Genomic DNA, 72,089 nt, shown 5'->3' with positions numbered 1-72,089 from the left:
GCGCCTTTAACATTTTGCTACAACTAATTTTAGATCAGATAAAGGTTTGATTCACGTTGATTAACAAAATACATGCTGATGTAAAAATATAGTGATATACAATAGGTACTTACATCAGCACTGGAGCACAGAGAATTCCCGCAAGATATTTTCCACGAATACGATCCCAATGGAGGAAGTCTTGTATCGTTTAACCTTATTTTCTAAAAGAGAGACGGGTAAGAAACATGTAGAAAATATGATCAGAATGCTATAAAATTTCATGATGCAAGGATATGCACACGCTTCTTAGAATGGAGTTGACATTCTTTTGCTGGACTAGAGCGGATTAGTTCTTTGGCCATTGGAATCTGCTTATTATCAGTGGGAGTTGGGTTTCTCTGTGCTAGAGAGGTATCTATGAAAAATGGAGTTGGTTTATTATCTCCTGGCGTTTGGATCTTTTGCAAAGACCTGGTTTGTAACCCTTCAGATTCTAACATAGCCGTCTTCCCCTTGCATGCCTTATATAGAAGAATAGTGATTCAGTTATAAAACATGCTACAGAAGAGATGGAATAGGTACTGAAGAATAGAAAGGCATGACATATTGACATGTATTCACTCCATCCAGAAATAAATGGATGGGTCTAGGCGTATTTCAGTTCTAGATACATCCAGTTTTATCCATTTCCGCGACATTTAATCCGGACTGAGGGAGTATGATGTAAGAGCTAGGGATACGACAGGACAACACTGTAAAAAAACACTGAAAAACCCACTGCAGAACCAAAGTATTCAAACCCACTGATATGAGATAGTACACTCATGCAGCTCAGGATGCAAAACTACCAGGCAGTTTTCCTTGCAAAAATCAACATTGTGGCCTTTAATCATACATTTTGCTACAACTAAATTTAGATCAGATAAAGGTTGGATTCACGCCGATTAACAAAATACATGATGATGTAAAAATATAGTGATATACAACAGGTACTTACATCTACATTGGAGCACAGAGAATTCTTGCAAGAATCTTTCCTCATAAACGATACCATTGCAGAAAATCTTCTATCTGTTAAGCTTATTTTCTAAAAGAGAGATGGGTAAGAAACATGTAGAAAATATGATCAACATGCTATAAAATTTCATGATGCAAGGATACACACACGCTTCATAGAATTGAGTTGACATATTTTTGCTGGACTGGAGCGGACTAGTTCTTTGGCCACTGGAATCTGCTTATTATCAGTAGGAGTTGGGTTTCTCCATGCTGGAGCAGTATCTATAAAAACTGGAGTTGGTTTATTATCTCCTGGCGTTTGGATCTTTTGCAAAGGCCTTGTTTGTAACCCTTCAGATTCTAACATAGTCGTCTTCCCCTTGCATGCCTTGTATAGAAGAATGGTGCTTTAATTATAAAACATGCGACAGCAGAGAGATGGAATAGGTACTGAAGAATAGTAAGGCATGACATATTGACATGTATTCCCTCCATCCGGAAAAACATGGATGGGTCTAGGCGTATTTCAGTTCTAGATACATTCTTTTTTATCCATTTCGGCAACATGTAATCCGGACGGAGGGAGTATGGTGTAAGAGCTAGGGATACGACAGGACAACACAGCAAAAAAACAGTAGTTGAATGTAAAACTGTATGCTAGCGAAATACGTACAGAAATAACTAAGGCAACATACACGTGTATGATTGGGAAAATAAGATGGCATTGCAACAGAGCACTAGAACAACACTTCAATGTAAAAAAACATGGTATGGTAGACAGATGAAGTACATACTGATGAATAACAATGCATAAGATATTCAGAAGCATGATGTCCAAATTAAGCAGATGGCATTGCGATAGAGTAGAATGACAATACTTGAATTTGAAAACATGTTATCATGAATGGAATTGGTACTGAAAAACAGGAAGGCATGACATATTTACATGCATGATCAGCATGCTAAGCACATGGCATTGCAACAGAGTAGATACACTCCAGGACATTATATGCATGTTGTACCCATATCACAGGCCAAGTTAGAGCAAGGACCTTGTGGGGAAGAGGATTCATCATATTTCTGCAAGTCTTCTGAAGAACTTCCTTTACATGTTCCATCATATTGGGTATCGTTGACATCAAGTTTATTGGCCTTTACATTGCTCCATGAGGTTCTTGTGGATATATCAGTGTGTGCAATTATATCTGACATGCATGGAAGACAACTAGTAGTTAGATTTATGTAATGAGTGCCTGTAGGAGATGACATAAATACTAGGACTGGGGTTAACTAGCAGCAACAGGTCCCATAAACTAAAGGAAGACACAGATGAAAGCTACAGAATATGTATCGTTTGTACTCGAGATTAACTAGATGGCACACAAAAGCATTAAAGAACAACATAGGAAATACTAGAAGTGGTATAATACTATAATCACCGGCCTGTGGGATAGCATTGGCTGATGGATGATAACTATGGAACAGTGTTACCTAAAGAACAAGTATCTTAGCTGAACTATGGAACAACGTTAACTCCTGAACAAGACCCGTAAGAGATCAGCATGAATATACAGTGAAATGTGATGATCTATTTTCCATGCTTAGATGAATAACAAAGCCATAAATGTTGCACACAAGTAAGATGAGGGTACAACCTATCTGGCTGCCATCCATAGGAGTGAGCATCATGTGCCGACTTGTCGATGGCCCTGCAGTTGTTGTGGCTATGCATGTCGGGCACGCGCATTCGATGCAGGGAACTGTTGAGTGGGGACTATAGCTCCCTTCTGGTGTATGCTTCCCTTGTTGGAGCAGCTGCGGTGAGTCGGAAGACGGTGTGTGTGAAGATGCAGATAACACATAATGTTAAGAACGACATATCTCTTTGATATGAAGCAATACACTAAGAGATCAATAGCAAGGTACGAGAGTGGTCACACGTCTGTTGATTGAAGACTAAATTGGGGTCACACGATTTTATTTTATTTTGGTACTGTCTGATCTATGCCGGATGGCTGGCCGTCTTGTGCCTCCCGGCTGACACTGTTCGGAATCTTCCTCGAAGAGCCAGCGACCAGCGGTAGAGCAGCCTGCCTCCGCCGTCCGTGGCCCCGGCCAAAACCCCGCTCCCCGCCCCACCGCACTGCCGTGGTTGCGCCGCCCCCGGGCCAATCCACAAAGACTCCCCGTCATCTAGATCTGGTGGCGGCAGTACCTTCAACCCACACAACTCTAAAAGATAGCCATCTAAGCGCCGCTTCCGCGGCAAACTTGCGGCCCCGCACCCTTACGTTAGACACCAGCCAACCGGCAGCCTAGGAGCTCCGCCGCCTCGAGGGGTGCTGCTTCCCATTGCAAATCGATTGGCCCAGAATAAAAATTCAGACAACTGACGCCTAAATAAAGTGATTTGAGATGAGGGTGCGAACTATCTGGCGGCACGGTGAAGTAGGCAGGTCCAGCTGCCGAGTCGGTGAGGCCGGCGCGGTTGCGGTGGCGACCGGCGGCAGGGAAAGAGCGATGTCGCGACGGTCGACGGCTACGCCGAAGCAGCGCCAGGACTCTGGACGGATCTGAAGTTGGAGCCGCTCCGGCACTGTGAACAACGGCGGGGGTGAATTGGCTCCGGTACGGTTCATGCGACCGTCGTCGAGGAAACACCAGCAGCACGGAGTAAGAGGCACACGACCCAGTGCACGACGGCAAATGGACATCGTCTCCGGCATTAGGAAGGAGGGCGGCTGTGAAATTGGTGCGGTGGGGGCGCCATGGAGGTGGGGCTGAGGTTTCGTGGCTCGGGAGAAGGGAGCTTCCCGGGGAGAAGGTGATTTGGCGCCCACGAGGTATGAATGGGGGCGGGCGGGGGGGGGGGGGGGAATTGGGAGGGGAGTGGAACCATGTCTCATGGACGCATTTGTCTGAAATGTGAGGGGGAGTTACAGTTCTACCCTTTCCTATAGGCTTCTTGGCTTGGGTCTGTGTACTGAGGGCCGGGGATAGTAGAGTAACTTTGCTTCTCTGGGTGGGAGCAATTTCGGGCGAGGAGGGCGTGTTTTGAACTATAGTGGGCGCGAGCAATTTCGGGCGAGGAGAGCGTGTTTTGAAATAGTGGGCGCGAGCTATTTCGGGCAAGGAGAGCGTGTTTTGCCGACCATGGTTTATGAATTATTCGGCACATGTCATTTTGGCCGAGGAGAAGGCGCGCTTGGATGAAGTTATGAACCTACCCTCGATGTACAATGGGCCAATTGATGCGTGTCCCACATAGGACGGTAATTTCGCGTCTCCCATTTATTTGCTCAGAGAGGATGTTTAACGGTCCGTTCAAATTTGGGAGAACGAGCATCCACGTCTACCTTACCAAGTCGATTCGGATCAAATTTTGAAATATTAGCTTGCCACTTCTTTTTTAGATGGAGAGATGATGCTCGGGAGTAATGTGTTTTTACATGTTCGTTGCTAGCGATTTACTATATGACAAATAGTTGACCCACTCAAAAACACGAATCAAACCCAAAATGAAATATCTCGATTCAATGAAATAGCTTGTTCAGTAGGTCAAAATAGTGAACTAAATCCAAAATTGAACACCTCAATCAAATAGCATGTTGTACAGTATTATAGTACTCCATGAACATGTTGAAAGTCAAACTAATGAACTTGTTTGATATACGCATATATCCGTTCATGTGTGGATTGCAGACAACGTGTTCTCCAATTTAAATATTTGAATGCAAGTTTATATCGAAACATGGTTTATATCAGTCTTTGATGCATAAAATGCGACCTCCCCCTCTCCCGGACTCCTGTTTTCTCTCTCTCTCTCTCTCTCTCTCTCTCGCCGACAATCTTCAATTCTGTCGCACGCATCCAACACAAAAACCTTGTTGGTCCCTCTCCCTTTCTCTCCATCTCTCTCTCTCTCTCTCTCTCTCTCTCTCTCTCTTTGTGTGTGTGTGTGGGGGGGATCTTTCTAGTTCGCATGCATATATACACCATCTATAGGTCTCTCTCGCACACTATGTATGATACTCTAGCTAGTCCAAGCTAGATATAGTGGGTGCACTCATCGTACGCACACAGATTCCTTGGCTCTTTGCCTGTAACTCTCTCACGCACCACTATGTCGTCTCGGAGCTCTTCCCCCCTCTCTCAAACTCTCCATCCACCTGGGTCACACATACACATGCATATCTCACTCGCACTCGATAGGCCCTTCTAAAACTCTATCTCTCCCCCTCGTTCTCTCTCCATCTCACACGCGCACACACACAATCTCATGCCCAGCTAGCCAAGTATGATGGTCTCTCACTCAATTGTAGGCACACGCAGTCCCCCTATATGTATATGACTAGCTAATCTTAGTCTCCATCACAAACATGTGCATGGCCTATCTCGATTTCTCTCGGGGCATCTTTCTATTGCGCACGGACTCCCTCGATCTCCCACCCATATAGTCCCCTCACAATCTCGACGGGATCTCTCTATCACAAACACACCCTCTCTCCCTCCCCATGCGTCCATGCCATCCATGTGTCCCTCTCGACCTTTGTTCCTTGTTGGCCACACCTCTATTGGACATGTGCTACAGGGGTGTCTCTCTCTGTTGCAAACAATCACACACTAGCTATCTTCCTGTATCTCCTCGCCTCGCTTTTCCATCTCGGAGATGCATGCATGATATGTTCGCATAAGAAACGAAAAAACACACTCTCTCTCTAATTTATCGTTTGTTGTCACTTTCTCTTTCACACACATACTCTTTTTGCACACTTACTCATTCTCGTTCACGCACACTTGATCTATCTCGACTGAGGCACTCTCCTCGGTCCATAGCATATAGATTTATTGAAAAGTCAAACATCACAAAGTTTGACCATGTACGTGGAGAAAAAGAATTACATCTAGTACGACAAACATATACCATTAGATTCACCATGAGATGTAGTTTTGTATGATGTATCTTTGGTATTGTAGATATAAATAACATTTGCGTAAACCTGATCAAAGTTTCCAAAGTTTGACTTCTAAAAAATTTACATGCACTGCATTATCGAGCGGATGGAATATCTCTTTCCCCCTCTCAGCTATCTGACGCACCACTCAGCCTTATCGGGGCTCCTCAATCTCTCTCAAACTTTATTGGTCAGTTTGGTTCGTGACCTGACCCTCATGCCTTGATGGCCAGTACTGCCTGGTGTGGACGTGAGATGTAAAATATTTCTGCCTGGCCATGCTTGTGTGGTGCTGAAGCGTTTGGTTCATGCCTGGGCCAGGCAAAGCATCAACGTCCCATCAATCAATCCATGCATCAATTATTTAATGCTAATATCCATCCATGTTGCTGTTAGCCTCGTTTCCACACGACCAGGCACGGCCAGGCGTTCGAAATCGGTCGCCTGGGCCAGGCTACTTGCAGTGTCTGGAGTTCAGTCAGGCTAATTAAAGTGCAAGGGAACCCAGGCCAGGCGGTCTTTCTTTTTCACAGGGAAGCAACCAAACAAGCGTGCATGAAATCCAGCCACAACCCCAGGCCAGGCAAAAGATGCTCAGGACGCAAGCCAAACTGACCTTATATCTCCCTGGTTCACACATACACATGTCTCGCTCGCGCTATACATATAGACCCATCCAACACTCTCTGCCCTTGTTCTCTCTCCATGTGACACGCACCCCCCTAAGTACCATAATCCCTCAATCCATCATAGGCGCAAGCACTCCCCTGCCCTCCTAAGTATGATTGTCTCTTACTAGCCATCAGGAACACACGTATTGTCTCCTTCCATCCATACGTCTATCTCGATATCTCTCGGGGCATATTCTATCACGCACACACCTTGTCACTCGATCTCTGTCGGATCACGGGTTCCGGCAGACCCTTAAGGTTCGAACTCTGGGGTGCATGCGGAGATCGTGCCCTCTACCTCTCCGTCTCGCAAGGATCTAAACTACTAAATGAACAGCACAAGAGACATAGGGTTTATACTAGTTCGGGCCACCATTGTGGTGTAATACCCTACTCTAGTTTGTGGTGGGTGGATTGCCTCTTGGGCTGATGAGGATGAACAGTACAAGGAAGAACAGCCTCGTGAGGGTCTGTTCTTGGCTAGGGGATGAACTGCTGGGGGACTTCAATCACCCTTCTCTCTCTCTATGCTTGCTCTCAATGCTCGATCGGATGTCTCTACCAGATACTAGATGCCTCTACCCTGGGGGTGGCTAGTCCTATTTATAGGCAAAGGCCCTGGGCCTCTTCCCAAATATTTGAGCGGGAAGGGCGCCAACAATTGGCCAATTCGAAGGGGAACATCTGGTACACTTATCCTGACTAAAGTTGGTCTTCGTCTGCCAAAGGCCCTGTGGTGACGCCGTTCTGGGCTCCATGGTGACCTCCTTCCCACCGTTGGACTGGTCTTGGTCTTGTTGCACCGAAATGGGTGCCTTTGCTTGATCCTCTCGCCTGTGCTTGCCCCCTTTGCACCAAAGAGGAAAGGGAGACGTTGCGCACGCTGGCGCCCGCCTGGCACCCTCGATCGTCATGGCTTGCGTCACGGGCACCTCGCGAGGTACCCCGCCTTGATCTCTCCGCCTCCTCGCGAGCCAGCCTGAGGAGGCCGTGCCTGAGGAAGCGCCGTGTCGTCCGCCTCGCGAGGCTTGGCCCCCCGCGAGGGTCTTGAGCCTTGTGTTGATGAAGATGGGCCACGCTGGGCCCCCATTCGAGCCACGCCGCAGGCCGCAGGCAGGCAAGTCTGGGGACCCCCGTTCCCAGAACGCCGACAGTAGCCCCCGGGCCCAAGGCGCGCATGGACTTGGCCATGCCGAGAGGCGAAAGGGCAAGGGCAAAGCGCCGCGGGCCCTAACAGCCTGCGGCCTTGGGCGCCGCGTGGCGGTTGATTGGACGTGGGCGTCTCCACTTCCCCACGATGCCTTGGTGACCGCGCGGACGGGACAAGTCCCTGCATGCAAATCGTGTCATGATTACCTGTGATCGTGGAGGCCGACGGTTGGCCTTCGCCGGCTATATGTATGGCACCACGCGTGCCCTTCCAGTCCATCTCTTCTTGCTTCCTCCCGTGCCTCGTTTCTTGCTCCGTCTTGGTGTGATGGCTCCAATTCACCGGTTTTCTGTGGCGGAGAAGGGAAAGGCTCCTCGAGAGGGGCCAGACCCTCTCCCGCCGAAGGAGCGACCTGCTCCCCGCGGCCGCGATGAGGAAGGCCGTCAGGTGGCGCCGAGGCCTTGGTACGAGCGGCCTCCGCCGGGGTTCCCGCTTCCTCTGTATGCCCACGCCGAGGGCCTTGAGGGGGACGGTGCCGGTCCCCGCGGCCAGCGCCGTCGCCGGCGCCGTCGGGTCACGAAGGTGTTGGTCGTCCCTCCTGGGGTCCATGCCCAAGGCTCCTCTCGCGAGCTTGTGCTCCACGCTGCCATGCCTCCTCGAAGCTGGATTCGCCTTCCTCCCTTCTTCGCCTCCGTCTTCCCGCAGGGGAGACTCCTGAAGCTATGGCTGCAGCACGCCAACTGCAGCACTCCTGCGACCGAGGCAGAGGTCGCGATCACTGCCTCGGGCGAGGTCTTCATGACTCACGGCTGGGGCGAAATCGCTCGGGGTTGCAGAACGAGGGGCGCCCTCACGATCCACCTGGAGTATGATGGCACTTCGGTGATGTTCTTCAAGATCTTCGACGCGATCGGGCGCCGGCTGGAGTGCTGCCCCAGGGGAGGCGGCCAGGACCCTGCCACGGCGAGGGCTGGGCCCGCCGACCAGTCCCCGGGCATCTCCACAAGCGACGGAAGCACCGGAGGATCCAGCGACTCCAGCGAAGTCTTCGCGACTCCGGAGACGAGCGGCGACAGCTACGAGCCCACGAGCCAGCGCCGCTCCTGGAGCAGGGCAGGCTCGCTTGGCCGTCGCCGACCCTAATCTGGATGGGGTTGGCGCCGGCGCTTGACAGCCCACTGTTGATGATGGCGTCTTTTGTAGGGGCGCGTGTAGTTAGCACCCTTTAGGATCCGTTCCCTGCGAGGAATCACATCGTGCCCAATATGGGCCTGTAAGGTGGCCGTGATCCTTATTGTTAATATGTAACCCTTGCTATGGATCTGTGCGAGTCACAAATTCCGTCATAGTTTGGTCCTCCCTTTCGCACCTCGCGAGGGCTTGGTGCTCTGCGTCGACAGGTCCCAGTCCCAAGGCGGCGTCAGCCGTCGCTGGTATGCCACGTTGTGATGCCGTGGTCAAGGCCAGGAGGTGAGCGACCCGGTCCGGTAAGAGCCCCTGAGTCACGATGCTCAGGAGGTCCCCTTTGGCGCCCAAGCAGCCGTCGCTTGGTGAGAAAGGGAAGCAACATTGCTAGTACGGAGTCGCTTTAGGTGCGGGGGTAGTGCCACAGTAGCCAATGTTTTGGATGATGACTTATCTTTGAGAATCGGGGATCGTCCCCAGCGCGCCGTCGGGTCCATGGGGTAGTTGGAACGGGGTTGCTCGGCGAGGTCCTCACGTGCCCCTTCCCCCTCGCCTCTGCTCCCCTTTCTGCTCTACGTCCTCGGGTCCCGGCTCTCGAGCTGGTCTCAGCCGTCGCTGGTATGCCAGGTCGCGATGCCGTGGACAAGGCCAGAGGGTGAGGGCCGGAGAGCTAGTAAGAGCCCTGAGTCGCAATGCTCAGGCACCCCCCTTTAACGTGCAAGCGGTTTGCGCGGGCGAGGGTGAAGGGAACCCGTGAAGGCCTCGACTAGCGCAATTCCCCCCAATGGCCCTGCAGACTCATCACAGAAAGAAGAAGGGATTGCCATGGCAGTCGTTAGTCGAATGTTAGTCGCTCAAGAGCTCGCTGGTTGGAGTAGGTGAGGTGTATCAGGGCACTAGTGAGCCAGCGCGGGACTCATGAGGCCCTACCTCTAGGCGGGTTGCGCCTGGCAATGGGCCGTATCTTGAGATGTGTCCCTGCAAAAATTGATTAGATGCCGGCACTCTACGTCCTCGGGTCCCGGCCCTCGAGCTTGTCTCAGCCGTCGCTGGTATGCCAGGTCGCGATGCCGTGGACAAGACCAGAGGGTGAGGGCTGGAGAGCCAGTAAGAGCCCTGAGTCGCGATGCTCAGGCACCCCCCCTTTAACGTGCAAGTGGTCGACATAGAGAAGAAGAGGTGCCGGGGACGACATCAAGTAATCAAGCATGATAGGCGAATGCATAATTGGAAATAAACGCGGGGGAGATACACGCCGCTGGGCCTAGCCCGAGCGGCTCGGGGATGATGCAGCCCAGGGGCGCCCCCAGCAAAGCAAGCTAACGACTGAAGAAAATAAAAAGGGATACATGCCACGGGGATGGACCCACGCGGCCTGGGAGTGACGCAACCCTGGGAGGGCGCTCCCAGCTGGGAATGAAACTTAAAAGATGTCACCTGAAGTTGTCGTCGGCGAAGTGGCGTTGGTGCAGCAGACTCGGTGGGCTGCGGAAGCCGATCCTCACGAGCCCCCAGGCCCTGGGGCCCCGGGAGGCTCCGGAGGCACTGGTGGTTCCTCGCGAGCTGTCTCCATCTCCGCCAGAGCCGCAGAACGCCTGTCGTCCTGAGCCTCCAAGATGCCCCTCATGAGGCGCTGGTACGCCGCAGCTACGCTTGGCAGGCTGTAAGGCATGCGAACATAGCTGTGGGGCGGTCCTCCGCAGCACCCCACTTGGGAGGGCCAGAGGCGCTCCATCGTGGCGATCTGATTGAGCCCTGGTATGTCGACGCAGACGCGCAGCCCACCATCCTCGCCTGGATGGGGAGCCACAGTTGGTGAACGACGGCAACCTCTCATGATCCTTGACTCCTGTAGTTCTTGAATGGCCTTGTTAACGAACTCCTGCTGGTCTGACCTTCCTTGCCTGGCTCCTTCTCGAGGGAATCGTGCTTCGAAGCACGACTCCACATGGTGCCCAAGCGCCTCCCTCGTGACCCTGGCTAGGTCGGTGGCCCTCCAGGTGAGAGCCCCCGAGCCCTGCCTGAGGAGGGCGCCAGGCGCGCTTTCCTATGTGATGGCAAGAGGGTCCCCCTGGGCAGGCACGGGCCCTGAAGGGCCTGCCTCCTGAGGGGCTGAGCCTGACGATGTCTTCTTCTTCTTGGGGGTGGTCTCAGGAAGCCTCCTGCTTCCGCGATCTGGGTCTTCTAGCGACGCGGCCTGAAAGGCTCGCTCCAGGGAACACACTGCGTCCTTCTCTTCACAGGGCACCGTGATGATGCCACCACTTCCTGGCATCTTGAGGACGTTGTAGCCGTGGTAGGTCACAGCCATGAACTTGGCCAACACCGGGTATCCGAGGATGGCGTTGTACGGCAGGTGGATGTGGGCGACGTCGAAGTCGATGAGCTCGGTGCGGTAGTTGCCGCGGGCCCCGAAGGTGACAGGGAGGCGGACCTGCCCGATCGGGACTGTGGAACCGTCGGTGACTCCGGAGAAAGGCTTAGTTGGCTGAAGCTGGTCATAGGGCACTTGGAGGTTGTTGAATGTTTCCACGGACAAGACGTTGAGCCCTGCTCCACCGTCGATGAGGGTCCTGGTGACCAGAACGTTGCTAATGACTGGGGAGCAAAGCATTGGGAGGACTCCGGCTGTGGCTGCGCACTTGAGCTGGTCTGCCGAGCTGAACGTGATGGCGCACGCCGACCACCTGAGGGGGCGCGTTGCTTCGAGCTTGGGGAGGACTGCATTCACTTCACGGGCAAACTGCTTGAAGATGCGCTGAGAGGCCGGGGCTTGAGCTCCGCCCAGGATGCAGGCGATTGCGCGCGGCTCTTGGAAACCCCCAGCCCCTTCGTCTTGATGACGGTCATCGTTCCTCCTTGGCTGAGGCGGCAGCGACGGCAGGCCTGGGTTGCCATGAGGGCGATCGTCACGAGGCTGATCCCTCCAGTCCCCCTCGCGAGGCGGGTCCCGCCAGTGGTCCTCGCGAGGTTGGTCGCACCACCCTTGGCGCAGGCCACGATCTTCCCAGCGTCCTGGGTTCCTTCCTCCTCCTCGGCCGTAGCCCCGGTCAGCACGGTCAGGGCAACGGCCGACTCTTCCTTCTCGCACGACGCGGAGTTCTTGGTATTCGTTGGTGTTGTGGGTGTGGAGGTCGTGGTACACACAGTACCGGCTGCCCCTGGAGGATTCGGGCAGATCCTTGCCCCGCTTGGTGTCTGGCTCCGCCGCGAGTACGGCAGCCCCCTTGCGCTTCACGTCCTTGGCCTTGGGCTTCTTCTCTTCTGGGTCTGCAGCAGGCAGCTCGAGGAGGGAGAGGCGTCCCTCCTCAGCCCTGGCGCACTTGGTCGCCAAGTTGAACAGCTCCAGGGAGGTGCAGAGGTCTTCATGCATCGCCAGCTCCTCCTTCATCTTGACGTCGCGCACGCCATCGGAGAAGGCCGAGATGATGGCTTCCTCAGACACCTTGGGGATCTTGAGGCGCGCACTGTTGAAGCACTGTATGTACTTTTGCAGGGTCTCCCCAGGTTGCTACTTGATGCGGCGCATGTCGCTCATGGCGGGAGGCCGGTCGCGGGTACCTTGGAAGTTGGCGATGAAGCGAGTACGCATCTGGTCCCAGGAGGAGATCGTGCCTGGGGCCAGGTTCAGGAGCCAAGTGCAGGCTCCTTCCTTCAGTGCCATGGGGAACCAGTTCGCCATGACTTTTTCGTCCTCGCTGGCAGCTTCGATTCCCAGCTCGTAGAGCTAGAGGAATTCTGCGGGATCAGTCGTGCCGTCGTAGCGAGGGGGCATGTTCGGCTTGAACTTGCCGGGCCATGCGACGCTGCGCAGCTCGGTGGTGTAGGCGCAGCAGCCTGCGGTGGCCACGGGAGGCTTCGGTTGAGGGAGAGCTTGGCCTTGCGGGTCCCCTTGCGCCGCCGCTGGGAGCAGCGCGGGGTCTTGACGCGCCGGAGCTGGAGCGGGGTCTCGGCGAGCCGGAGCTGGGAGCGCCCGGGCAGCCTCTTGCGGTCGAGGGACTTCTTGGCAGCTCCGTTCCTGCTGGACTGGCGCCTGACGGAGCAGGTTCCGCCCAGGGGCCGCGCGCCTTGGAGCCATGGCGTCTTCTTGGAGAGGGGGCGGCTGGAACGCCCCCGGAGCTTCATTGCCCACGCGGGGCGGAGTGCGGCACAGCGGTGCGGACGGCGCGGGAGAGCCCCCTGCGGCGCGGACGAGCTCGGCGACGCGGTCGAGCCACTCCTCGTAGACGTCGTCGATGGGGCGGTAGCGCAGGAGCTCGTTCGCCGCGATGAGCGCAGCTTGAGCCTCCAAGGGTGCGCGGAGCGTGTGGGACGAAGAGCCGACCGGGGTGAGTGACGGAGTAGCGGTGCGGCCGTCTCGCCGCACGGACGGGTGCTGGGACGATGCTTGCTGCTTGTTCCCCGCCAGGCCGGTGGCGGCGTTGACAGCGGGCGACGGAGAACGACGAGGACGCCCACCGATGGGGGCCGTCTGGGTGACGCAGGAAGCGATGGCGGCCCGGCACTCGGCGCGGGCCCGACGAGCGTCAGACATGGATGCGACGGTCGGAGGAGAGCGGAGCGGTGGAAGACAGATTCCGGCGCACCCCTACCTGGCGCGCCAAATGTCAGATCACGGGTTCCGGCAGACCCTTAAGGTTCGAACTCTGGGGTGCACGCGGAGATCGTGCCCTCTACCTCTCCGTCTCGCAAGGATCTAAACTACTAAACGAACAGCACAAGAGACACAGGGTTTATACTAGTTCGGGCCACCATTGTGGTGTAATACCCTACTCTAGTTTGTGGTGGGTGGATTGCCTCTTGGGCTGATGAGGATGAACAGTACAAGGAAGAACAGCCTCGCGAGGGTCTGTTCTTGGCTAGGGGATGAACTGCTGGGGGACTTCAATCACCCTTCTCTCTCTCTATGCTTGCTCTCAATGCTCGGATCGGATGTCTCTACCAGATACTAGATTCGTCTACCCTGGGGGTGGCTAGTCCTATTTACAGGCAAAGGCCCTGGGCCTCTTCCCAAATATTTGAGCGGGAAGGGCGCCAGCAATTGGCCAGTTCGAAGGGGAACATCCGGTAATCCTGACTAAAGTTGGTCTTCGCCTGCCAAAGGCCCTGTGGTGACGTCGTTCTGGGCTCCATGGTGACCTCCTTCCCACCGTTGGACTGGTCTTGGTCTTGTTGCACCGAAATGGGTGCCTTTGCTTGATCCTCTCGCCTGCGCTTGCCCCCTTTGCACCAAAGAGGAAAGGGAGACGCTGCGCGGGCTGGCGCCCGCCTGGCACCCTCGATCTTCATGGCTTGCGTCACGGGCACCTCGCAAGGTACGCCGCCTTGATCTCTCCGCCTCCTCGCGAGCCAGCCTGAGGAGGCCGTGCCTGAGGAAGCGCCGTGTCGTCCGCCTCGCGAGGCTTGGCCTCCCGCGAGGGTCTTGAGCCTTGTGTTGATGAAGATGGGCCACGCTGGGCCCCCATTCGAGCCACGCCGCAGGCCGCAGGCAGGCAAGTCTGGGGACCCCCGTTCCCAGAACGTCGACAATCTCCCACTCATGTAGTCCCATCACGATCTCCAGGGGATCTCTCTATGACAAACATACACTCTCTCCTCCCCATGTCTGCATTTTCTCCGTACGTCTCTCTCGACCTCTCTCCCTTGTTTGTCAGACCCCTCTTGGCCACGTGCTAGGGGTCTTGCTCTCTCGGTTCCAAACAACCACACGCTATCTCCTCACCTTGCCTCCGTTGTCGAAGATGCATGTGTGATATATTTGCATAAGACACGCACGCTATTTCTCTACTTTTATCGTGTGTTGCCCATGTCTCTTTCACACACACACACACACACTTTTTTCACTCACTCACTCACTCTCTCTCTCTCTCTCTCTCTCTCTCTCTCTTGTTAGGGACTCTGTCACGTCCATAAGCATATGGATGTTTTGAAAAGTCAAACCTCAGAAAAGTTTGACCAGGTATGTGGAGAAAAACATTTACATCTGGAACGATCATTAGATTCATCACAACATGTACTTACTTCATACTATCATTTATCTTTGGTATTGTAGATATAAGTAATTTCTTTATAAACTTGGTCAAAGTTTCAAAAGTTTGACTTAAAAAAATGTTGGAACTACATTATCGAACGTAGGGAGTAGCTCTTTCTCTCTCTCTCTCTGCTATCTCTCATGGGCCTCCCCTCTCACTCGAACTCTCTATACCGACGGATTATACGCTCACTGTGTTAGCGTATAGCTCCGTATATTATTTAGTTGACCAGTCAACCAATCGACATGCTGCCTTGTCAGCTCGTGTTCTGTATCTTCGTGTGCTGGCCCATGTGGTAGTGGGTGAAAATAAGTAAACCAGAGGCCCATCTGACACGCGGTGAAGTGAACAAAGTTGAAACCACTCGGGGTAGCACCCCGCACGCTAGTAAATTGAGGGCACATTGAGGACAAACTTCTTGCGCGCGAAGGACGCACTCTCGCACAATTCACCACTGCGCGGCAGCATGCACAGAAGGACGCACTCGCGCACACCCAGCACACAACACACACCAGCACACGTGTACACCGGCGTCACCGCCGGTTGAGATGGACGGCGAGGCAGCCAACAAGCGGAGGCGGCTCGAGCCAAAACCGCATCCGGCGAGCCTGGACTTCATCAGCAGCCTCCCCGACGACACGTTGCTCGTCATCATCGGCCTCCTCCCCACCAAATCTGCCATGCGGACCGCCCTGCTCTCCAGCTGTGGCACCCCCTTTGGCGCTGCGTCCCCCTCAACCTCACCGTCGACAGCTGCCTCTACGACGGGGATTGCAAACGCATGGCCGCAGTCTCCAAGATCCTTTCATCGCACCCTGGGCCAGCCAAATGCCTTGACATCCGCATGTTCAGTACCAACTGCAAGGTCCAACCCAAGTTCGACGAGTGGTTCTTATCCCCCGCCCTAGATCAGCTTGAGGAGCTTAGCTTTGAAGCTGGAGGATGTCACTCTCTGCCGCCGTCCGCGCTCCGCCTCATGCCAACGCTGCGCCGCGCCAGCTTCAGCTCCTGCTATCTTCCCCAGATTAATGCCGCGCCCGCTCTTCTTCTCCCTCAACTCAAGCAGCTCGACCTCTTCGACGTTGTCATCTCGAAGAAGGCTATGGAGCACCTGCTCCGCAGCTGTACTGCGCTCGAGTACCTTCGTCTTGAGCAGATCCACGGGTTCATTAGCCTCCACATCGCCTCGACGAATCTCCGATGGATTTATGTGTCTTGCTGGCCCCGCAACAAGACATCAATTGGGAAGAGATCACTCCAGCTGTTCCATGTTATGGTCATTGAGAATGCGCCTTTCCTTGAGAGATTGCTTGTATCGGATCTATAAGGTCCAACAAAAATCAGGGTCATTGACGCATCGAAATTGACAGCGTTGGTGTACTCATCTGCCAAATTCTTCGAACTCTTTATTGGATCCGTAATCGTTCAAGTACAACACTCATCTTCTTCTCCGTCTTATTGAAATTCACATTTTTAAATTTCTTCTTGATGTATTTACGACCGTCTTCCAGAAAATGATTCCCACAAGCTTGACCCAGTCCATGCGCATAGTGAAGATCTTAGCACTAAAATCTACTGGCCCCAATCTGGATCAAGTTGTTGGATTCCTTACATGCTTTCCGTGCACGGAGATGCTAATCATCGAGGTGAAACTTCTTTCCTATAAATAAACGGTAATCACAACATAGCTCATTTTTCTCGTAATTTTCCCAAATTACGATGACAAGTGTAGTGTTCAAAACTGCATCTATGCACTGCATCGAAAGAAATGTTTTTAGTATTTTTTCTCACGTGATCACCTGCATCGTTTTTATGCTGTACTACTATAGTAGCCTAGGCTAGTCATAGTGGAAAGTAACTTAGACTACTCCAGTAACTCTATGGTTACCCTAAGAGCAAGTACTACCTCCGTCCTGGTTTACTCTTCCAATTTTGTAGTATCAAAATTTGACCATAGATTTAACTGACAAAATGTTAATGCATGTCACTGAGAACTATATCGTTGGATTCGTATTTGAACATAATTTCAAATGGTGTAATTTTTAGTGACATGCATTGGCATTTTCTTAGGTAAATCTATGGTCAAAATTTTATACTAAATACGAGGTAGTATTCCCTCCGTCCCAAAATTCTTGTCTTACATTTGTTTAGATATGGATGTATCTAACACTAAAATGTAACTAGATACATCCGTATTTAGACAAATTTAATACAAGAATTTTGGGATGGAGGGAGTACAAAAGTGGGCTATGTAGGCCAAAACATGTGCCAAAGTCACTTGTGATGCATTTGGCATCGATGCCCCTCCATTGCTCACCTGGTGTCCCAATCTGGATCACCTACTTTGCTCCGGTGCCAAATTAACTCATGCAATGAAAACACACTGCGTGGGAGAGAGAGAGAGGACTGAGGCAATAAAAAAACACTTGTTTGGGAGAGTGAGAGGCTAATGTAGTTGGTTTGATTGATTTGTTTATACATGTGGGTCTGTGTGCACAGCGGTGCCAACTCTCTCACATCGCGAGAGCGGTGCCAAAATCTTTTGATTTGACATGATGCGTGTTATGTGGCATACTTTTGCGAAATATGGCATCGGCCACGTAGTGGAAGGCAGCAAATGCCCAAGCTCTTCACGTGCTCCTAGTTAAATGAGAGGAAACAGAAAGAGAGAGAGAGAGTGAAAAAATGTCACTAGCCAGCCAACCCTATCGTATGAGCGAATGATATTGGTACCTGTTGATGACACGACAATCTTATGCAGCCAGCTGCTCTAATGTGTTCTCTTCTTTTGCAGATAAAAAAAGACCCGAAAGTGAAAAAATGTGCTGCACTATAACAATCTCATCGAATGCCTTGATCTCCATCTTACAGAAATTGATTTGATCGACTACCGAGGCAGCACATCTGAGATTAAATTGGCCAGGTTCTTTGTTCTGGAGGCAAGTGTGCTCAACGTAATGAGGTTTGGTGTTCTCTGGTGCAACAATGAATGGCGTGCTGATCACCGCAAGCGTCTAAGCCTAAATGACAAAGTCTCCACAGAAGCTGAATTTGTTTTTGAAACATCAACTGGCTAGAGACTCAAAAACTTATTTGCCCATTAGTGTCTTGTTAGGGCGGTGGATTTTAGTTTGTACGATAATGCTGCATCCACCTAAAGTAACGAAAGTTCTTACGTAAACTTCCTAGTAATTCCCTCTTCGTAGGTGCATCATTACTCCTAACATTTGTAATATCAGTTTGAAACTTGTAATATTGCCGTGTCCTATTCCCGCGTTTTCAAAATCCTGTGAATTAAACAGGTCCTGAGTTGGTGATGATGTTGTGCCTCCCATCTTTCACCAATAGTCGTCGGATCTAGATCTGACGCATACAAACCAAGCTTCTCCATTTTTGCAAAAGATGCCCACACTTGTTCCCTATTTACAAACAACTCCTTGTCTCTCACAATCAGCCTCATCTCCTCCCCACCACATCTAGGAGTAGAAGGCCGTGGAAAATTCTGGCGTGATGGCCGCTGCCAGAGCCGTCCACCCCCAATCTTGGTGTTCCGTGCAATGCACGGGCATCTACGCACGGGAAATTATGTCGAACAGGGCTAGTTGTAAGCAGGCTAGCTCTACAGCCATGATGATAGTGACTACAAACGGTGAGGCTGACTATGGGATGCCGAACACGGCGCCTATACTCAGGTGTCATCTCCGGCGCAGGGCCTTGTCACTTCATGTGAGGAGCAGCACGTAATAATTTAACCAATGGGTAGTACAGTGCTAGTACTCCTACTACTACATTGGTAGTACTAATACTAGTACTAGTAGCACCATCATCTGGATTTAGGAGTACTACCACGTCCATCTGGATTTTAGTATTTGACTAGCAATATCTAGTAATGCATGTCACCAAAAATGTACTACTCCCTCTGTAAATAAATACATGGTGTTTTATTCCTATCGGCGAGAGAACTTAATGTTTTTTTGCTAACTAGAGTACTAATAGGATTACATGCAATGAACTAAACACTGCATGTCATGTTTGGTAGTCTCAAGTCATTGAAAGCATGCACGGCCCACATCTCTCATTGGTTGATATGTCACGAAATAAGAAACAAAGAGGGAGTTAATGCACCGTGCCTAAGTATTTTGGGATTATTTGGTTTTCGTAAGGTGACTTACACAACATTTTTGTTTACATGGATTAACATTTTATTAGTAAAATCAAAGGCCAAAACTTGGCGCAAAATGCAAAGGGGACCAATAAACCAGTAAACATCAAACTTGTCTCGTTTGGCTCCAACTAGAGGTCCGGTGAGATGACTATACTGCACCGGCACGGAGGGGGACGCAGTTTCATTGACTTACGGCAACTGCCTTTGGGTGAATGACACGTGGCCCCAGGGGGTGGCTGGCCCACCTATCATACAACCAAAGGCAGGTGCAGTAGAGGGCCGAGGAGTAGTACGAAATCCTACGCACCTACGCACGCTAACCAAGGGCTGAGTGATCACTCGAATCGCAAGATCAGTTGACTAGAAGCTACGCTAGACCCATGGAGGCGATGAGCGCGAGCATCAGCCGACTGTGCCAGATGGTCCACGACGCCGGCTTGCGGCCCGGCACCGAGGAACGTCTCCAGGTAGTATTGCTTGAGGCCGCCAGGGCGAGGGGCCGCTTGGACGACAGCTTCGTCTCCTTGTTCGACGAGGTCCTCGTCGGTTTCCTTGACAAGTTCACCGTCGTCAAGAAGCTTGCAGACGACTTTGACGTAAGCCTCCAGCCGACGCGCCCAGGCTCTGCGATGCCCGCCACCCTCAACGGCCACTATGGCAACAACCTCTTCGACGCACTGGTGGCCCTGCGACTGCCCGCTGCCGCGTCGGAGAATGTCCACCTCGAAGTCGCGCTTGCCGCGCAGCGCCTGGCGCAGCAAGACACCATCGACATAATCACCCACGTCTACACGCAAATCGTCCACAAGGACTACTACATGCAAGAGGAGGACGATAGGACGCTGGCCTTCTTGGAGCGCAGGGCAACCTTGGACGGCACTGTTCAGAAGCACGTTGAGCTCGCCGCCAACGCCGCTGCTCCTCACACGTCGGTTGGTGACCCGGCGCACTAGGGCGTGAGGATGTCGTTGAATGTTGATGGATTCGTATGTATTTTTATCTTCCCGTCAAATCCATGTAGTAGTATATGATACTACAGTAATTATCTTACCTTTCGCATCAACTTCATAATTTTCGTACGTACTCCATGCATGAACGGCGCCAGAACCAAACTTCTCATCACTCTAGGCAAAATCATTATTTTCTATCCATCGGTCGCGCCATGGAGCATAACCAAATTTTACAAGTTACGAGTTCAAAAGGAAAAGCCTGCCGTGTTCGTGTCGGACCCCTACACGGTTGGTATGGCACACCACTCAAGCAGGAATGCGTGCGGTGTTGCATTTTCACTTACAAGTGGGACCACAATTGAGCAAACCGACTATCGGCAAACCCCCACCCCACCCACCATGCAATGGCTGAGAAAACAGGAGGGAGAAGAGATGGTTTTAGCATGGACTCCAAGAAAATTGGTGTCGGATGGGACTCGTGTGGGTGGCGTGTGCCGTACTGCTAGACGTGAATGCTAGTTATGGCCCATGCCACCCCACTATATCAAGCCTATATCGAGGTACGTAGAACAAATTTCCTGCAGTCCGTGCTCAACCCTCCTCTATCTCTCTTCTCAGCCAGCCAGCGGACGCGCGGAGCCCATCGTCTGTTTGCTCACATGCGGCCCCACATGCCAGTGAAAACGCAAGAGGACCCACTGAAGCTGCACATCTTTCACCTCGACGTGTTGGTGATGAAAAACAAATCCAATAAAGATCTTCGGTGGCTGCTTTTGGAGTTACTCCAGAGTAGTAAGATTCTATTTACAGTTTAACCCAAGATGCACATCTCGTGGCTTTAACTACCACTCTATTTTCTTTCATGACACGACCTGGATGCTGGATGTCCCACGTGTCGGCAAAAGGAGGAAGAACCTGACCAAATCTTCGGTTCTGCTCTCGGATTAGACTAGTTGTGCTAACTTAAAAATTTTATTGTGTACTCCCTCCGTTCCAAAATACTTGACTTCCATTTTTCCAAAAATGGATGTACCTATATACTAAGACATGTCTAGATACATATATATTTTGACGAATAGAAGGCATGTATTGTGCAACGGAGGGAGTAGAATGGATGCAAGTTTTTGTATTGGGAAGAAGAGTACATCCATATATTGATAGAGCGCAATTTAGTAGATGTTCTATCACTTTTAGCTAGCACAGACGCACGATCGAGCCTCCGCAGATCAACAATGAATGCATCGAGAAGGCACTAATCCAACTTACAGGAGTAGTAAAATGTATTCTTGTTTTCTTTGGTCTTACTTTTCTAGTCAAAATTATCGTTGGAGTTCGCGCAAAACGGAGGTGCGTTTGGGGTCGTGCGTTGGAGTTGGCCTTACAAGTGGGACCGCAGTTAAGGAAACCGACTATCGGCAAACCCCCACCTCGCCCGCCGCGCGATGGCTGAAGTTAGAGAAACGACGAGGTTGAAGAGATTGCTCTAGCACGGACTCCAAGAAATAATATGGTGTCAGATGGATGTCGTGGTGGTGGCGTGTGCCGTACTCCTGGACATGAATGCTTGTTCTGGCCCATGCCACCCTACTACTCCTACTACTTACTCCTACTATATAGTATACTAGTATCAAGGATTCGAGGTGCTGGTTACGTACAACGAACACATTAACATATGGCTACAGTAAAAACACCCGCCTGACGCGTGAAGCATGTGAAGCTAGTACAAATAGTGTACTACTATTGTTGATTGGCCTCATCCGATAACCTGTTGCAATGCACGTACAATTATGTATTCGGAAAATATTTTTTTCCTCGTCGCACCACTCACTCAGAGAAGCGACTTGAAAGCCATTCATAAATTTAGTAAGTTTATCACAGGCATATCATTTTATTACATACAACAGGTCATCAACCCACATCGACAACGAGGATACATTATAAATACTAAAGTTTTCACCACACAACAAATAACAAGCCATGAAATGAACTTCAACTCAACCATTCCGCGGCTTTGGTAACGCTTGCTTTGAACCACAAGTGATTCTCTGGGACGGGCCATCCATTGTCGATCTGGAGACCAACGCAGGACTGATCATCCAAGCTGAAGCGGCCTACTATATCAGTACTAGGGTAGGGAACCACCAACATGTCCGAGGTATAGACACAGTTGCTTCTCATAAATGTGTCAACAGCAGTTGGATCGCCTTTCACCATCATCGGATAGTTTTTTTCCAAGGAAGAGCGAGTTTTCTCCAAGACTATCAATTCTGTTCCAGGGAGAAGGAGTTGGAGCTAGCACACTAGTATCCATCCCGAATACCATGCAACGGGTGTTGGAATAGGTCCGGAGAGTGCGACCATGGGAGAAACGTGCTTCCTTAGCAGTAACATCATCAGTGGGCTGTATACATACAAGAAGAGGTGATCCATCGGAATTAGTTGCCAGGCGCCACAGAGTATATGGGCGCTGCTCATGGTCATCACCATCGGCATCTCCCCCTTGGTTATAAATTTTTTCAAGTATAGGTGGTGGGATGTTCACAGGACCTTGGAAACACAAGAAGAAGGTTAATTAGTAAAGGGAAACTTGCTAACCCGCATGCATGTGGATGAAACAATTATAATTACGGTGGAAGACAAACGTACCGTAACTACGAGGATACCATGCATAAATAGTGCCACGAGTGGTGGCAGCAAACACAAGGCCCTCATATTTAATTGCATCACAGTACTCCTTCGTGCACAGAAACTGATTTTTGAGCAATATCCATCGAGTCAAACCACTAAGGATGGCAACAAGCTTGTCGAAGATAGCAACAACTTCATAGTTGTTGTAATTCCAAGAGCGGTTGGGAACTCGACAAATTGCTATCTTCCATAGAAGACAGTCACCATGATCGTATTTGAACGTGCGTACATTACCGGTGTGCTCAACCTCTGGGCAGTGTGCTGAGATTTTTGGAAGTGGAACCCGGTGATGAGTGTACACATTCACAAGTTCCCACTCGCAGTTGGACCCAATGTAAACAACCCAATCTCCATTTGCGCCCGCCCAAGCCTTGCCCTCAAGCGATGGCATCTTAACATCATACGTATCATTATCAAGCGGCACCAACTTGCACAGGGCGAGGCCTCCGTCGTGCCGGCGCCAGTCATCAGGGTCACGACGAAGAAGATATGGGAGATCAAACAGCTCCTTGACTCTTGGATTCCTTGCAATGATGTTATTAGTTGAGTCGAGAATGGGCTTGAACGAACCTGCCATGCTAGCCGAGGTGATGACGTCGCATCGATCAATGAGTTCCTCCACCACGTCATCTTTCAGATCGGGGCAAGAATAACGGGGTCGTTTCCGGCCTGTTCCCTCCATGGAGAAGACGATTGAACAATGGCAGAAGAAAGGGTGAAGGGCTGAAGGAAAATGGAGGAGGGAGAGGAAGAGCGTGCGACAACAGTTCCAAATCGAGAGGGAAAGGTGAAGATTCGGTGGACGGTTGCGAGTTTGCCACGGTTCGCGAAGAGGCGCCCCGGCCTACACGTCCGTTCGAAAATACTCCCACTACTTGTCGTCGTCTCACTGATATGTTGGAACGGGACCACATGTCAACGAAACATGGTGTGTAATTTCTCGTGCAAAATGCGATCTGGCCGCGTTGGCCTGAGGTGCCACATTAGTTATCGACCTTTATTTTTTTAATGGCGTGCCGATCAGTTTTGAAGCACGACTAACTGGTACTGTACGCAGAGAAAATATAAACTACTCTAGCACTACCCCACCTCCAGTACTAGTAGTATAAAAAAGATATATAGGCTGGAGCTTCAGCGCTTTCTTGCTAAGGGCTGCCCACTTGCTTCTCACAGTACCACCCTCTCTCTAGATCTAAAAAAGACGGCCCCTCTCTCCCTCCTCACCAGTGGTCACAGATCCGCCAGGGAAGAAAAGGACGTGCAGCGTTGACACACTCGTCGTCAGCGAGCGAGGTCACGCACTAACGACAAGGCCGTCCTCTCAGACCTAGCGCCCGCGCGGGATGGCCTCCGTCCCCAAGCTCGATGCCGTAGTGTGTGCAGAGGACGACGACCACGAGCGAAGCCACTTCCCGCCAACCCTCAGGTATGCTACCTCTTTTCGAGCCATAACCTTGTTCTATTGCCCCATCTGCTACGTCGTTGCATGTGGATCTTTTTCCACTCCACCATCTTCCCAATTTGCTATCCTCTACTCTGCTGGCCACGCAGACGAAAACCATAATTTGCACTATTAAAGGAAACCCTACTTCATGCAGACTAATCCATGTCTGGGTTGAATAAGGAAAGGAAGGGAGACTGTACTGTCCAAGAGAGTAGGCATCAAACCCGCATCTAGGTTGAAAAGGGGAAAATCAGTAGCTAAGGAACGAGTCTCGTGTCTCTTGGTTGAAGAAGGGTAGAAAGGCATGACAACGCAATAGAGAATGACCAGATCGATCGGTTTTTTGTCCTCGCATAGGAAAAATGTGGCTAAAGAGAACAAAAATGGGACATACTCCACATATGCTGCCTGGATATTTGTTGCTCTGGGCAACCATAACTCCCTCACCACTCTGCATCCGTGGAGGTACATCGTACTGGTGCACCCACTGTCCGAATGGGCCTCCCATGCTCTTATTGCCACTTTTTTTGCTGTTAGTATAACGCCAGCAGTCAAGTCAAGCAATGCTACTGCTAAAGTGATGCCACATTTAACTAATGCCGCTCTCAGTCTAATGCCACCCATAAATTTAAGCAATTCCATTTAATGTCACTGGATTATTTCAGGGTTAGCTATTGATTGTGGATGTATTAAAGATTTTTTAGCTAAGGCATTCTAATGCTATTGCACAGCCAGTATACGAACGATGGAACTTGTTACTACCTTCAGATTTTTGCACTGTTAATGCTTATAGATTACATACCTCACTTTTATGAGATAAGTTAATTTTTTTGTACAGTGTCACCAAAATGCCAAGGCACTGATGTCATTTTATTTTGGTTAAACTGCACAGACAATTATGAAGACAAGAGGAAAGGTCAAGAGTGGGCACCTCCTCCTCCGGCTGTTCTCTTGAGGAGGTCTGTATGTTTGTCTCTAATGCCTGTCGACTACATACCTGACATCATGATGTAATGTTAAGTCATTTCCTTTTGTACAGTGTCACTGAATTGTCAAGGCAGTGATGGCATTTTATTTTAGTAGAACTGCACAAAATTTGCTTAAAAGAAGAGGAAAGGTCAGGAATGGCTCACTTTTCCAGAAAAACTATGTATGCCTTCCTGACATCAGCCGCTGTTGCTTTATTTATTCCTTCAAACAGGTGGTTAGAAACAGTCTTGCTACCTTTTCCCATTAAGAAATTGGAATACTTATATTTGTGAGTCTATGCTTCAACTAGTGCCACTTTTAGAGTAATCAAACTTTCAATATCTATGCAAACAGGGATGCTCGATTTTAGTGGAACTGCACAAAAAGTCCAACTTGTTCAACATTAGGAGCATGTTTTTTTCAAACCTTTATATCCAATTGGTGGCACTATGAGCTGTTTATTACGAAGGTACATGGTTTGCTACTATCTTGCTACTCTTTTTGTACTGTCATTAGATAGTAATACTAGCGGTTTGCATGTGAATTTATTTGCAGGGTGGACCTAAATTGGAGGTGCAGGACATGATTCAGTGATTGGATGCTCAATTTCGGTTGTATCGATTTCACCTCTTCCATCACTGCGAACATGGATATCCTTGGTCTGATGAAGAATAGGCACTATATTTCTGCTCTAAACCAGCAAATCAATTCAGTATGAAATTGTCCAGGGCAAGACATAACTGTATCAGATTGTCCAGTGTAGAACATGACAGATGCTAAGCGGAAGAGACATGTTTAAACCGAAAATACAAGGTGTGGTATATGTTTACTAGCTGCTTGATATTTGTGCAGACAGAGATGTCTGCCCATTGCTATTTGGCAAACAAACAAAGTGCCCACAATTTTGGTTGAACTGCACAAGAGAATAGTATAGTCACTGCATACAGTGCCATTTGAAAACAGACACAAGAAGATTGGATAGTCACTTCATGGACTGCAGAAAAGTAGTACTGTACTATTTATTGGCCAACACTAGGTGCTTCATTGCTTTGGTCTGATTATACAATGGGCATCATTTTGCCTAAGTTAAAGTTTGTATTCCGAAAATAGTCTCGCCGTGTGATCGAGAGAAGACCAAATCATATTGTAGTGGATGTTCCTCCATCATGTGTGGTTCATTCTCATGGTTCCAGCTGTTGGTGAAACCACTTACGTTTGCAAGAGGAATTGTAGACTTCACAAACAAAATTGTCTTTCAGTCTGTACTGAATGTTGGCCAAGAGAAGCATCCATGTTAGTAGGAAGAACAGATGTTTTTCTAGATCTTTGCTTTTGGAGCTACATATTTGTATATGATCTGTGAATCATTGAGATGCATTAACATGTTGATCTTATGTATGGGAATCGTACTAGTTAGTTTTAGTTGCGATGCAAGATCCGAAGTGGCTGATCTTTGCTTTTGGAGCTACATATTTGTATATGATCTGTGAATCATTGAGATGCATTAATAGTTACTTATTTATGTTCGCTCAGTGCTTACAAGTTACTGATCGATCACTAGCTAGCCTACAAATGCGCTCCTGGCAGTTTTATTTGCGACGCAAGATGCGAAGTGGCGGTTTTTTGAATAAAAATGCCTACCTCTGAAGAAACTGACAAGCTACACTATCGATCCTACACGGATAAAAATGCGAAGTGGCTGCATGCTGCTTCGCATACTGCCTGCGAGCAATTCTGAGTGCCTGCATGCAGCCGGCCGTAATTAAGGCAGCTAACTGATGCGAAAAAGATATGCCTTAAATCCGTGGAATCATTATTGACAAGGAGGGAGATGATTCGAGTGCACTCGTTTGACCGCCATGCCGGCGTGCGACCCAGACGGGATGGGACGACACAGTCATAATTTCAGTTTCTCTAGTTTTCCACGGCAAGCTGGTGTGCTAAGCCATTATGCATTGAATTCCGATGACCGTCGCGCTACCTTCCGCCTATAAGTACTGTTTACCGGCCTTCTCAGGTGCCACCGTGACCCAACTCACCATATCCTCATAAGCCCCCACCGGCCCGACGTCGCTTGCCACATCTGCCATGCCCCCGCCCGTCCACGGTAGGCGACACCGGAGGCAGTCACCGCCGGAATAGTATTCGGGTTTTCACCGGAAGGCAGACGGAGGGAGGAGGCATTCTATCTATCTTTAGATGGCAATGCGGAGATCCAGGAGTTGTTGGAGTGCGACCGCATGGCGGAGGAGCAAGAGTTGATGGAGCGCGACCGCCTGGCGGAGGAGCAGCGTATCGCCGATTTGCGGCGCCAGCGGGACATGGAGTGGCAGCGCACCGACGCTCTGAGTCGCGAGCAGAGTGCCCGCAACTGGGCCGACTATGTGGAGGCCGGCGCCCGGCAAATAGCCCTGGAGGCTGTCGGGCACGCACGCGTTCGCGACGCTGATTTTTATTACCAGCTCGTCAAGTGGGTTTCCCGCTTGGAAGCCGAAGCTTTGGTGGACCACGCCGGCATGGAAAGGGCCAACGCGCGCGAGCAACGCGCCCTATCGCACCTCTGGCAAGTCCGAGGCGAGGCGGAGGACGCCGGTGCCGGCATTTAGCATGGACAGCAGATGGCGGCCAGCATCGTCTAGTTAGCTAAGAGTAAGTTAGTAGTTGTACGCTACTAGAGTGTTAGTGGGAGTAGATAGTTAACTTGGCTATGATGGTTGTCAACGTGGAAGTTCAGTACTCTATATGTGGATCAGACCTGTTACTTTGCTCTGAATGTTGAACTTTCCGTTTGAACGTATGTAATGGGTTGTTATTTTTTTAAATGGGTTGTATTTGTCCTCCATGGTTTAGAGGCTGACTTGTGGGCCTAGCAAGTTGACGCGTACACAATCAGGAGATAATTGTACGTGGAGAGGATGACAGCAGGGACCCGCCAAGGTCATGGCAGTACGCAAGCAAGTGCCTCCTTATTTCAAGCCAATAAAAAATGGCTCCTCCTAGTGGATTTCTGACTCCTGGTGTCGGATTTCGGGTTCTGGCAGACCCTTAAGGTTCGAACTCTGGGGTGCGCGCGGAGATTACGCTCTCTACCTCTCCGTCTCGCAAAGATCTAAAGTACTGAAAGAACAACACAAGAGACACAAGGTTTATACTAGTTCGGGCCACCATTGTGGTGTAATACCCTACTCTAGTTTGTGGTGGGTGGATTGCCTCTTGGGCTGATGATGATGAATAGTACAAGGTAGAACAGCCTCGCGAGGGCCTGTTCTTGGCTGGGAGGATGAACTGCTAGGAGGAGTTCAGCCGCCCTTCTTTCTCTCTGTCTTTCTCTCTGGATTCTAGCTCGCTCGTTCTCTCTCTCGCTAGTTCTTGACCTTCGCTCCTTCTTTACTCTCGCTATGGGGGTGGCTAGTCCTATTTATAGGCAAGGGCCCTGGGCCTCTCCCCCAAATATTGAGCGGGAAGGGTGCCAACAGTTGGCCATTTTGAAGGGGAACATCTGGTACACTTATCCTGACTAAAGTCGGTCCTCGCCTGCCAAAAGGCTCTGTAGTGACGCCGGCCTGGGCTCCACGGTGACCTCCTTCCCGCCGTTGGACTGGTCTTGGTCTTGTTGCACCGAAATGGATGCCTTTGCTTGATCCTCTCGCCTGCGCTTGCCCCCTTTGCACCAAAGAGGAAAGGAGGACACTGCGCGGGCGGGCGCCCGCCCGGCGCCCGTGGTCTTCATGGCTTACGTCATGGGCACCTTGTGAGGTACCCCGCCTTGATCTCTCCGCCTCCTCGTGAGCCAGCCTGATGAGGCCGCGCCTGAGGAAGCTCTGCGTCGTCCGCCCCGCGAGGCTTGGCCCCTCGCGAGGGTCTTGGGTCTTGTGTTGATGAAGATGGGCCATGCCGGGCCTCCTTTGAGCCACGCCACAGGCCGCAGGCAGGCAAGTCTGGGGACCCCCGTTCCCAGAACGCCGACAGTAGCCCCCGGGCCCAAGGCGCGCCCGGACTTGGCTGCGCTGAGAGGCGAAAGGGCAAGGGCGAAGTGCCGCGGGCCCTAACAGCCTACGGCCTTGGGCACCGCGTGGCGGTTGATGGGACGCGGGCGTCTCTGCTTCCCCATGATGCCTCGGTGATCGCGTGGATTGGACAAGTCCCTGCGAGGAATCAAAATGCGTCCCATGGGGGCTTGTAAGGTGCCTATGATCCTGTTTGTCAATATATAACCCTTGCTGTAGAGCTGTGTGAATTGCCGATTCCGTCTTAGCTCAGTTCTCCCTTTCGAACCTCGCGAGGGCTTGGTGCTCTGCGCTGACAGGTCCCAGTCCCAAGGCGGCGTCAGCCGTCGCTGGTATGCCAGGTCGCGATGCCGTGGTCAAGGCCAGGAGGTGAGCGACCCAGGGTCCGATAAGATCCCCTGAGTCGCGATGCTCAGGAGGTCCCCTTTGGCGCCCAAGCAGCCGTCGTTTGGCGAGAAAGGAGAGCGGCGTCGCTAACACAGAATTGCATTAGGTGCGGGGGTAATGCCACGGTAGCAGGTGCTTTTGGGTGATGACTTATCTTCGTGGATCGGGGATTATTCCTGGTGCATCGTCGGGTCCGCGCGTCGGCAGGAGCGGACCCACTTGGCGAGGTCTTCGCGTGCCCCTTCTCCCTCGCCTTTGCTCCCCTTCTGCTCTACGTCCTCGGGTCCCGGCCCTCGAGCGAGTCTCAGCCGTCGCTGGTATGCCAGGTCGCGATGCCGTGGTCAAGGCCAGAGGGTGAGGGCTGGAGAGCCAGTAGGAGCCCTAAGTCGCGATGCTCAAGCACCCCCCTTTAACGTGCAAGCGGTTCGCGTGGACGAGAGTGAAAGGAACGCCGTGAGGGCCTTGCCTGGTGCAACTCCCTTTGGGGATCCTGTAAACTCATCACAGAAGGAAGAAGGGGTTGCCATGATAATTATTAGTTAGCCGTTAGTTGCTTCCGAGAGGAGGCGAGGCACTGAAGGCTTGACGAGGTGGGGCCATGCGGGGCTGCCGCGGCCAGAGCTCAGCCATTCAGGTTTGTCGACGCTGCAGGGACGGACCCACGCGCAAGTGTCGTGCCGTTGTGGGAGCAATTCCATCAGTTGGCGTCAGTCGAACAGGCAACTAGATCAAACACATTAGCCGAGAAGGAGTGAATTCATTCAAATAGATGCTGGGAAGGTAGACATCGCTGGGTCAGGCCCGAGTGACTTGGGGATGGTGCGGCGCGAGGGGCGCCCCCAACAAAGCAAGCTAATCAACATGAAATAAAAAGGGATACATGCCGCAGGGACGGACCCACGCGGCCTGGGAATGATGCAGCCCTGGGAGGGCGCTCCCAGCTAGACATGAAACTTGAAAGATGTCACCTGAAGATGTCGAGGATGAAGGGGTGTTGGTGCAGCAGACTCGGTGGGCTGCGGAAGTCGGTCCTCACGAGCCCCCAGGCCCGGGGGCCTCGGGAGGCTCCGGAGGCGCTAGCGGCTCCTCGCGAATCATCTCCATCTCCGCCAAGGCTGCGGAACGCCTTTCCTCTTGAGCCTCCATGATGCCCCTCATGAGGCGCTGGTACGTAGCAGCCGTGCTCGGCAAGCCGTAAGGCATGCGAACGTAGCCGTGGGGCGGACCTCCGCAGCGCCCCACTTGCGAGGGACAGAGGCGCTCCATCGTGGCGACTTGGTTGAGCCCTGGTATGTCGATGCAGACGCGCAACCCACCATCCTCGCCTGGATGGGGAGCCACAGCCGGTAGACGGCGGCAACCTCTCATGATTCTCGATTCCTGTAGTTATTGAATGGCCTTGTTGACGAACTCCTGCTGGTCTGACCTTCCTTGCCTTGCTCCTCCTTGAGGGAAACATGCTTCGAAACACGCCTCCACATGGTGCCCTAGCGCCTCCCTTGTGACCTTGCCCAGGTCGATGGCCCTCCAGGGGAGAGCCCCCGAGCCCTGCCTGAGGAGGGCGTCAGGCGCGCTTTCCTATGCGATGGAGGGAGGTTCCCCTTGGGCAGACGCGGGCTCTGAGGGGCCTGCCTCCTGAGGAGTCAGTTCGGACGACGTCTTCTTCTTCTTGAGGGTGATCTCGGGAAACCTCCTGTCCCCGCGATCTGGGTCTTCCAGTGACGCGGCCTGAAAGGCTCGCTCCAAGGAACACACTGCATCCCTCTCTTCACAGGGTACCATGATGACTCCGCCACTTCCCGGCATCTTGAGTACGTTGTAGCCATGGTGAGTTACGGCCATGAACTTGGCCAGCGCTGGGTACCCGAGGATGGCATTGTACGGCAGGCGGATGTGAGCGACGTTGAAGTCGATGAGCTCGGTACGGTAGTTGTTGCGTGCTCCGAAGGTGACAGGGAGGCGGACCTGCCCAATCGGGACCGTGGAGCCGTCGGTGACCCCGAAGAAAGGCTTGGTTGGCTGAAGCTGGTCATAGGGTACTTGGTGATTGTTGAATGTTTCCACAGACAGGATGTTGAGCCCTGCCCCACCATCGATGAGGGTCCTGGTGACCAGTACGTTGCTGATGACTGGGAGCAAAGCATCGGGAGGACTCCGGCTGTGGCCGCACACTTGAGCTGATCCGCTGAGCATAACGTGATGGTGCACGCCGACCACCTGAGAGGGCACGTTGCTTCGAGCTTGGGTAAGACTCCATTCACTTTGTGGGCAAACTGCTTGAAGATGCGTTGGGAGGCTGGGGCTTGAGCTCCGCCCAGGATGCAAGCGATTGCGCGTGGCTCCTGGAAGCCCCCAGCCCCTTCGTCTTGATGGCGGTTGTTGGTGTCAAAACCGGCGGATCTCGGGTAGGGGGTCCCGAACTGTGCGTCAAGGTCGGATGGTAACAGGAGACAAGGGACACTTTATTTTACCTAGGTTCGGGCCCTCTCGATGGAGGTAAAACCCTACTCCTGCTAGATTAATATTGATGATATGGGTAGTACAAGAGTAGATCTACCACGAGATCAAGGAGGCTAAACCCTAGAAGCTAGCCTATGGTATGATTGTGTATGATGATGGTTGTCCTACGGACTACAACCCTCCGGTTTATATAGACACCAGATAGGGTTAGGGTTATACAGAGTCGGTTACAATGGTAGGAGATCTTGAATATCCGCACGCCTAGCTTGCCTTCCACGCCAAGGAAAGATCCTTCCGGACACGGGACGAAGTCTTCAATCTTGTATCTTCATAGTCCTGGAGTCCGGCTGAAGGTATAGTCCGGCTATCCGAACACCCCCTAATCCAGGACTCCCTCAGTAGCCCCTGAACCAGGCTTCAATGACGACGAGTCCGGCGCGCAGATTGTCTTCGGCATTGCAAGGCGGGTTCCTCCTCCAAGTTCTTCAAGAAGATTATAAACACCAAAAATAGTGTCCGGCTCTACAATATAAGTTTCCACATATCGCCATACAGAGAATAATATTAACACAAATCAAATCTGCTGACGTATTCTGCAGTGCGTCATAACACTGCGGCCAAGCTCTTTATATAAATTGTTTTCATTGTTCCACCTCAGCGTATTTAGCGAGGCGGTTTCCTCGGCACGTCTTGTCAAAGCAGAGATCGTGTGCCCCTTTTAACGGGATTCTCATCAATACGGACGTGGGTAACCCAATCGTGCCCGTTAGCACGTTTGCCTTAATTAAAGGCTAGTCCCAGACGGTTATGGGGAGGGCTCTTGGTATTCTACCTCTTATATAGAGACCAAGGCCCTGCTCCCTTCTTATATTCTCAAAACGAGTTCTCCCGTCGCCTCGAGTTCCAACACCCTAGGCTTTCAGATTCCAGGCGCACCGGACCTTCGACAATGTCCGGTTCCGACCTCCAAGGCCGATGGATGCCATCCTCCGTCACGGAGGAGGACGTATTAAGGTTGAGGGAAGCTAAATTCCTGACCGGCGAGATTTCGCACAGGTTGCCTGTTCAAGGGCAGGTGATTCCTAGCCCTCAGCCCGGTGAGAGCGTGGTATTTGTATCCCACTTCCTTCGGGGATTAGGCTTCCCAATGGATCCCTTTGTAAGGGGGCTGCTGTTTTATTATGGGCTGGAATTCCATGACTTAGCTCCAGAGTCCATCCTCCATATCTCCTCGTTCGTTGTTGTGTGCGAAGCGTTCCTCCGTGTTACCCCTCACTTCGGACTATGGCTCAAGACCTTCAAAGTAGAACCGAAGATGATCGAGGGGCGCCACACAGAGTGCGGAGGCGCTGTTATAAAAAGAAATGCCGATGCTCCATGGCCCGAGGGCGCTTTTCAAGAGGAGCTTGGCTTGTGGCAACAGGAGTGGTTCTATATCACCGCCCCTCGGGGCACCGCATGGGTGGCGCCTCCTGCCTTTCACTCGGGTCCCCCACCGCGGCTAGTGTCGTGGATCAACACAGGGTTAGATCGGGGCTTGCCCAAAGACGTACCTCTGCTGCAGGGACGCATTAAGGATCTCTTGGAAGGAGACTTCAACCTGGTCAAGGTGACACAAGTCATGCTGATTCGCCGGACACTGCCCAGCCAACGTCGCCCCTTCGTCTGTGGGAGTTCAATCCAGAGGGACCGCGAGCTCTCCGGTATTTTATGGGCGCGACGCCCGCGGAGATGTATAAACTGTTCTTCGGATCACAAGAAGTGAGTCCGGATTTGACCGAGGACGTAGGTTTAAGTCGCAATCGCCCGGATACTCAAGTAAGTGACCTTGTGCCCGGACCTTCTATCCGCATAATTGACTTGCTCTTAACAATGCTTCTCCTTTTAAGCAGGAGTGGATAGCGAAGGCGAAGCTGATCAGGTGTCCGGCTCCCCTTCCCGAAACCAGGCTGGATCTCGTACTAGTCAGGATGCTGGAGGTAGTGCCTTTGGAGGGAAATAAGGGGGAGGACAAGGAAACCATGGCCTCCTCGAAAGAGGCCATTCCGAAGGGAGGAATCGACAATTCCTCCCCTAAGGGAAAGAAAAGGGCCGCCTCTGACGACCCGGAGACCGTAGCCTCGAAGCGGGGGAAAGAATCCTTGTCAGAGGGCCCGACGCCGGGGAGCTCCTCGGCCGAACTAAACCCTCGAAGGGACCAGCTCTCTAGCGAGCCGTAAGTAGAAGAAGAGTTTTTCTTTTAAGAGAAATCCTTGATTTATATCTGAGAAGTTTTAACCGAAACCTTACTTTGTAGTTCGTACCTCAGCCCTTCTCAGCAGAACTCGTCCTCGGGGGATCTTCTTCCGGAGATGATGGAGAGCGGAACGCCTCCTCCTTCTGTACCGCCTAGCGAGGCGGGCGACGCTGAAGTGTCATCGCGGAGGATTTCTCCGGATCCGACTGGGGCGGAAGGTGGCCATGGGGCCCCCCGAGGTTCTCCGCGTCCGGCCTTTGAGGGAGGCCATGGGATGAGTCCGGCACCCTCTGGTGTTCGGCCGGAGGAGCTAAAGATTCTGCTGGGGCGAGCCTCTGTCTCAGAGGAGCATCGTGCGTTGATGAGCACGGTGATTGAAAAGATTTCATCCGCAGAAAGCAGATTGCACGAGGCCGTCAAAAGTTTACTGACGGGACTTGAGGTACGTTAAATAATGTACACTTGTGTTAGTTGCGCATAAGTAAAGTGCGCCCTGTGTAGATAGTAGCCCCTGAGACTCTGTGCGTCGTTAAAATTGACGGCGCGCAGAGGATCTTAATCCCAGGTCCTTTAAGTGGCACCTTTATATGTAGGTGGCGGATTGTCCGGAGTCAAGCCGGACTGGTGATTTTGCCGAACTGAAGCGACAACTTGATGTGGCACAAGCCGACATCGCGCTTGTCAACAAGCGGCTTGATGATGCTCAAGGTATTGAAATCATCGGGCGATGGTTAGTAAGAGGAGCTTTATGTCAATATCTTACCGTGTGTATGCTTAATGCAGATGGTGCGTCCGCCGTGGAGGGTCTTAGGGCCGAACTCGCCCGAGCGAAGGAACAAGCCAGGAAAAGCGATGCGGCTGCCGTGAATGCCCTTGAAGAGCTGAAAGCCGAACAGGCTGCCCATTGCCGAAGCAAGGAGGAGATGGCTGATATGGCCGTAAAGTTAAAGAGTGCTACTGACCGTTGCAAGCTTCTTGAAGAAGAGGGTCGGGCGAGGCAAACGAGCTTAGAGAAGGCTGTTGCTGACGCCAAGGATGCCCGCTCTATAATGAGAGCGGCAAGGGAAGAGCTGCGTCAAGCCGGACAAATTGCGGATGGAAAGCCCTTCTCGCTGCGGAGAAAATTTTGTGATCCGAAGTTTGCCCCGTTAGACCAGATGTGGAGTGTAGAGGACACCTATCTGGATTTGGCGGCTAGTGCTACTGATGCGACCGAACACTTTCGAGATAAAAAGGATCATGAAGTGGAGAAGCTCTTTTGGTCGCAATTCCTCAATCCAGAGCGTCCACTGGCAGTGGACGATTGCCTGGCCCAATGGGCCGAACTGAATAGGTTGTCCGGACTCGCCATGAAGTACGTCATGGATCATCTGTGTCCGGGGAGATCGAAGCCGAAGAGTTATTTTAGCTTGGTGCAGCAATTTCTTGACGTGGTGCCACGTGTCGATGCTATGAAGAGGTCAGCGTGCATAGAGGGCGCTCGACTGGCTCTTGCCCGTGTCAAGACATACTGGGCAGATATGGAGCCCACCATTGTTGCGTCCCGGGATTCGGATAAAAGCCGAATACCTGCCGAGCACTATTTTAAGGAAGTCCTCGAAGGCGCTCGTGTAATAGAGATGCAGTGCTCGAAGGATGCTATATTACGATAGCATATGTAATCATAAAGCAGTGTTTTGATAAATTGCAGTGGCATATTTTAGACTTGTGCCTTCAAGTATTAGGAACACCTCCTGTGCGGCCGTATATATATAAATTCTGAAAGATTGCAGTCGTTGGCTTCAGCCCCCACGCACAGAGTGCGGGGGTGCGTGCAGAAGACGCATTTTCACACTTAACCCAACGTCTTGGTCCTACAAAGGAGGTGATAGCGCAGCGGGCTAGGCAACCGGACTATAATGCTTTAACACTTTCACTTAGCCATAGGAGCTTGACAGTGGGACTCTTTAGGTAGCCCCTTAGTGGCGATTGCGCTCGCCCGAATTCGGGGCGCGTACGTGCCGACCGGGAAACAGCCCTTCGTCAAAGCGGAGGAATCCGATAAATTCCTATAAGTCATCGAGTGGCGACCAGTCTCGTGCTACATCATGACAGTCAGTTTTTGGCTTTCTCTACTGAGGTGCTCGCCCGGCCGAACCGGGGCACAATCGCAGTAGTTCTCCTGGTGCTACCTTAGCCGATAGAGCGGAACGTAAGGTAGCCGAACTCAGGAGCCGGGCAACCCAACATTTGACCAAAGACATGATTCGGAGCTGATGCATATAGTGCCAAAACTCGCGACGCCGAACACTCCCTAAGGTGTTCGGTCTTTATGAGTGCGGGTGAAACAACACCCTTTATTAAAAAAAGAGAGCCCCTAGTGTCCAGGTACGAGCAAAAATTCTGACGTGGCCACATGCCAAGACGCCAGCCTCCTCCTTGGTTATAGTAGAAGAAACCAGGGGATGTATAGCAGCAAGAGACAGTAAAAAAGGTTTACGCAGGGTCTTAATCTAAAAAGAATCCTTAGGACGGGTCCCTACTGCACGTCTGCGCCTGTGTCTCCGCTGTGCCGTTTCCTGGACGGGCGCCGCACGACGTTCATCTGTAAATGAGAAGAACTGAACTGAAAATGGGTCGTGCGGAACAAAAAGATAATAAACAAAATATAAAGTAAAAAATATATGAAGTTGAGCTTTATTGTCTCTGCGTATAGCCCCTGGTACGGGGGTATATGGCGTTTAAGCCTGCGTTGATTATGGACTTGTGCCGAACTCATTTAGTCCGGGTCCGTGGCCTTTAATGACTTATATCGAAAAAGTCTTTTGGCTGGCGAGGCCACTTTATTGTGCGGCTGTTTAAGCGGCTGCGCAATCCTCCGTTTGGAGGAGGCGTATTTTAGTGCGCTCCCTTTAAAGAGATGATGCCTCGTGGACCGGGCATCTTAAGCGTGAGAGATGCATACTGCGGTATTGCGTTAAAGCGAGCGAAAGCTCCGCGTCCCATTAGTGCTTGATAGTGACTTGAAAACGGGACGACATGGAAGGTCAGCTTTTCGCGACGGAAGTTATTGGCAGAGCCAAATATGACTTCAAGCCGGAGAAAACCCATACAATGGGTGTCCGGGCCTGGTGCTACCCCTTGAAAGGAGGTTTTGCTGCGGCGGATTCTTGCTGGGTTTATGCCCATGCGGTGGATTGTATCCTGATATATCAGGTTTAGTCCACTGCCGCCGTCCATAAGGACATTGGTAAACTGGAATCCGTCAATTATTGGATCAAGTATCAGGGCAGTCCGGCCTGCGTTTTTGATATTTCTAGAATAATCTAGCTGATCAAAAATGATTGGTTTTAATAACCAGTGGCGGGACCCCAGAGGGATAGGTTTTATTGTGCGTACCTTTATGGGTGCCACACGTTTTGTTACGTGAAGTGAGTTCACTGTTTTAACTTCTTGTGGGAAGTTCTTTTGTTTCCTGGTGTTCTGCTTTTGGGGTTCGTCCTCGTCTTCGCTTGGTGTATCGAGCCCCTTGTGTTCGGCGTTAAGCCTTCCGAATTGTTTAAAGACCCAACAGTCTCTGTGGGTGTGATTAGCAGGCTTCCCGGGAGTACTGTGTATCTGACATATTCTGTCCAGGATTCTGTTTAAGATGGACGGATCATCCCTATTGTCCTGGAGGGGTGGTTTTGTTTGATTTTGCCGTGAGCCTTTGAATCCGGCATTGACTGCCGTGCTCTTCGGACTTTTTTCTTTGGTTCAGCGACGATCCTTATTTCGTCGCGGTTTTCCGTTTCCATCCCTGATTTCGGATGTACTTGGGTCGCTGGGGCTGCATCTTGCCAACCAGCTGTCCTCTCCTGCGCAAAAGCGGGTCATGAGGCTTGTGAGTGCGGCCATTGTTTTTGGCTTTTCCTGGCCGAGGTGTCTGGCGAGCCATTCGTCTCGGACATTATGCCTGAAAGCTGCTAAGGCTTCGGCGTCCGGACAATCCACTATGTGATTCTTTTTAGTAAGGAATCTGTTCTAGAACTGCCGAGCTGATTCTCCGGGCTATTGAGTTATGTGACTGAGATCGTCTGCATCCGTGGGGCGGACATAGGTGCCTTGAAAATTTGCTCGGAAAGCATCCTCGAGCTCTTCCCAACTTCCAATTGTGTTTTCGGGAAGGCTTTTAAGCCAGTGCCGGGCTGGCCCTTTAAGCTTAAGGGGTAAATATTTGATGGCGTGGAGATCATCTCCTCTAGCCATATGTATGTGGAGGATATAATCCTCGATCCAGACTCCGGGGTCTGTTGTTCCATCGTACGCCTCTATGTTGACGGGTTTGAATCCCTCTGGAAATTCATAGTCCAGAACCTCATCGGTGAAACATAGGGGGTGTGCGGCGCCCCTGTATTTGGGTGTGCCGGATTCTGATCATGGCTTTTTTGCATTGCTTGTGAGAGCCTGCTTTCTTAGCCCATAAATGGACCTGGCTGGGCCATGATGCGAGTCGCATGCCGCATGCCGCATTGAGTGCGGCGCCGCTTGCCGTTTTATGGTGGCCGTGAGGTCGTCTATCCAACCGTGTGGCTTTTTTATTTTTTGAATGCGAGGGCTCTAGGGCCTCTTGGTCGAATTCGGGCAGTAGTTTTCTCTTCGGATAGCTTTTAGTGCGGCGACTGCCGCCGTATTTGTCTGCGGTCTTGATTACCTTGCTCCATCTTATTCTGAGTGCATCTTCCGCCGTTTTTAGCTTCCGCTTCTGCTTTTTCAGGCTACGTGCTGTGGCAATGAGCCTTTCGTGGAGATTCTTCTGCTCCGTGGTCTTATCCGGCGTGAGATCGTCCGGAGTTCTGTTATGGCCGGGGGAGGGCTGCCTGTCCTCTCTATCTGCATTGCCCTGTTCGGACGGTTGCTCTGAGGCATGCTCGTCGTCTACCGTCTCATCCTGCTCTATGGCTGGGTCTTGATCGAGGCGGGGCTTGGCTCGGCGTTTTCGTCGCCGCTTTGATTGCTTTTCGGGAGGTTTATCCCTTTTTTCGTCCCCTTTTTCCTCGTTGTCGTTTCCTTTAGGGGTATCCACCATGGATACATCGTGAGATGGGGTGGCGGTCCAGCGCCCTACATGTGCCGGTTCCTGTTCGTCTCCATCTTCGTCGTCCATACCGTCGAAGTCTTCGGATCCAAAGTCAAGTATGTCGGTTAAATCATTGACAGTGGCTATTAAGTGGGTGGTGGGTGGGCTTTGAATTTCTTCCTCGTCTGAATTCCAACCTCGCAGACCATAGTCCGGCCTGGGCTCTCCTAATAAAGAGAGAGACTTGAGAGAATTCAGGATATCACCGAAAGGTGAGTGCTGAAAGATGTCCGTGGCGGTGAACTCCATTATAGGCACCCAATCGGATTCGATCGGTAGGGGCACGGGAGGCCCGGAGTTCGGAGAAGAATCCGGCTCCTCGGAGTCATGGGCCATGCGGAGTGCGGGGCTGGCGTTCGGCTCGATCGCCTTCAAGATCGCAGCCCCCGAGGTGACGTCCAACCGTTCATCCTCAACGAACGCAGCAAGCTCCGAGTCGAGGATCGGAGCTGGTGCGTGTGCGGCCTCCAGGACACTGTTCGGAGGCAGAGCTAGATCATGCCCCTCGAGGTAGTGTGGCGCGCTTGGCTGTGGCTTGAACCCGTCGAAGATCGAGTCTCCGCGGATATCTGCCGTGTAGTTTAAGCTTCCAAACCTGACTTGATGGCCAGGGGCGTAGCTTTCGATCTGCTCCAGACGACCAAGCGAATTGGCCCGCAGAGCGAAGCCGCCGAAGACGAAGATTTGTCCGGGGAGGAAAGTCTCACCCTGGACCTCATCGTTGTTGATGATCAAAGGAGCCATCGGGCCTAAAAGCGACGACACAGAGGAACTCTCAATGAAAGCACCAATGTCGGTGTCAAAACTGGCGGATCTCGGGTAGGGGGTCCCGAACTGTGGGTCAAGGTCGGATGGTAATAGGAGACAAGGGACACTTTATTTTACCCAGGTTCGGGCCCTCTCGATGGAGGTAAAACCCTACTCCTGCTAGATTAATATTGATGATATGGGTAGTACAAGAGTAGATCTACCACGAGATCAAGGAGGCTAAACCCTAGAAGCTAGCCTATGGTATGATTGTGTATGATGATGGTTGTCCTACAGACTACAACCCTCCGGTTTATATAGACACCGGATAGGGTTAGGGTTATACAGAGTCGGTTACAATGGTAGGAGATCTTGAATATCCGCACGCCTAGCTTGCCTTCCACGCCAAGGAAAGATCCTTCCGGACACGGGACAAAGTCTTCAATCTTGTATCTTCATAGTCCTGGAGTCCGGCTGAAGGTATAGTCCGGCTATCCGAACACCCCCTAATCCAGGACTCCCTCAGCGGTCCTCGTTCCTCCTTGGCTGAGGCGGCAGTGGAGGGAGGCCTGCGTTGCCTTGTGGGCGATCATCACGAGGCTGATCCCTCCAGTTTCCCTTGCGAGGCAGGTCTCGCCAGCGATCCTCGCGAGGTTGATCACGCCATCCTTGGCGTGGACCACGGTCTTCCCAGCGCCCTGTGTTTCTTCCTCCTCCTCGGCCGCAGCCCCGGTCAGCACGGTCGGGATGACGACCGATCCTTCCTTCTCGCACGGCGCGGAGTTCTTGGCATTCGTTGGTGTTGTGGGTGTGGAGGTCATGGTACACACAGTACTGGCTGCCCCTGGAGGATTCAGGCAGATCTTTGCCCCTTTTGGTGTCTGGTTCTGCCGCGAGTACGGCAGCCCCCTTGCGCTTTACGTCCTTTGCCTTGGGCTTCTTCTCTTCTGGGTCTGCGGCAGGCAGCTCGAGGAGGGAGAGGCGGCCTTCCTCAGCCCTGGCGCACTTGGTTGCCAAGTTGAACAGCTCCAGGGAGGTGCACAGGTCTTCATGCATCGCCAGCTCCTCCTTCATTTTGACGTCGCGCACACCATCGGAGAAGGCTGAGATGATGGCCTCCTCGGACACCCTGGGGATCTTGAGGCGCGCACTATTGAAGCGCTGGATGTACTTTTGCAGGGTCTCACCGGGTTGTTGCTTGATGCGGCGCATGTCGCTCACGGCAGGCGGCCGGTCGCGAGTACCCTGGAAGTTGGCAATGAAGCGGGTGCGCATCTGGTCCCAGGAAGAGATCATGCCTGGAGCCAGATTCAGGAGCCAGGTGCGAGCTCCTTCCTTGAGCGCCATGGGGAACCAGTTCGCCATGACCTTGTCGTCCCCACTGGCAGCTTCGATGCCCAGCTCATAGAGCTGGAGGAACTCTGCAGGGTCGGTCGTGCCGTCGTAACGAGGAGGCAGGTCCGGCTTGAACTTGCCGGGCCATGCGACGCTGCGCAGCTCGGTGGTGTAGGCACGGCAGCCTGCGGTGGTCACGGGAGGCTTTGGGTGAGGGAGAGCTTGGTCTTGCGGGTCCCCATGCGCTGCGGCTAAGAGCAGCACGGGGTCTTGACGCGCGGGAGCAGGAGCAGGGTCGCGACGTGCCGGAGCAAGGAGCGCCCGGGCAGCTTCTTGCGGGCGAGGGACTTCTTGGCAGCTCTGCTCTTGTCGCGCCGGCGCCTGACGGAGCGGGTTCCTGCCAGGGGCCGCGCGCCTTGGAGCCATGGCGTCTTCTTGAAGAGGAGGCGGCTGGTACGCCCTCGGAGCTTCGTTGCCCGCGCGGGATGGGGTGCGGCGCAGCGGAACAGACGGCGCGGGAGAGCCCCCTGTGGCGCGGACGAGCTCGGCGACGCGGTCGAGCCACTCGTCGTAGACGTCATCGATGGGACGGTAGCGCAGGAGCTCGTTCGCCGCGATGAGCGCAGCTCGAGCCTCCAAGGGCGCGCGGAGCGCGTGGGACGAAGAACCAGCGGGTGTGAGCGACGGAGTAGCGGTACGGCCGTCTTGCCGCACGGACGGATGCTGAGACGACGCTTGCTGCTCGTTCCCCACCGGGCCGGTGGCGGCGTTGACGGCGGGCGACGGGGAACGATGAGGACGCCCGCCGACGGGAGCCGTCTGGGCGACGCGGGAAGCGATGGCGGCCCGGCGCTCGGCGCGGGCCCGGCGGGCGTCAGACATGGACGCGACGGTCGGAGGAGAGCGGAGCGGTGGAAAACAAATTCCGGCGCACCCCTACCTGGCGCGCCAAATGTCGGATTTCGGGTTCCGGCAGACCCTTAAGGTTCGAACTCTGGGGTGCGCGCGGAGATTACGCTCTCTACCTCCCCGTCTCGCAAAGATCTAAACTACTGAAAGAACAACACAACAGACACGGGGTTTATACTAGTTCGGGCCACCATTGTGGTGTAATACCCTACTCTAGTTTGTGGTGGGTGGATTGCCTCTTGGGCTGATGATGATGAACAATACAAGGTAGAACAGCCTCGCGAGGGCCTGTTCTTGGCTGGGAGGATGAACTGCTAGGAGGAGTTCAGCCGCCCTTCTTTCTCTCTGTCTTTCTCTCCGGATTCTAGCTCGCTCGTTCTCTCTCTCGCTAGTTCTCGACCCTCGCTAGTTCTCGACCTTCGCTCCTTCTCTACACTCGCTATGGGGGTGGCTAGTCCTATTTATAGGCAAGGGCCCTGGGCCTCTCCCCCAAATATTGAGCGGGAAGGGCGCCAACAGTTGGCCATTTCGAAGGGGAAAATTTGGTACACTTATCTTGACTAAAGTCGGTCCTCGCCTTCCAAAAGGCTCTGTAGTGACGCCGGCCTGGGCTCCACGGTGACCTCCTTCCCGCCGTTGGACTGGTCTTGGTCTTGTTGCACCGAAATGGATGCCTTTTCTTGATCCTCTCGCCTACGCTTGCCCCCTTTGCACCAAAGAGGGAAGGAGGACACTGCGCGGGCGGGCGCCCGCCCGGCGCCCGTGGTCGTCATGGCTTACGTCATGGGCACCTCGTGAGGTACCCCGCCTTGATCTCTCTGCCTCCTCGTGAGCCAGCCTCATGAGGCCGCGCCTGAGGAAGCTCTGCGTCGTCCGCCCCTCGAGGCTTGGCCCCTCGCGAGGGTCTTGGGTCTTGTGTTGATGAAGATGGGCCGTGCTGGGCCTCCTTTGAGCCACGCCGCAGGCCGCAGGCAGGCAATTCTAGGGACCCCCGTTCCCAGAACGCCGACACCTGGGTCCCATGCCTTTGTCAACGTAGTCAATAAACGAGAGAATTACACAACGAGCGGCTGACACCAGGGACCCATCAGCTCGCCCAGTTATTTTTGTTTTGGGTTAATTTGATAAATGCCACTCCAAATCTGGTGTATCCGAGAAATGCCACTACAATTTTCAAACTTTTAAAAATGCCATTTCATGCCATTTCTAGTGGCATTTTTCGAAGTCTGGAGTTGCGTTTTTCAAAGTTTGCAAACTGCAGTGGCGTTTTTCAAAGTTTGCAAAAATTGCAGTGGCATTTTTCAAAGTTTGGAAATTGCAGTGGCATTTTTATGAATCGCCATAATTGGAGTGGTATTTATCTAATTTGTTTTTGAGACGGAAGCAGGGTGTCAACTGGGCTGTGCGGGACACTCTGGCCTGTCTAGACAACCTTTTCTTTTATGTTTACCACAGACTAGCCCAGTAGTTTTTTTTGTTTCTGAAAATGGCTAGCCCAGTTTTTTTGTGATTTGTCAAGTAAGTCACTTTATCAGGCCTGTTGGGCTACAAATCTTTCAAGACGAGGAGAGCTTCATTCGGCTGGCCGAGAAAATGGCCTATCGGTAATGAGAAATGGGCTGTACATTTTTAAAACACATCAAACCGGCAATTATTTTCAAATATTTTTTTTCCATTTCGAGATTTTAAATTGCATTGATTTTTATGCGTGGACAATTTATTGGATTTTATATTGATATACATTTATTTTTAAAATCAGTCTGAATGTGACTCGATATTTCGGGATTAAAAACAGTTCAGACTGCACCGACATGCAAAATTTCGTATATTTTTTTAACCGTGGCCACAATATGGGCTGTAATGCTAACATAAAGAATATGGGCTCCAAAAAACCCGTAAGAATTAGCAAATGGGCTGTAAATTATTTGAAATAATGGCAGATGGGCTGTATGCTGTATTCCACAGATTTAGGCTTTCCACAGATGGCCTGTATACTGTTGGATCTCCATCCAACGGCCGTCGTGCTTCTTCAATCTCTGCTCTTCCTGCTCCAGCCGCTCAAACAAGCGCCGGCGGGACTGCCTGCTCCCTCCTCCCCGTGGCCAGGTGTGCTGCCGCGCAGGCCTCACCACCCCACCGTACTCCCATCACTGGCCTAGCCATCCCTCTACTCACCCACACCTGCTGTTATTCTCCGGCGACGGCAGACGAACCAGTAAACCCTCGTACAGTCGTACTCCCCTCCGCGTGGGAAATAAAAACAACAGTCGAGTCTTCCCTGCCTCCGTGTCGTTCCATTCCTAGGCCTCGCCGTCGTCCACCGCCCTAGTGCTCTCGGCGTGGCGTGGTCAGCGTGGTCAATGACCGACATGCATCTGAAGTGGACTGTACATGGAGAGGCTGACAGCTAGGTCCACGGCCGCACGCAAGGAAATGCCTCCTTATTACTCGCAAAATAATGATTTCCTCCACCTGACATCTGGGACCCACCGAAACGGCCTCTGTATTTCGCGAAAAAAGGTTACCGCCGCTGACAGCTCGGACCCACCAGCTATATCTTCGCACGCAAGGAAGTGCCTCCTTATTACGCAGAAAAAATGTATACTCCCCCTGCTAGCTGGGACCCAGTATATTGGGCCTACTAAGTTGACGGGGACGAAGAGCTTTGTCAACTTAGTCAATATGCACGATTCTAGCTCGACTGACCGTACGATGTCCATCCAACGGCCATAGTGCTTCTTCAACCTCTGGTCTTCTTGCTCGAGCCGCCCAAAGCAGCACCGGTCGTGCCACCTGCTCCTGCCTCCCGTGGCCAGTTGTGCTGCCACAGAGGCCTCACCGCACCCATACTACTCCCACCGCTGGCCAGGCCATCCCTCCACTCCACTCACCCACACCCCTGTTATTCTGCGGCGACGGCAACGCAGCCGAACCAGTGAACCCTCGTACTCCTCTCTGCGTGGGCATCCACTGCCGCGTCTTCCCCGGCTCTGCTTCGTCCCCTTCCTAGGCCTCGCCGTTGTCCACCGCCGTGGTGCTGTCAGCGCGATGTGGTCAATGTGGTCAACGACCGAATTCCATCGGAAGAATACTATACGTGGAGAGGCTGACAGCTGGGTTCACGGCAGCCGCAAGGAAGTGCCTCCTTATTACATGGAAAACAATTATTCCTCCACCTGACAGCAGGGACCCACCGGACGCCCACCAGTATATCGCGAAAAAAACGTTTGCCCCTGACTGCTGGGACCCACCCGACGGGCCACCGTATTTTGCGAAAAAAACGTTCCCCCTGCTGTCAGCTCGGACCCACCGGAAGTGCGTCCTTATTACGCACAAAAAAATGAATACCCCCTGCTAGCTGGGACCCACCTTGGTGGGAGGCTGACTTGTGGGCCTACTAAGTTGACGGGGACGGAGGGCTTTGTCAACTTAGTCAATATGCACGATTCTAGCTCTAGTGACCGTACGATGTCCATCCGACGGCCGTAGTTCTTATTTAACCTCTGGTCTTCTTGCTCCAGCCGCCCAAACCAGCGCCGGTCGTGCCTCGTGCTCCTGCCTCCCGTGGCCGGCTGCGATGCGGCGGAGGCCTCACCGCCCCCACTACTCCCACCGCTGGCCAGGCCATCCCTCTACTCACCCACACCCCCTGTTATTCTCCGGCGACGGCAGCCTCACACCGCAGCGAACCAGTGAACCCTCGTACTCCTCTATGCGTGGGCATCCACTTCCGCGTCTTCCCCGGCTCCGCGTCGTCCCCTTCCTAGGCCTCGCCGTCGTCCACCGCCCTGGTGCTCTCGGCGGCGCATGGTCAACGTGGTCAAGGAACGGCTTCCATCGGATGTGGACTGTACGTGGAGAGGCTGACAACTGGGTCCACGGCTGCAGCAAAGAAGTGCCTCCTTATTATGTGCAAAATAATTATTCCTCCACCTGATAGCGGGACCCACCGGACGGGCCATCGTATTTCGCCCCCCTGACTGCTGGGACCCACCAGCTACATCTTCGCACGCAAGGAAGTGCCTGACAGTCGGGACCCACCTGGTCGAAGCGTACGTAGCGTTGTCATTCTGGTCGCGAACGTGTACATACATATATACTGGTGGATGTAGAGGCGCGCACGTGTCGTAGTAGAGGCGGCCAGGGTGCAAGAAAGAAAATACGGCCACGTATGTGTACAGGGCGGGGTCTCCAACGCCTACTTGCGCATACGTACGGCCAGGGCTCGTGTACATGGCTGGGTCGGAATGGAGAAACAGCATCATCGTCGTGTTCATGGGGAGGCAACGGAATGCGTCATGTTCATGCGGAGGCAACTGAATGCGTCGTGTTCATGGGGAGGCAACGGAATGCGTCGTGTTCATCAGGAGGGCTTGGACAGAACAGGCGATGGAAACGAGGCCTGTTGTACGGCAGAACGGAGGAAACGGCCTTGTGTTCGACTGGCCACGTTCGAAACGGGATCCTATTCATCGGGAGGGGTCTAGCGTACCGCAAAACGGAGGAAATGGACCTCCTACGGTTGAAACAGGGGTCCTGTTGATCGGGAGGGGTGTGGCATACCACAAAACGGACGAAACGGACTTGTGTTGTAGCGCTATGGTTGAAACGGGGGTCCTGTTGATCGGGAGGGGTGTGGCGTACCGCAAAACGGGACTCCATGGGATACTGTTCATCTCCACCGTCGACCTCCTCTAGCCTCCACGGGCTCCTATTCATCCAGTCTCCATGGGCTCCTGTTCATCCAGCCTCCACCGTGCGCTACTCCACCGGCTACTGTTCAACCACCCCTCCACCGTCTACTACTCATCCAGCCCTCCACACCACGGGGTCTTGTTCAACCACCCCTCCACGGGCACCCCTCCACTGTCTACTGTTCATCCAGCCCTCCACACCACGGGGTCCTGTTCAACCACCCCTCCACCGTCTACTGTTCATCCAGCCCTCCACACCACGGGGTTTTTGTTCATCCACCCCTCCACGGGCACCCCTCCACCATCTACTGTTCATCCATCCCTCCACCACATCACGGTGTCCTGTTCATCCAGAGGCAACGCCACCGCTCACTGTTCATCCAACCCCCCCCCCCCCCGCAACGCTCACTGTTCATCCCATCGATCGGCTTTAGTTAGCAGCAGTAGCGAAGGAATCGCTCGATCGGGTTCAGTTAACAGCCATCGATCGATCGCTCGGGTTCAGTAACGCGTAGCCTGCAGTGCAATCGCTCAGGTTCAATTAGAGCCAAACACCTCGCTCGGGTTCAGTTAGAGCCAACGCCTCGCACACACGCGCGTACGTGTACGAGAGAAACGCGCATCGCTCGGCCCCCGACCTCCCACCGTAACCGGGAACTCCCCAAAATTTTCCTCCCCCTCGCTTCTACCACGGTTTTTTCCGTCATGGACGGCCCAAAGAATGTCATGCAGCTGCGTCTCCGGCCCGCCCAGGACAAAAAGCCCATTTTCTGTCATGATTTTTTGTCATAGAAGTAGGAGCCCACCACATCTATGATGATACCGGGTTTTGTCACAATTATCATCATAGAAGTGTCATATGTATGACAGAAAAAATTTTGTTCGGCCCAAAATGTCACGGATGTGTCTTTTTTTGTAGTGTTTGTTCTAGTATCCAGTTGTAATATTGAGTTGTAAGTAAATAAAAGTGTGATGATCATCATTATTAGAGCATTGCCCCAGTGAGGAAAGGATGATGGAGACTATGATTCCCCCACAAGTCGGGATGAGACTCCGGATGAAAAAAATAAAATAAAATAAAAAAGAAAGGCCAAAAAAGAGAAGGCCCAAAAAAGAGAAAACAAAAAAAATGAGAGAAAAAGAGAGAAGGGGCAATGTTACTATCCTTTTACCACACTTGTGTTTCAAAGTAGCACCATGTTCTTCATATAGAGAGTCTCTTGAGTTATCACTTTCATATACTAGTGGGTATTTTAATTATAGAACTTGGCTTGTATATTCCAACGATTGGCTTCCTCAAATGCCCTAGGTCTTCATGAGCAAGCAAGTTGGATGCACACCCACTTAGTTTCAGTTTGAGCTTTCATATACTTATAGCTCTAGTGCATCCATTGCATGGCAATCCCTACTCCTCACATTGACATCAATTGATGGGCATCTCCATAGCCCGTTGATTAGCCGCGTCGATGTGAGACTTTCTCCTTTTTATCTTCTCCACATAACCCCCATCATCATATCCTATTCCACCTATAGTGCTATGTCCATGGCTCACGCTCATGTATTGCATGAAAGTTGAAAAGGTTTGAGAACGTCAAAAGTATGAAAATATTGCTTGGCTTATCATCGGGGTTGTGCATGATGTGAATGCTTTGTGTGGTGAAGATGGAGCATAGCCAGACTATATGATTTTGTAGGGATGAGCTTTCTTTGGCTATGTTATTTCAATAAGACATAATTGCTTGGTTGGTATGCTTGAAGTATTATTGTTTTTATGTCAAAGGATAGACTATTGCTTTGAATCACTCGTGTCTTAATATTCATGCCATGATTAGATGTATGATCAAGATTATGCTAGGTAGCATTCCACATCAAAAATTATCTTTTTTATCATTTACCTACTCGAGGACGAGCATGAATTAAGCTTGGGGATGCTGATACGTCTCCGTCGTATCTGTAATTTTTGATTGTTCCATGCCAATATTCTACAACTTCCATATACTTTTTGGCAACTTTTTATACTATTTTTGGGACTAACATATTGATCCAGTGCTCAGTGCTAGTTCCTGTCTGTTGCATGTTTTTGGTTTCACAGAATATCCATATCAAACAGAGTCCAAACGGGATAAAAACGGACAGAGCTTATTTTTGGAATATTTGGAAAATTCCAGAAGAAAAATCCACGCGAGACGGTGCCCGAGGTGGTCACGAGGCAGGGGGCGCGCCCCCTACCCTCGTGAGCCACCCGTAAGGCGGTTGACGCACTTCTTTTCCCGCAAGAAAGCTAGTTTTCAGAGAAAAAAATCACAGTGAAGGTTTCAGGCCAATCGAAGTTACGGATCTCCATATAGACACGAAACGGTGAAACAAAGCCAGAACAGAACGCAGAAACAGAGAGAGACAAAGAGACAGATCCAATCTCGAAGGGGCTCTCGCCCCTCCCACACCTTGGGAGCCAAGGACCAGAGGGGAAACCCTTCTCCCATCTAGGGAGGAGGTCAAGGAAGAATAAGAAGAAGGGGGGCTCTCTCCCCCTTGCTTCCAATGGCGCCGGAGCACTGCCGGGGCCATCATCATCATCGTCATCTTCACCAACAACTTCACCGCCATCATCACCAAATGTCCCCCCCTATATGCAGCGGTGTAACCTCTCTCTTACCCGCTGTAATCTCTACTTAAACATGGTGCTCAACGATATATACTATTTCCCAATGATGTATGGCTATCCTATGATGTTTGAGTAGATCCGTTTAGTCCTAATGGCTATTTGATGATCGTGATTGGTTTGAGTTGCATGTTTTATTATTGGTGCTGTCCTATGGTGCTCTCCGTGTCGCGCAAGCGTGAGGGATTCCCGCTGTAGGGTTTGGAATATGTTTATGATTTGCTTATAGTGGGTGGCGTGAGTGAACAGAAGCACATACCCGAGTAAGTAGGTTGTTTGCGTATGGGATAAAGGGGACTTGATACTTTAATGCTATGGTTGGGTTTTACCTTAATGAATCTTTAGTAGTTGCGGATGCTTGCTAGAGTTCCAATCATAAGTGCATATGATCCAAGTAGAGAAAGTATGTTAGCTTATGCCTCTCCCTCAAATAAAATTGCAATAATGATTACCGGTCTAGTTATCGATTGCCTAGGGACAAATAACTTTCTCGTGACAACAAGCTCTCTACTAAAACTAATTTAGTAGTGTCTTCATCTAAATAGCCCCTAGCTTTTATTTACTCGCTCTTTACTTTCTTGCAAGCTTATCCAAAAACACCTACAAAGTACTTCTAGTTTCATACTTGTTTTCGGTAAAGCGAACGTCAAGTGTGCATAGAGTTGTATCGGTGGTCGATAGAACTTGAGGGAATATTTGTTCTACCTTTAGCTCCTCGTTGGGTTCGACACTCTTACTTATTGAAAGAGGCTACAATAGATCCCCTATACTTGTGGGTTATCGCAGGGCGGAACAAGCGAAGAAAATCAGGTCCCGGCAAGTACTTTCCTACCGAGCCCCCCGGGGCCGCCGACAAGGGTACTGCCGCGGACGGTGAGCCTGCCCAAGAGCAATTGACTCTAGTGGGGCGTCAGGCCCTGGCTGTAGAGACAGTTGCTCCCATGGCGGAAGAGATGCCTTTAGTCCTTGCCGTCGAGCCTCAGGCTCCGGCATGGGCGCAGCATACCATCCAATTCCTCCAGACGGGGGAGCTTCCCGAGGAGCAGGAAGAAGCGGAGAAAGTAGCCCGTCGGTCCGCCCTGTACCAGTTTGTCGATGGCGTCCTGTACCGGAGAAGGCCGAACGGTGTGAAACTCAAGTGCATCCCCCGGGAGGAAGGACTGGAGCTATTGGCAGAGATACATGGAGGCATATGTGGCTCCCACATAGGGTCAAGGGCCATTGCGAGGAAGGCGTTCCGGCAAGGTTTCTTCTGGCTCACCGCCCTCCAGGATGCGACGGCGCTAGTCACCAAGTGTGAAGCGTGCCAGTTCCATTCAAAGAAGCTTCATTAACCAGCTCAAGCCCTTCAAACAATCCCTCTCTCCTGGCCATTCTCGGTCTGGGGGCTCGACATACTGGACCCTTTCCCCGGGGCTATCGGGGGCTTTGAGTACTTGTACGTTGAAATCGACAAGTTCACAAAGTGGCCAAAGGTGGAGGCAGTGAGAAAGGTGACTGCTCAGTCAGCCGTCAAGTTTTTCAAAGGACTGGTTTGCCGTTTTGGTGTGCCAAATAGAGTCATCATCGACAACGACACGCAGTTCACAAGCCACACCTTCATGTAATACATCCAAGACCTCGACAGCAAGGTCTGTTTTGCTTCCGTGGCACACCCACGGAGCAACGGCCAAGCAGAGAGGGCAAATGCTGAAGTGTTGCGAGGCCTGAGGACAAAGACTTTTGACAAGCTGCACAAGAGCGGAAGGCGCTGGATTGATGAACTACTGGCGGTTCTTTGGTCAATCAGGACGACACCAAATCGAGCTACCAGCCAGACACCTTTTGCCCAGGTATATGGGGCAGAAGCAGTTCTCCCCACGGAACTCATATACGGGTCACCTCGAGTGCTCGCTTATGATGAGCTTGAGCAAGAGCCGTTGCGCCAAGATGATGCGATGCTCCTTGAGGAAGATCGTCTTCAGGCGGCTGTGAGAGCGGCACGCTACCAGCAAGCCTTGCGCCGCTACTATAGCCGCAAGGTTCATGCCCGAAGCTTTGAGGAAGGCGACCTTGTTCTTCAGCGCGTTCATTCGGCCAAGAATTCCAACAGGTTGATGCCGAAGTGGGAAGGCCCTTATCGGGTAATATGAGTCACCAGGCCTAGCGTAGTCCGCCTGGAAACCGAGGATGCCGTTCCAGTGATCAACTCCCGGAACATCGAGCATCTTCGCAAGTGTTACCCATAAGGCGCGGCTTGCCGGGCCTCTCGACAAGCCACCTTTTGTACGAGCTTTGCCACAAGGCATGTGACCCTTTGTACAAAGCCAGACGCAGACCCTGAGCGAGAATAAATGAAGTGCTGGCGCCCTAAGTTATAGCATGCATGCTAGGTCGAGTCTCGTCCTCGGTTAGGGTTGATAGTGCTTAGCAGCGGCTAACCCCTAGCTTAGAGGTCGAGTGCGCGTCTTTCTGTTCTTCTCTGTATTCTTTGGTTTGCAGGACACATGAATATCCTTGCCGAGCTGCTTTGGAAGAAGGGGGACGGACCGGCGTCCAGGCCCCGGCAAGCCAGTATTGCCGGGGGCTACAAGAGCGAGGATCCACCCGCGGCAAGCCAAGGTTGCCGGGGCTGCAGACTCAGATATGTTTTTTTATCCCTTATCATGCGTTTCGTTATGGACTGAGGTATGTGAAACCTCGTTTTATCCTTAGGCTACCGTGCTCCCCTCATTCTGGACCCTAGGACTCGTTTCCTGGGACCGAGTTTGGGTTGTAGTCGCGGCAGCAAGGAAATGAAACGAGGAGCCTAAGCCCACCTCATCCCTGCCTCCACCAAGGGCATGAGAAAGGTTGAGCGAGTGGGGGGACGGCAAGGCCTGTTGCCGGGCGAGAAACGTTTATATTAAAGGTAACAAGGATTTACTCCTTGTCGTGGGTTTTACCTATGAATGAAAAACCCGGCAAACATCCCTTTTTCATTAAAAAACATCCCGTACAGGTACAGTCCATACGAAATGAAAAACATGAACAAGGGGTTACGAGTTCTAAAGTTAACAGAGGCCCAAAGGCTTACAAGACTAAAAAGAGATAAGGTGCCCATAATTCCTTTCTTGTCCCTCTCCATAGGAAATGGAACAAGAAAACAGAAGGGAAAAAGGGGCGCCTAGGCGAGCTACGAGTAGCAGAAGACACCGAGAGAACACCTCGGCGGCCGTCCAAGGCCTGAGTGGGGATGGCGGCGCCGGAGGCAGGGCTCGAAGACGAGGCGGCAGGACCGACGGTACGCGACGAAGGCGTCGGTGCCCGCGTACTCCGAGTTGATGGCCTTGCCGCCCGCCCTCTTCCTCTTCTGCAGCCTCCCAACACCGGCCGCCCAAGGAGACAACCCCGAGAAGTTCAAGGAGCTGGCGACATGGATGATGGGGGCGCCGGTGCCGCTCAGAGCGGCGCCCGACGCCTAGTCGGACCCGTCATCCTGCCGCCCGCTAGCCTAGTCGTCGCTGCCGCTGTCTTCCTTGCCACTCTCGCTCGAGGAGGGATCTTCGTTGTCAGAAGAGCTCTCCACGCAGCACCTTACGCGAGTCCCGAAGTGCCCGAAGATCTTGACGGAGAGGAGGCCACCCTCCATTAGTTTGAAATGGAGAGTGAGCCTATCCGTCAAGCTGTGGAGGCGAGCAAAGGTCTTCCACCCTCGATGGAGGTACATAATGTGAGGGGCGGGGAACTCGACGTCGGCCCATGCTGTTGTTCCCGCAACCCCTCATATGCAACCGCAACGCTTGCGACGGATCCAGCTCCATCTCCCGCGCAAATGGAGTCGGGAGGCGAAGGCGACGGCGCGGCGGCCGGCGTAGCCTGACGAAGAATTCGCATGGGTTGTCCCCAGCGTGGCCCTCCATCGGAGGAGGAGCTGCTGGCGGGGGCGAGGCCGGCGCGCCACCCTGTCCTCCTCTTCCCTGAATGTTGCGGCCTCTGCCCCGGCCTCGCCCGCGGCCTCGCCCCCTCCCGCTTCCCCTCACGGCCGACTCTGCCACCACGGGTGCAGGAGGAGGAGGGACGCGTTGTCGAGCGGCAACCCTCGCCGCCACCGTCAAAGGACCGGGATTTCCTTTCTCCATAACGAATGGAAGGAAGGAGCAGAAGCAGAAGGAAGGAGAAGATGGAAGAATGCGGAATGCCATCCCCCCTTCCCGCTCTTTATAAAGGAACGGGGTTGGGGCTCCGCCTCCACCGTTTGCCACCCCGAGCGCATGGAAGACGCGTGGCAGACATGCAGAACCGAGGGGACAAGTGAGGCAACCTCTCCCCACCCCGTGATCGTGGGGAGTGGACGCCTTCAAGACCGTGCCTCGGCCCCATTCAGTAAATGAGCTGCACCTCCACGCCTCCCTCCCTTTACGGGGAAGGCACGAGCCACCTGTCGGGGTAAATGACCACGGGTAGCCTAGCCGGCTCCCTTAGCACTTCAGAAAAAATTACAAGCCAATCCGGCCTCCAAGAGACCAAGACGTGGGGCCGCCTTCCCTCGGCCGGCTGCCCCTCAGGCCGACTGTCGGAAGGCGGCCTGGCCTTAACCTCCATGAAGAAAGCCACGGGAGGGCCGACTCCTGGAAGCCGGCCACGAGAAGGCCGACTCCAAGAGGCCGGCTCCCACGACGCGGTCAAGATCGTACCCTCGAGGCCCGCAACCACATAACAGCGATGGGACGGGGCGTGGCTACAGCAAAGCCTGCCACCCCCGAAACCCGGAGCACGCTTGGCACAGTGCGCCGTATAGGGTAGCCCTGACCCGTCCGGCGCGGCACTGTTGCCATGATGACCATGGCGCCATCCACGGCGGGCTGTCAGCGCAGCCCACGGGCGGTGGGCCCCTTTGGGCAGAGAGACACCCGAAGGCGGCCAGGCCTCCCCCAGTCGGCCCAAGACATGGCCGGCTTCCCCAAAGCCGGCTTTCTCCCTCCCTCGAAGGAGGCGCCCCATTAAGAAGACAAGACGACGTGAGGCTACAACGATCGCCCGCCAGGCGGCGGCGCTGTAGCCACGCTTACCTCGATAAAGCTTTCATCATCAAGATTGAGGCAACAGTAATCGGCCGCCGACAGGGCCCTAGGCAGTAGGGCCTTCCTGTCGACCAAGATGCCAGCAGCCGGCGGGGCCCACCAGCCGGCGGGCCCCAGCAGCCGGCGCAGAAGCCGGCGAGCGTAGACACTGACGGCTGGGACCCGCTCCCAGCCGGATTACCATTGTACCCCCGGGGGGTGGGCCTATATAAACCCCCCGGGGCACCCATGCAAAGGGTTGATCTCACCTAGGTTACAAGACACATAGAGAGAAGAGTAGAGCTAGCCTTGCCCTTCTTCTTCCTCTCGCCAAACAGCTCGAGGAGCACTTTGTAGCTACTTGTTCACCGAGTGATCATGCGGAGACCCCGCAGAGCAGCAGTAGGGGTGTTATCTCCACGGAGAGCCCCGAAGCTGGGTAAGATTCGCCGGTGTGCATGTCTTCGCCTTATCCCGCTTCCAGGCACCGGCGACGTCTTACTGGCTCCCACATAGATAAGCCACCCGTTGGCATATGTCGCACCAACCACCCGACATTTGGCGCCCACCGTGGGGCCAGGTGCACCATCGTCCGGAGACCTATTCTGGACGGGAACCTTCTTCCTCCCCAGCGAGCGTAGCCAGCCCGGCACGCCCGATGGTGCTTGCCACGACGCGCTGCAAGGCGTCACCAACGCTTGCGCAGCAAGCGACCTCGCCGATCCTCTCGGCGAGGCCCTCATCTCCGATGAGCCCGCTTCCGACGCGGGCACCGACCGCCTCGTCGACCTCCTCGGCCAGCTCCACGTCTCCAGCGAGCCTGCTGCGGACCAGGAGTCCGTTGGCTCCACCGATCCGATGCATGTCGACTCCGACACTGCCTCGCCAGGCGCCTTCCCTGCCAACGTCGTGATCTACGATGACCCGCTTCCCCGAGCCGATGGCTGTGACGTTGCCACCACCAAGGTGATGGTCATCAGCCACGGCGGCGCTTCTGGCGAGAACGCCCACGACGCCCCACAAGCGGCGATCCACGATCTGTCCGTCCCCCTCCCGGCCGATGCCGACGCCGAAGCACTGGAGGCTTGCTGCCTCGCCCTCCTCGCGGAGGGCCGGAAGCTAGCTTCCGTGAGACGCCTCACCGAGGCCCACCAACGCGAAGTCGACCGCGCCGCCTTCGGCACGCCACCTCCTGGCGGGCTAAGCTGAGTCGGCGTTGTCAGACAGCGCGGTGCTGTCATCGCCGACTTGCTTGGAGTCGACCGCCCAGTCTATGCCACCCCACTCGAGAACCTGCGCGCCGCCCAGGCGGCCGTGGACGAGCTGGATGGACTGGGGGCTGAAGAGCTCCCCTACATGACCAAACGCATCCAGCAGCTAATCGATGCAGCCGCGCAGCGGCACGAGGCTGACGTCCGCGAGGGAAGCCCTCCGCCGCGCCGAGAGAACGGCGCGACATCCCGGACGCCGACTGCGGGTAAAACCCGCGCGCGACACGAGAAAGAGCCAGCTGCCAGCCGAAGCCGAACCCGGATCTCCATCGAGCGAGACGCAGAAGGCCACCCTCGAGCCGTGGAGCGGCGGGGCAACCCGCCTCCGCCTCCGCCTAGTGGGGAAAGGTATCCCACCCCACCGCCTGTCATGCATCCGACTCTCAGCGGCCGACTAGGTCGCCGTGAAGGAGTCGGCGAGAACGACGCCCGCCATCGGATCGACCGCCTAGCGCGATCCCTGGCGCTAGAAGAAGAAGATGATGTTGGCCCGTCTTGTTTCGGCCCCCGCATCCGCGACGAGCCCTTCCCCAAAGGGTTCTTGCTCTCAAGAGACACGCCCAAGTACAACGGCTCCGTGAAGCCGGAAGATTGGTTGATCGACTACTCCACCGCAGTACGCATCGCGAACGGCAACAGGCGCGTTGCTATGAAGTACGTGCCCCTCATGCTCCAAGGCACGACGCGGACCTGGCTCAACAACCTCAAGCCATACAGCGTCAATAGCTGGCTAGATTTCACAGAAGCCTTTGTCCGCAACTTCACCAGCACCTACAAGCGGGCTCCCAAGCCCAGGCAGCTCTCTTTGTGTGTGCAAGGCCCCGCCGAGTCCACTCGCGACTACCTCACGCGTTGGGCCGAGCTCCGCAACTCTAGTGAGGGGGTGCACGAGGTGCAAGCCATCGAATACTTCACAGCCGGGTGCCAAGAAGGCACCCTCCTCAAGCACAAGCTCCTCTGCGACGAGCCGACTACCCTCGACGAGCTCCTGGTCATAGCGGACAAGTACGCCACCGCCGACTCCTCAATGAAGACTGAACTTCGGGTTGACGCGTCCGGGAAGGTACTCAACCCGGCGCCCAAGACGCCGGCTAGGGACTCCGGCCGATGCCCGTACCAAAACGACCACAAGCGCAAGGGCCCCATGCCGCCTTCCACCAGTCGGCAGGTGGCCACGGTCGAGGGCGAGCAGCCTGAAGGGCGGCCCACACCCAAGAAGCAGAAAGGCGGCCAGCCGGCTTGGCAGCCGGCCTTCTCCTACGAGCAAACCCTCGACGCCCCATGCAAGTTCCACAGCAGCACGAAGCCATCCAATCACACAACCCGGAAGTGCCATTGGCTCACCCGAATCTCCAAGGGCGAAGGGCTCGTGCCGCCTCCACCTGCTAGTCCGCCGCCTCCAGCTCCGCAGCAGCCGGCTGCTCGGCCTGAAGTCGGAGCCGTGCACGACGAGTTCCCCGACGAGCACGCCGCCTATGTCGTCTTCACCAACCAGCCTGAAGACCGGCGCAGCCGGCGCCGAGAGCACCAGGAAGTCAACGCGGTTGCCGCCAACCCCTCCGAGCACATGCACTGGTCAGAAAAACCCATCAGCTGGAGCCGGGCCGACCACCCAGAGGTGATGCCATCTCCCGGCTCTTATGCACTGGTCCTGGATGCCACCCTTGCAACAGACAGACGCGCAACCCGTTTCTCCCACGTGTTGATAGACGGCGGGAGCAGCATCAACATCCTGTACCTTGACACCCTGAAGAAGCTCAACGTCAAGACAAAGCAGCTCACGCCTACCCGGACTGTGTTCCACGGCATCATACCCGGCCTGTCCTGCTCTCCCATTGGCAAGATCAAGATTGATGTCCTCTTTGGGGACAAGGATCATTTCCGCATGGAGGCCATCTAGTTTGAAGTGGTGGACCTAGAGAGCTCTTACCATGCACTGCTTGGCCGACCTGCCTTGGCCAAGTTCATGGCTGTTCCCCACTATGCTTACCTCAAGATGAAGATGCCGAGCACCAAGGGCATGATCACCATAGTCGACGACTACAAAAAATCGGCCGAGTGCGCAGCAGCCAGCAGCCGGCTGGCCGAGTCCCTAGTGATTGCCGAAGAGAAGAAGAAGTTGGACTGGGTCATGGCCATGGCTGGCAAGCAGCCGGCCCTGTCCCCCGATCCCAAAGAGTGTGATGCCCAAGGTTCCTTCCAGCCGGCCAAGGAAACGAAGAAGATACCTCTTGACCCCGAGCACCCGGAAAGGTTTGCCATCATCGGGGCAAACCTAAACAGAAAATAGGAAGGCGAGCTCGTCGATTTCCTCCGTGAGAATCAGGACATCTTTGCGTGGTCCCCCAAGGACATGCCGAGTGTTCCAAAGGATTTCGCCGAGCACAAATTACATGTCCGAGAAGGTGCAAAACCAGTCAAGCAACCCCTCCGCCGACTGTCAGAGGAAAAGAGAAGGATTGTAGGAGAAGAGATAGCCCGACTTCTGGCTGCCGGCTTCATCATGGAAGTGTTCTTTCCGGAGTGGCTCGCCAACCCGGTCCTCGTGCTGAAGAAGAACAACAAGTGGCAAATGTGCATAGACTACACGAGCCTCAACAAGGCCTTCCCCAAAGATCCTTTTGCCCTGCCAAGGATAGATCAAGTGATAGACTCCACGGCCGGATGCGAGCTGCTGAGTTTTTTGGATGCTTACTCCGGGTACCATCAGATAAAGTTGGACCTGGCCGACCGCCTGAAGACCGCCTTCATCACGCCATTCGGAGCCTTCTGCTACCTGACTATGACATTCGGCTTGAGAAATGCCGGTGCCACTTTTCAGCGTTGCATGCAGAAGTGCCTCCTCAAGCAACTCGGCAGAAATGCCCACGTCTATGTGGACGACATTGTGGTGAAGACGGAGAAGCGCAGCACCTTGCTAGAAGACCTCAAGGAAACATTCGAGAACCTGCGCCGATTCCGGATCAAGCTCAACCCCGAGAAGTGCGTGTTCGGAGTACCAGCCGGCCAGCTCCTAGGCTTCCTGGTCTCCGAACGCGGCATCGAATGCAACCCAGTGAAGATCAAGGCCATTGAGAGAATGGCGATTCCCACCAAGCTGCGAGACGTCCAGAAGTTCACCGGATGCTTGGCTTCCCTGAACCGCTTCATCAGTCGGCTCGGAGAGAAGGCTCTCCCCCTCTACCGCCTCATGAAGAAGACCACTCACTTCGAGTGGAACGACCAAGCCGACCAAGCTTTTCACGAGCTGAAGAAGATGCTGACCACGCCACCTGTCTTGGCGGCGCCGACTAAGAAAGAGCCCATGCTCCTTTACATTGCTGCAACCAGCCGGGTGGTCAGCACCGTCATCGTAGTCCAGCGCCCAGAAGAGGGCCGAGCTCAGCCGGTCAGAGGCCGGTGTACTATTTGAGCGAGGTGCTGTCTACCTCAAAGAAGAACTACCTGCACTACCAGAAGATGTGCTACGGCGTGTACTTTGCCGCCAAGAAACTGAAGCCCTACTTCCAAGAGCACCCCATCACGGTCGTATGCACCGCCCCGCTCGCCGAGATCATAGGCAGCCGGGATGCATCCGGCCAGGTGGCGAAATGGGCCATCGAGCTGGTCCCTTACACGATCTTCTACCAGCCCCGCACCGCCATCAAATCCCAAGCATTGGCCGACTACCTCATCGACTGGGCCGAGACCCAGTACCTACCGCTGGCTCCCGACTCCACTCACTGGCGCCTGCACTTCGACGGGTCCAAGATGCTCACCGGCTTGGGAGCCGGCGTCATCCTCACCTCTCCCAAAGGCGACAAGCTCAGATACACGCTGCAAATTCACTTCGCCGCCCCCAACAACGTGGCCGAGTATGAGGCGCTCGTGCACGGGCTCCGGCTTGCCAAAGAGCTCGGCATACGCCGGATCCTATGTTACGGCGACTCAGACTTGATAGTCCAGCAGTCATCCGGCGATTGGGACGCCAAGGACGCAAACATGGCGAGCTACCGCTTCCTCGTCCAGCAGATCAGCGGGTACTTCGAAGGATGCGAGTTCCTTCACGTACCACGAGCCGACAACGGGCCAGCAGATGCCCTGGCTCGATTAGGCTCCACTCGGCAAGCAATACCAACCGGCGTCTCTCTGCAACGCCTCCTCAAGCCGTCTATCAAGCCATCTCCAGAGTCCGATTCCATCTTCGTGCTGCCTAGCCCCGATGCAGCCGGATCCGGCATGAAGAGCCACGCAGGTGGCCCGGGGACTTCGATAGGCGGCGCGGGGACTTCAGCAGGCGGCTCGGGGACTTCCGTAGTCGCACCCGGCCCGGGGACTTCTCAACCCGGCTCGGGGACTGCGGCAGTCGGCCCAGGGACTGCACCAGCACCACAGGCGGCGGCCGACCCCAGCATTTCACAACCCAGCCCGCCCACCCTGGTTGCAGTAGCCGTGCTGACAATAGAAGAAGTCACAGCTCCATCATGGGCCCAGCCCATCCTCAACTTTCTGACAAACCAAGAACTGCCGGCTGACGAGACAGAGGCAAGACAAGTCCAGCGCCGAGCCGGAGCATACACAATCATCAACAGAGAGCTCGTCAGGCGCAGCGTCACCGGAGTCTTCCAGCGATGCGTTGAACAAGAGAAGGGCATAGCAATCCTCAGAGACATCCACCAAGGCGAATGCGGCCACCACGCGGCTTCAAGATCACTAGTCGCCAAAGCTTTCCGCCATGGATTCTTTTGGCCGACCGCTTTGGACGACGCCAAGGAACTAGTCAAGCATTGCAAAGGGTGCCAAGTTTTCAACTCCAAGCAACACCTACCGGCTTCGGCACTCAAGACCATTCCCCTCACTTGGCCCTTTGCCGTTTGGGGTTTGGACATGGTGGGCCCATTAGAGACGGCGCGCGGCGGCATGACACATCTGCTTGTCGCCGTGGACAAGTTCACCAAGTGGATCGTGAAGGAAATATGCCCTAGAGGCAATAATAAAGTTATTATTTATTTCCTTATAATCATGATAAATGTTTATTATTCATGCTAGAATTGTATTAACCGGAAACATAATACATGTGTGAATACATAGACAAACAAAGTGTCACTAGTATGCCTCTACTTGACTAGCTCGTTAATCAAAGATGGTTATGTTTCCTAACCATGAACAATGAGTTGTTATTTGATTAACGAGGTCATATCATTAGTTGAATGATCTGATTGACATGACCCATTCCATTAGCTTAGCACCCGATCGTTTAGTATGTTGCTATTGCTTTCTTCATGACTTATACATGTTCCTATAACTATGAGATTATGCAACTCCCGTTTACCGGAGGAACACTTTGGGTGCTACCAAACGTCACAAGGTAACTGGGTGATTATAAAGGAGTACTACAGGTGTCTCCAATGGTACATGTTGGGTTGGCGTATTTCGAGATTAGGTTTTGTCACTCCGATTGTCGGAGAGGTATCTCTGGGCCCTCTCGGTAATGCACATCACATAAGCCTTGGAAGCATTGCAACTAATGAGTTAGTTGCGAGATGATGCATTACAGAACGAGTAAAGAGACTTGCCAGTAATGAGATTGAACTAGGTATTGGATATCGACGATCGAATCTCGGGCAAGTAACATACCGATGACAAAGGGAACAACGTATGTTGTTATGCGGTCTGACCGATAAAGATCTTCGTAGAATATGTAGGAACCAATATGGGCATCCAGGTCTCACTATTGGTTATTGACCGGAGACGTGTCTCGGTCATGTCTACATTGTTCTCGAACCCGTAGGGTCCGCACGCTTAAGGTTACGATGACAGTTATATTATGAGTTTATGCATTTTGATGTACCGAAGGTTGTTCGTAGTCCCGGATGTGATCACGGACATGACGAGGAGTCTCGAAATGGTCGAGTCGTAAAGATTGATATATTGGAAGCCTATGTTTGGATATCGGAAGTGTTCCCGGTGAAATCGGGATTTTACCGGAGTACCGGGAGGGTTACCGGAACCCCCCGGGAGCTATATGGGCCATAGTGGGCCTTAGTGGAAAAGAGAAGGGGCAGCCCTAGATGGTCTGCGCGCCTCCCCCTTACCCTAGTCCTATTAGGACTAGGAGAGGTGGCCGGCCCCCTCCACCTCTTTTCCCCCTCCGCGAATCCTGTTCCAACTAGGATTTGGGGGGGGGATCCTACTCCTAGAGGGAGTAGGACTCTCCTCCGCCCTCCTCCTTGGCCGGCCAGCCTCCGCACCTCTACTCCTTTATATACGGGGCAGGGGGCACCTCTAGACACACAAGTTGATCCACGTGATCTATTCCTTAGCCGTGTGAGGTGCCCCCTGCCACCATATTCCTCGATAATACTGTAGCGGAGTTTAGGCCAAGCCCTGTTGCTGTAGTGCATCAAGATCGTCACCACGCCGTCGTGCTGACGGAACTCTTCCCCGACACTTTGCTGGATCAGAGTCCGGGGAACGTCATCGAGCTGAACGTGTGCTCGAACTTGGAGGTGCCGTAGTTTCGGTGCTTGATTGGTTGGATCGTGAAGACGTACGACTACTTCCTCTATGTCGTGTCAGCGCTTCCGCAGTCGGTCTGCGTTGGGTACGTAGACAACACTCTCCCCTCTCGTTGCTATGCATCACATGATCTTGCGTGTACGTAGGAAATTTTTTGAAATTACTACGTTCCCCAACAGTGGTATCAGAGCCAGGTTATTTATGTTGATGTTATATGCACGAGTAGAACACAAGTGAGTTGTGGACGATACAAGTCATACTGCCTACCAGCATGTCATACTTTGGTTCGGCGGTATTGTTGGACGAGACGACCCGGACCAACCTTACGCGTACGCTTACGCAAGACCGGTTCCCTCGACGTGCTTTGCACACAGATGGCTTGCGGGCGACTGTCTCTCCAACTTTAGTTGAACCAAGTATGGCTACGCCCGGTCCTTGCGAAGGTTAAAATGGAGTCTATTTGACAAACTATCGTTGTGGTTTTGATGCGTAGGTGAGATTGGTTCTTGCTTAAGCCCGTAGCAGCCACGTAAAACTTGCAACAACAAAGTAGAGGACGTCTAACTTGTTTTTGCAGGGCATGTTGTGATGTGATATGGTCAAGGCATGATGCTGAATTTAATTGTATGAGATGATCATGTTTTGTAACCGAGTTATCGGCAACTGGCAGGAGCCATATGGTTGTCGCTTTATTGTATGCAATGCAATCGCGATGTAATGCTTTACTTTATTACTAAGCGGTAGTGATAGTCGTGGAAGCATAAGATTGGCGAGACGACAACAATGCTACGATGGAGATCAAGGTGTCGCGCCGGTGACGATGGTGATCATAACGGTGCTTCGGAGATGGAGATCACAAGCACAAGATGATGATGGCCATATCATATCACTTATATTGATTGCATGTGATGTTTATCTTTTTATGCATCTTATCTTGCTTTGATTGACGGTAGCATTATCAGATGATCTCTCACTAAACTATCAAGAAGTGTTCTCCCTGAGTATGCACCATTGCCAAAGTTCATCGTGCCCAGACACCACGTGATGATCGGGTGTGATAAGCTCTACGTCCATCTACAACGGGTGCAAGCCAGTTTTGCACACGCAGAATACTCAGGTTAAACTTGACGAGCCTAGCATATGCAGATATGGCCTCGGAACACGGAGACCGAAAGGTCGAGCATGAATCATATAGTAGATATGATCAACATAACGATGTTCACCATTGAAAACTACTCCATCTCACATGATGATCGGTTATGGTTTAGTTGATTTGGATCACGTAATCACTTAGAAGATTAGAGGGATGTCTATCTAAGGGGGTGTTCTTAAGTAATTTGATTAATTGAACTTAAACTTATCATGAACTTAGTACCTGATAGTATCTTGCTTGTTTATGTTGATTGTAGATAGATGGCTCGTGCTGTTGTTCCGTTGAATTTTAATGCGTTCCTTGAGAAAGCAAAGTTGAAAGATGATGGTAGCAATTATACGGACTGGGTCCGTAACTTGAGGATTATCCTCATTGCTGCTCAGAAGAATTACGTCCTGGAAGCACCGCTGGGTGCCAGGCCTGCTGCTGGAGCAACACCAGATGTTATGAACGTCTGGCAGAGCAAAGCTAATGACTACTCGATAGTTCAGTGTGCCATTCTTTACGGCTTAGAATCGGGACTTCAACGACGTTTTGAACGTCATGGAGCATATGAGATGTTCCAGGAGTTGAAGTTAATATTTCAAGCAAATGCCCGGATTGAGGAGAACAGTTCTGTCAGTGAGCATATACTCAAAATGTCTGGGTATAATAATCACTTGATTCAATTGGGAGTTAATCTTCCGGATGATTGCGTCATTGACAGAATTCTCCAATCACTGCCACCAAGCTACAAAAGCTTCATGATGAACTATAATATGCAAGGGATGAACAAGACTATTCCCGAGCTCTTCGCAATGCTGAAAGCTGTGGAGGTAGAAATCAAGAAGGAGCATCAAGTGTTGATGGTTAACAAGACCACTAGTTTCAAGAAAAAGGGCAAAGGGAAGAAGAAGGGGAACTTCAAGAAGAACAGCAAGCAAGTTGCTGCTCAGGAGAAGAAACCCAAGTCTGGACCTAAGCCTGAAACTGAGTGCTTCTACTGCAAGCAGACTAGTCACTTGAAGCGGAACTGCCCCAAGTATTTGGCGGATAAGAAGGATGGCAAGGTGAACAAAGGTATATGTGATATACATGTTATTGATGTGTACCTTACTAGAGCTCGCAGTAGCACCTAGGTATTTGATACTGGTTCTGTTGCTAATATTTGGAACTCGAAACAGGGACTACAGAATAAGCGGGCACTGGCAAAGGACGAGGTGACGATGCGCTTGGGAAACGGTTCCAAAGTCGATGTGATCGCGGTCGGCACACTACCTCTACATCTACCTTCGGGATTAATATTAGACCTAAATAATTGTTATTTGGTGCCAGCGTTGAGCATGAACATTATATCTGGATCTTGTTTAATGCGAGACGGTTATTCATTTAAATCAGAGAATAATGGTTGTTCTATTTATATGAGTAATATCTTTTATGGTCATGCACCCTTGAAGAGTGGTCTATTCTTATTGAATCTCGATAGTAGTAATACACATATTCATAATGTTGAAGCCAAAAGATGCAGAGTTGATAATGAAGGTGCAACTTATTTGTGGCACTGTCGTTTAGGTCATACCGGTATAAAGCGCATGAAGAAACTCCATGCTGATGGACTTTTGGAATCACTTGATTATGAATCACTTGGTACTTGCGAACCGTGCCTCATGGGCAAGATGACTAAAACACCATTCTCCGGTACTATGGAGAGAGCAACAGATTTGTTGGAAATCATACATACCGATGTATGTGGTCCGATGAATATTGAGGCTCGTGGCGGATATCGTTATTTTCTCACCTTCACAGATGATTTAAGCAGATATGGGTATATCTACTTAATGAAACATAAATCTGAAACATTTGAAAAGTTCAAAGAATTTCAGAGTGAAGTTGAAAATCATCGTAACAAGAAAATAAAGTTTCTGCGATCTGATCGTGGTGGAGAATATTTGAGTTACGAGTTTGGTGTACATTTGAAAAACTATGGAATAGTTTCGCAACTCACGCCACCCGGAACATCACAGCGTAATGGTGTGTCCGAACGTCGTAATCGTACTTTACTAGATATGGTGCGATCTATGATGTCTCTTACAGATTTACCGCTATCATTTTGGGGTTATGCTTTAGAGATGGCCGCATTCACGTTAAATAGGGCACCATCAAAATCCGTTGAGACGACGCCTTATGAACTGTGGTTTGGCAAGAAACCAAAGTTGTCATTTCTTAAAGTTTGGGGCTGCGATGCTTATGTTAAAAAGCTTCAACCTGATAAGCTCGAACCCAAATCGGAGAAATGTGTCTTCATAGGATACCCAAAGGAGACTGTTGGGTACACCTTCTATCACAGATCTGAAGGCAAGACATTCATTGCTAAGAATGGATCCTTTCTAGAGAAGGAGTTTCTCTCGAAAGAAGTGAGTGGGAGGAAAGTAGAACTTGACGAGGTAACTGTACCTGCTCCCTTACTGGAAAGTAGTACATCACAGAAAACTGTTTCAGTGACACCTACACCAGTTGGTGAGGAAGCTAATGATAATGATCATGAAACTTCAGATCAAGATACTACTGAACCTCGTAGATCAAACAGAGTAATATCCGCACTAGAGTGGTACGGTAATCCTGTTCTGGAAGTCATGCTACTAGATCATGATGAGCCTACGAACTATGAAGAAGCGATGGTGAGCCCAGATTCCGCAAAGTGGCTTGAAGCCATGAAATCTGAGATGGGATCCATGTATGAGAACAAAGTATGGACTTTGGTTGACTTGCCCGATGATCGGCAAGCAATTGAGAATAAATGGATCTTCAAGAAGAAGACTGATGCTGATGGTAATGTTACTGTCTACAAAGCTCGACTTGTCGCGAAAGGTTTTTGGCAAGTTCAAGGGATTGACTACAATGAGACCTTCTCACCCGTAGCGATGCTTAAGTCCGTCCGAATCATGTTGGCGATTGCCGCATTTCATGATTATGAAATTTGGCAGATGGATGTCAAAACTGCATTCCTGAATGGATTTCTGGAAGAAGAGTTGTATATGATGCAACCGGAAGGTTTTGTCGATCCAAAGGGAGCTAACAAAGTGTGCAAGCTCCAGCGATCCATTTATGGACTGGTGCAAGCCTCTCGGAGTTGGAATAAACACTTTGATAGTGTGATCAAAGCATTTGGTTTTATACAGACTTTCGGAGAAGCCTATATTTACAAGAAAGTGAGTGGGAGCTCTGTAGCATTTCTGATATTATATGTGGATGACATATTACTAATTGGAAATGATATAGAATTTCTGGATAGCATAAAGGGATACTTGAATAAGAGTTTTTCAATGAAAGACCTCCGTGAAGCTGCTTACATATTAGGCATTAAGATCTATAGAGATAGATCAAGACACTTAATTGGACTTTCACAAAGCACATACCTTGACAAGATTTTGAAGAAGTTCAAAATGGATCAAGCAAAGAAAGGGTTCTTGCCTGTGTTACAAGGTGTGAAGTTGAGTAAGACTCAATGCCCAACCACTGCAGAAGATAGAGAGAAAATGAAAGATGTTCCCTATGCTTCAGCCATAGGCTCTATCATGTATGCAATGCTGTGTACCAGACCTGATGTGTGCCTTGCTATAAGTTTAGCAGGGAGGTACCAAAGTAATCCAGGAATGGATCACTGGACAGCGGTCAAGAACATCCTGAAATACCTGAAAAGAACTAAGGATATGTTTCTCGTATATGGAGGTGACAAAGAGCTCACCGTAAAAGGTTACGTTGATGCAAGCTTTGACACAGATCCGGACGATTCTAAATCGCAAACCGGATACGTGTTTACATTGAACGGTGGAACTGTCAGTTGGTGCAGTTCTAAACAAAGCGTCGTAGCGGGATCTACATGTGAAGCGGAGTACATAGCTGCTTCAGGAAGCAGCGAACGAAGGAGTCTGGATGAAGGAGTTCATATCCGATCTAGGTGTCATACCTAGTGCATCGGGTCCAATGAAAATCTTTTGTGACAATACTGGTGCAATTGCCCTGGCAAAGGAATCCAGATTTCACAAAAGGACCAAACACATCAAGAGACGCTTCAACTCCATCCGGGATCTAGTCCAGGTGGGAGACATAGAGATTTGCAAGATACATACGGATCTGAATATTGCAGACCCGTTGACTAAGCCTCTTCCACGAGCAAAACATGATCAGCACCAAGGCTCCATGGGTGTTAGAATCATTACAGTGTAATCTAGATTATTGACTCTAGTGCAAGTGGGAGACTGAAGGAAATATGCCCTAGAGGCAATAATAAAGTTATTATTTATTTCCTTATAATCATGATAAATGTTTATTATTCATGCTAGAATTCTATTAACCGGAAACATAATACATGTGTGAATACATAGACAAACAAAGTGTCACTAGTATGCCTCTACTTGACTAGCTCGTTAATCAAAGATGGTTATGTTTCCTAACCATGAACAATGAGTTGTTATTTGATTAACGAGGTCACATCATTAGTTGAATGATCTGATTGACATGACCCATTCCATTAGCTTAGCACCCGATCATTTAGTATGTTGCTATTGCTTTCTTCATGACTTATAAATGTTCCTATAACTATGAGATTATGCAACTCCCGTTTACCGGAGGAACACTTTGGGTGCTACCAAACGTCACAACGTAACTGGGTGATTATAAAGGAGTACTACAGGTGTCTCCAATGGTACATGTTGGGTTGGCGTATTTCGAGATTAGGTTTTGTCACATCGATTGTCGGAGAGGTATCTCTGGGCCCTCTCGGTAATGCACATCACATAAGCCTTGCAAGCATTGCAACTAATGAGTTAGTTGTGAGATGATGTATTACAGAACGAGTAAAGAGACTTGCCAGTAACGAGATTGAACTAGGTATTGGATACCGACGATCGAATCTCGGGCAAGTAACATACCGATGACAAAGGGAACAACGTATGTTGTTATGCGGTCTGACCGATAAAGATCTTCGTAGAATATGTAGGAACCAATATGGGCATCCAGGTCCCGCTATTTGTTATTGACCGGAGACGTGTCTCGGTCATGTCTACATTGTTCTCGAACCCGTAGGGTCCGCACGCTTAAGGTTACGATGACAGTTATATTATGAGTTTATGCATTTTGATGTACCGAAGGTTGTTCGGAGTCCCGGATGTGATCACGGACATGACGAGGAGTCTCGAAATGGTTGATATGTAAAGATTGATATAATGGAAGCCTATGTTTGGATATCGGAAGTGTTCCGGGTGAAATCGGGATTTTACCGGAGTACCGGGAGGGTTACCGGAACCCCCGGGAGCTATATGGGCCATAGTGGGCCTTAGTGGAAAAGAGAAGGGGCTGCCCTAGATAGGCTGCGCGCCTCCCCCTTCCCCTAGTCCTATTAGGACTAGGAGAGGTTGCCGGCCCCCTCCTCCTCTTTTCCCCCTCCGCGAATCCTATTCCAACTAGGATTGGGGGGGGGGGGGAATCCTACTCCCAGAGGGAGTAGGACTCTCCTGCGCCCTCCTCCTTGGCCGACCAGCCTCCCCACCTCTACTGCTTTATATACGGGGGCAGGGGGCACCTCTAGACACACAAGTTGATCCACGTGATCTATTGCTTAGCCGTGTGAGGTGCCCCCTGCCACCATATTCCTCGATAATACTGTAGCGGAGTTTAGGCGAAGCCCTGCTGCTGTAGTGCATCAAGATCGTCACCACGCCGTCGTGCTGACGGAACTCTTCCCCGACACTTTGCTGGATCGGAGTCCGAGGAACGTCATCAAGCTGAACGTGTGCTCGAACTCGGAGGTGCCGTAGTTTCGGTGCTTGATTGGTTGGATCGTGAAGACGTACGACTAGTTGCTCTACGTCGTGTCAGCGCTTCCGCAGTCGGTCTGCGTTGGGTACGTAGACAACACTCTCCCCTCTCGTTGCTATGCATCACATGATCTTGCGTGTACGTAGGAATTTTTTTGAAATTACTACGTTCCCCAACAGATCGAAGCAAAGCCGATCAAGAAGCTGAATGGGCCGACTGCCGTGACATTCATTGCAGACATAACAACTCGGTACGGCATGCCGCACAGCATCATCACCGACAACGGCACAAATTTTGCCAAGGGAGCATTGGCACGTTTCTGCGCGATGCAGGGCATCCGGATTGGACTTAGCATCCGTTCCCACCTGTAGTCAAACGGCCAAGTCGAACGAGCCAACGGCCTCATCCTTTCCGGCATCAAGCCCCGACTGGTCGTGCCACTGGAGCGTTCGGCCGGCTGCTGGCTCGATGAGCTGCCGGCCGTCCTCTGGAGCCTGCGCACTACCCCAAACAGGTCAACCGGCTTCACCCCTTTCTTCCTCGTATATGGTGCCGAGGCGGTCATCCCAACCGACATCGAGTTCGACTCGCCTCGGGTGACCATGTACACGGAGGCGGAGGCCAAGGAAGCACGAGAAGATGGCGTCGACCTGCTGGAAGAAAGCCGGCTGTTAGCCCTCAGCCGGTCCGCCATCTACCAGCAAGGTCTGCGTCGCTACCACAGCCGGAAGGTCAAGCCAAGATCTTTCCAAGAGGGCGACCTTGTGCTCCGGCTGATCCAGCGAACAGCCGGCCAGCACAAGCTCTCGGCCCCTTGGGAAGGCCCCTTTGTCATCAGCAGAGCGCTAGGAAACGACTCCTACTACCTGATCGATGCACAGAAGCCGAAGGCACGAAAGAGAGACGACTCCGGCAAGGAGTCGGAACGACCATGGAACGCCAACCTCCTCCGAAGATTTTACAGTTGAAATGCAGTATGTATCACGCTAACTTTTGTACTAAGTATGAGACAATAGCCCCCCCCCCCGAGGAGAACTCGGGGACTGCCATCTTTCATCTACGAATGAAGAGTATCATGCTTATGATTATGTCATTTCATTTACTTCTCTCGTCCGGCACCGGGTTCGACTAGTTGGCCCGGGGACTGGTCGCCTTAAGTTATATTAGAAGTCCTACCCGTGGTCAGACAAGTAGTGTGCCGGCTCCAAAGCCCTCTCTTGCCAGAGGTCGCAGTTTGAAGAATTGGCTGTCCGGCTGGCAAGAGCCAAAGGCAGGAAAGGACGCCCACACGAAAAACGGCTAGGGACTAACGGATTAATATAACAAAAGCCGGTTTTTTCCCACCGCCGACCGACTACAAGAGTAGACGGCTGGCCGGATTCCATTCACTTCGCTACAATATAAGAAAGCTCGAGTACTTGCCTTCCCCAAAAAAGATAGCCGAGTTCTTCCTTAGCCACAGACTGCAGAGCAGCTGCCGGCTGGGAAGACGGCAATCAGGGGAAGGCGGCAAAGGAAACAGCCTAAGGATAAAAAGCATACGAGAATGGAAGCCAAACACATGCATGATTATATTTACACAAAAGGCCTTGAAAAGGCCAGCATTCAACATAGTTTGAATACACCCCCAGTGGGTGGAACTGCGCAAGCTTAATAAAATTGTTCAAAGAGTAACAAGCAGGAAAAGCAAAGACGGCAGATCAAGCCAAGGGAACGACTGGCAAGTCGGGCAGGTCGGTGGAGACAGTAGCGCCGGCTGGAGGAGTGGCCGGCTGGTGAACCTCGGCATGATCACCGCCTCCCGTAGAGGGCGCGCTAGCACGCGCCTCGTTGCTGGAGGCACGGTCATGCTGAGGCGGGCTGGTTGCTTCACCGGCCGGCTCGATGTCTTCTCTCTCCTCCCCTTCTTCGTCTTCACCTTCATCGCTGGAGGCGATCTCCTCCGCCAAGTCTTCACCCTCCGCCGGGTTCAGCCCGAACCACTCCTCCGGCTGGGCGACGCCTTTGTCGTCCATCTCAGGAGCGAAGACGCCGGTGTTGGTGAAGTCGGCAAGAGCCGAAGCGCGCTGGATGATAGCCGGCCGCACCCCCACCAGCTCTTCATCAGCCTCCTCCTGCCAAGTCCTCAGCTGCTCCAAATTCAGCCTAGGGTACCAGGCCAGGACGAACTCTAGCGCCCGCCTGGCGCCGGATCGGGCAGCGGAGGCCTTCCAGGCCTCAAAGCGGCCGACTGCCACCTCCAGCCAGTCGGCAGTCCGGCTCAGGGTGCGAGGAATCGCCTCGCCTGGCCAGAGGGCAGCCAGCACCTGCGCCCCGGCACGCTGGAGGCGGTGGAGCATGCGGTGTGCCGGCTGCAGCCGGGCTTGGATCGCCAAGAGCTGCTCCTCAAGTGTCCGGCTCGCGTCCGGCGCAATCTCAACTCCCGCCTGACGGCGTGTCTCGCGGTAGGCCTCGATGGCCTGGGAGGCCGCGATGGAGTGGCGGGGGAAGTAGTCTGCGCAGAGAACAAAAGCAGCACAAATCAGAAGATGAATCGGAGGGCAAGGGGGCGAGCAAGGAGTAAGGGAGGCAGCTTACCATCGATCAGATTCTCGATCCAGCTGTAACCCTCGCTCAGCGCTTGCT

General features: G+C 52.3%; 1 protein-coding gene across 1 annotated transcript in view; it reads right to left on the bottom strand.

Annotated features, from left to right (window-relative positions):
- Positions 1–71,164: 71,164 nt before the first annotated feature.
- Positions 71,165–72,089, bottom strand: part of LOC147964104 (uncharacterized) — a 2,189-nt gene continuing 1,264 nt past the window's right edge. Inside the window, exons 4-5 of the mRNA XM_087529835.1 lie at positions 72,042–72,089; positions 71,165–71,958 (exon numbers count right to left, since the gene is read on the bottom strand). The exon at positions 72,042–72,089 is cut by the window's right edge and continues 219 nt beyond it. Coding sequence (XP_087385961.1) covers positions 71,165–71,958; positions 72,042–72,089 — 842 coding nt within the window. The remainder of the gene's footprint in view (positions 71,959–72,041) is intronic.

This window comes from Triticum urartu, chromosome 6A, assembly GCF_056163025.1.
Source record: "Triticum urartu cultivar PI428250 chromosome 6A, HENAU_Tu73, whole genome shotgun sequence".
Lineage (NCBI taxonomy): Eukaryota > Viridiplantae > Streptophyta > Magnoliopsida > Poales > Poaceae > Triticum > Triticum urartu.
The sequence above is the reverse complement of the archived record's forward strand: the minus strand, read 5'-3'. Positions and strand labels throughout refer to the sequence as shown.